Here is a 72089-nt window from a genome sequence, read left to right on the forward strand (position 1 = left end):
TTAGGTTTTCTGGATTTTTTGTTATTATAAATACTGATTCTTCCCCTTTTATTTTTTTCAGAATGAAGTGTATGGACTTTGAATTTGAATGAAAGTGTATAAAAAAAGTACTGATAAGTAAAATACACGGGAGATTTATCTTAGTTTCTCCTTTCAACTTAAGGGTATATCTAGTCCCTTCACATCTTGAAGGACTTTCCAATATGTTAGATCTTTCTACAAACCTCACACCAAGACCTCTCTTACAATCTTCTAACAAAAACATCAAACCTATGATGGATTTTGAATCAACACAATTGAAAGGACTTTTTCACAAATCCAAACACTATGCTTTGAATCTATACGAATTAAAGAATCTTTTACAATAAAAACAAAAAACATATCACTTTCTATTTGCAAAGACATTTAAAAAGTACACACACTTTCTTTACAAATTAAATTACAACACACTTGGTGATCAATTACAACAATATGATAAAAAATACTATTAGTAACAATGATTTTGAATACTTTCCAAAATTCAGAAATTTTATCTCCCCATTCAAATAAATAATTCACAATTATATAGAACTTAAGTGCTCAAAGGTTTAATGAAACTTTTCTATAATATATGAAAATTATGCAGAAAACGTTTCCATGAAGTTTGTGATTGAACACTTGAAATTTGAATGAATAACTTGAAAATTTTAATGAAAGATGTTATTTGAAAAACTAATGTATTTTACCTTAAATACATCTCAAATAACCTCTAAGAATAGATACATAAGTTTGAGACATTTCTATAAAAACTTGCAATAGTTTAGAATGACAATGGTTCATGAAAAGACACAATTTTGCATTTTGTACAGGATTTCTTAAATCGGTTAAACAAATACCTTATTTAAAAAGTGCATAAATTTTTTCAAATTTCAAACAACAATAGTCATGTAACTTATTTCTTAAATTGGTTAACGAGTTATCTGACTTAAAAAGTGCAGATTCAACGTTTTAAATTTTCTGGTAGAACAATCATTCAATAGAGTGCTTGAAATGTGAAATCGATTGCACCATTAAAAAAATTGATTTTGGCCTTTTAAAAGTTGTGGCTTGAATGTCAATGATGCATGAATGTTGAAAAAACTTTAGAGGAGATTGGATGAGAGATTTTTTAGCATCTAAAGTTTATACAAAGATGATTTGACATTATACTTTATCTCATGATCAAACCCTTTGTATTTCTATAATATCCAAAGCTTATGCATTCTTTATTCTTATTTTCAAACTTTTTATTCTTTTATATTTCTTCTTTGATAAGTTTTTTCCTTCATCAAAACTAAACTAAGATAGATAATGAATATCTTATTTACAATCTCTCCCTTTTTTTATGATGACAAAATATATTGATGGAAAATTTTTGTTTAACACTTGATGCATCATCATCAAAAAGAGAAAAATCATTACTAACCTCTTCTTCATCATCGGAATGATGAGAAGCCATTAGCGCCAAGTTTGCACATTCCTCACTATCCGATCCGGATGAAGAACTAATTTCATTGTCCTCCCATGCAAGATATGCCTTTTTGTTCTTGAAATTCTTCTAGCTCTTGAATCCGCCTTTCTTTGAAAGTTTAGGACATTTCGGCTTTATGTGGCCTTGCTTTCCACGTTCGTAGCATGTTACATCTTGTGTAGATGTAGTGGTCTCCTTTTTCCTGAAATGTCTATTCTTTTTAGCGTTAAAGGATTTATCATTTTTATTAAAGAACTTACCAAGCCTTTTAGCAAGGAGCATGAAATTCTCATCTTCCTCCAATGCGTCATCATCTTTATCTTCTTTTGAGTCTACCTTCAAGGCAATCCCTTTAGATTTCTTTTCTTGACTTTCATGTTTCTCAAGCCTACCAAGTTCTAACTCATGTTCTTGAAGTTTTCCAAAGAGTGATTCGGACGTCATTGTTGAAAGACTTTTCTTTTCGGAGATAGCTGTCACCTTCGATTGTCATTCTCGAGTCAATGATCTTAGTACTTTAAGATTGAGATCGTCATTTGTAAATGCTTTTCCGAGAGCAATCAAGTGGTTAGTCAAGTGAACAAATCTCTTTTGAAGCGCCACGATGGATTCTCCGGGCAGCATTCTAAACATCTCATATTCTTGACTTAATGTATTCAACCTTGATCTCTTTACTTCGGTGGTGCCTTCATGTGTCTCCACTAAGGTGTCCCATATTTGTTTCGCCGATTTGCATTGAGATATGCGGAAGAACTCGTCCATGCTTAAAGCACTTTGAAGAATGTTTATTGCTTTCTTTTCATTTAAGATTTTTTTTCTTATCATCTTCATCATACGAACTCTTTATCTTTGGAGTACCAATGTCATTGACCACACTCATAGGATTATGTGGACCATCTTCATCGTCTTCCCATATGCCTTCTCCTTGGGCTTCTAAATGTGCCTTCATGCGGATCTTCCAAAAATCAAAATATTCTCCAGAGAAAAGTGGTGGATTGTTACTACTTCCACCGTCTTTGAAAACCGGTTCCGTGCTAGCGGAAGCCATGCGGATCTTTTAGGAACAAGTTACTTATAACCTGCTCTGATACCAATTGTAAGTTTAAGGAGTGCCTTAGAGTGGGGTGAATGAGGCACTTAGACGATTTTCCGGATTTTCTACGGTTTATTGAGTTTTACTTTCTTGAGATGCTTATGTGATGAAAAGCGGTAAAGTGTGTAAAGTAAAGAACACTACGATGTATAGTGGTTCCCCTCACAGATCGAGAGTACTCCACTCCCCTTTCAACATGAAAGAGAATTCACTATAATGTTAGATACCTAGAATAAGCCTCTAACTAAGTAATCAAGAACAATCCTCTTGAAAACTTAACTTACAAGAAAAGAAAACAATCCTTCCTTTTCTTAACACTTATATCCAACAATCCAGGATCATAAGCAATACACCTAAAACCAAACAATCCTTGGTACTTAGGATTTTATAAAGTATTTGAATGAATATATGATTAATTATATTGTATAGGACTTTAATCAATTGATTAGAGTCTTCTTCTCTTTCAATATGAAATTTCAAAGACAAAATAATCTTTAAGTGCTCAAGAGTACTTTTGAAGAAAATGATATGAAAATTCTTTTTCCAAAAGTATCTTAATATGAAAAATAGATTAAAAAAAATGAATGTATAGAGATTTTGCAAATTGTTTTGAAAGAGGTGAAATTTGTAATGAAAATATAAGAATTAATTATAGTATGAATGCATCCCTTCAATCATAACATGGCAATGTTTAGAAATGAAATCAGATAATTGATCATGAAAAGATGCAAGTTTTTACCATGAAAAGTTATGATGAAATGGTGCAAAGAATGGTGAAATAATTTTTCAGATTTTTCAAAAAAATTCCAGCATCAATCGATTGACACACACAACCAATCGATTGACACAACTTAAAAAATGAAAAAATATACTAAGATCAATCGATTGACATACAGCATCAATCGATTGGTTCAGTTTGAAAAACGAAAAATTTTAAAACAGAAAGTTTGATCAATTGATTGGCATACAGCATCAATCGATTGACATGTCCAAAATGTTGAAAAAAATTCTAAGTTAAAAAACTTTTGAACATGCAATTTTTTAAACAATATTTCAAAATAAATAAACATGATACAAAAGACTTAGAATGATTATTTTAATGCAAGATAAAACTTTTGAGCACTAGGAGTATTTTGTCAAGAGTTTCATATACCTATATTAGATTCATGAAAACTTGAGCAATGTTGAAGTGATCTTCTTTTTCCATTCTTTTGATTATGGAGAGCTTGATATGTTGTCTTCATCAAAATCTTGTAGGAGGCTTGTCTTCACAACTTGATCATGAGATCCCATTAAACATAAGGACATTATTCTTAAAGTATTTGTAGTCTAGCCTTATTGTGAAGTGGGATAACATTAAAGCATTAAGACTATTATATATATAGACTGATGATCACGTCTCATGGATCATGGATAATGAGTTATCAAGTCTTAAACATAGGTATGAATATTAAGAGTAATATTTATACTGGATTAACCCGCTATGAGAATACTATATAGAATGTTATGCAAAGTGTCATAAGTTATTCTGATGGTGATAATGGTGTATATCACCCTTCGACCTGAAACCACTATGGACCCTAGATGTAGAGTTGAGTGTCTTATTGTTGATCAAACATTGTCCGTAACTAGATGACCATAAAGACAGTTGATGGGTACTCCACGAAGCATGTTGAGGGACATGAGTGACCTATATGGACTTTGCTCATCCTGTGTAACAGGATAAATGTCTACGGGCCCAATATTGAACTGGACAAGGATGATACGGTTTATGCCTTGTGTTCAATATAGACATAAGGGCAAAAGGGTAATTGTACACATAAGTATTATCACAAAAGGATTTGTCATATCACATGACATTTTCGTGTCTTGGGTAGCAGCGATGTGTTGCTAGATACCGCTCACTGTTTATTAGGTTAAATATGTGATTTATTATAATTATCAATGCAACAAAAACCTACATGGTCACACACAAAAGGACGAATTGATGAGAGATGGAGTAAATAAGGAACATCGTAAGGTACGATTCACTTAAGTGAATTGTAAAACATCGTAAGGTACAATGCACTTAAGTAGAATATGAAATATGGCAAGGTACCACACGCTTAAGTGATTTTGGTATATCATAAGATATGGACCACATACACTTAAATGGGCTTTTTAGCTTACAGCCCACACAAGTGGTTCTATAAATAGAACCCTTGTGCAGAAGCATTTCATCAGATGAAATTTCATTTCTCTCTCTCTCTCTCTCTCTCTCTCTCTCTCACACACACACACACACACACACACACTCACACATTCAAAACCTTCATTCGTAACAGCTAGCACTGAGATTGAAGAAATTCGTTCGTGTGGACTGAGTAGAGGCGTTGTCATCATTCAACATTCGTGATCACTCCTTAGATCTGCATCAAAGGTTTAAATTGCCACAAGAGGTAGCGATTCTATCATTGATCATGCCAATTCGTAAGGATCACTAAAGGAGAAATTTATAATTTTGCGTTTTGGATCGCTATTCTCCTTCACAAACATGTCGGTTTTTAGGCTAAACTGAGGGAATATATTAATCAATAAATTTAAATAAAAAAATAGGAAAGCTCCATAGCGCCATATTTTGGGAATTCGTGTAAAATAACTATCACGTCGGTTTTTAGACAAAACTAAGGTAATAGATTAATAAATAATTAAAAATAAATAAAAAAATAAAAATAAAAGCATTTGAGAATGTTGAGGCAAAAGATGTTACCCCTTAGTTGGCAAATATAACCTAGAGTAATACAAATTAAAAAAATAAAAAAAAGGAAAATGGAAAGATGTTGTGTGATCTTAAACCAATTAAAAATAAAAATAAAACATAAAATGCAATAACTAGGATTCAAAGCGAGCTCCGACATAGTTATATCCCCTCGGTTTTAGGCAAAACCGAGGGTATAGGTTGTATATTCTTAAAAATAATAAATTTAAACATGACGCTCCTAAGACATATACCTCGGCTTTAGGTTGGTCGAGGTGAAAATCTTGTCATAAAAAGTATAATTTGTAATAGTGTTAAGAATATTTCAAAAAAAATTGATTAGTACATAATCTTCAACATCTTTGGATTGAGATTCTTCTTCTTGATCACTGTCATGTTTATACTTCAAAGCAAGGGATTTTAATTTAACTTCACACAATTCATGCTTCTCCAATTTGTCATGATCCAGTTCATGTTTTTCCAATTGATCAAGTTCCTTTACATGTTCTTGAAATTTGCCAAATAATGCAGTCAATGGCATTTTAGAAAGACTATTCTTTTAGGATATTACTGTCACTTTTGGTTTCCATGCTCTAGAAAATGATCTAAGAACTTTCAAATTTAAATCATCATTTGTGAATATTTTTCCAAGTTCCATCAAATGGTTTGTCAAATGTGTAAATATCTTTTACAAATCAAGAATACTTTCATGGGATAGCATTATGAACAATTCATATTCTTTAGATAAGGTGTTCAATTTTGATATTTTCAATTCCTTCGAGGCATCATGTGTTACTTGCAACGTGTCCCAAATTTCCTTGATTGTTTTGAAATTTGACACTTGGAAAAGTTCATTCATTCCCAAGACAGATGCAAGACTATTTTTTGACTTCTTATCAAACAACACTTTATTCTTGTTGTCATTATTCCAAGAGCCTTTCATTTTTGGTTGTTCTATATTGTTTAAGATAATTGTAGGAATTAAAGGCCCATTTTGAATGATATCCCATATTTCTTATCCTTGTGCTTTTAAGTACATTTACATGTGAATTTCCCAGAAGTCATAATATTCACCAATGAAACATGGTGGTTTGTTGTTGCTGCCACCATCTGTTAAGAATGGTTTTACGGAGGCCATATCTATCCTGATTGAGGAGAAGGTTACCTTAACCTTCTTTGATGCCAATTATAACTATAAAGTGCAACCTAGGATGGGGTGAATTAGGTTTTCTTGATTTTTCTTGTTTTAAACAATGATTCTTCCCCTTTTCTTTTTTCCAAAATTAAATGTATGAACTTTGAAAGAAAGTTCAGAAAAAATAAAGTGGAAGAAAGTAAAAGACACAAGAGAGTTATCCTAGTTCCCCTTTCCAACTTAAGGGTACATCTAGTCCCTTCACACCTTAAAGGATTTCCCATTATGTTATATCTTTGTACAAGCCTCACATCAAGACTTCTGTTACAATCTTCTAACATAAACGTCAAACCTATGGTGGACTTTGAATACACCCAATTCAAAGGACTTTTTCACAAACACCAACATTATGATGGATTTTGAATCTCCCCGAATCAAAGAACTTTTTACAACATAAATATAAAATATACCACTTTCAATTTACAAACATTTTTAGAATGTACAGAAACTTCCTTTACAAATTAAATCACCATACACTTGGTGATCAATTACAACAATATAATATAAAAAAAAACTACTTTTAGTAACAATGATTTTGGACACTTTCCAAAACTCAGAAATTCGATCTTGCCTTTCCAATAAAGAATTCACAATTATATAGTACTTAAGTGCTCAAAGGTTTAATGAAATGTTTCTATAATATATGAAAATTATGCACACACAAAAAAAGTTTGCATGAAGTTTGTGATTGAACACTTGAAATTTGAATGGATTTTTTAGAATTTTAATGAAAGAGGTTATTTGGAAAAACTAATGTATTTTTTCTTAAATACATCCTAAGAAACTTTAAGAATAGATGCCTAATTTTGAGACATTTATATGAAGAATCGCAATAGTTTAGAATGACAACAGTTCATGAAAAGACACAATTATATATTTTGTACAAGGTTTCTTAAATCGGTTAAACGGGTGTCTGATTTAAAGAGTGCATAACGATTTTCAAATTACAAACAACAACAATCATGTAACATGTTTCTTAAATTAGTTAACCAATTACCTGACATAAAAAGTGCAGGTTCAGTTCTTGCAACAGTTGTGAACAATTTATATGCTTTAGATAAAGTGTTCAATTTTGATCTTTTCAGTTCCTTCGAGGCTTCATGTGTTACTTGCAACGTGTCCTAAATTTCCTTGGCTGTTTTGCAATTTGATACTCGAAAAATATCATCCATTCCCAATACAGATGCAAGTATATTTGTATCCTTCTTATCAAACAATATTATCTTTTTGTCGTCATCATTCCAAGAACCTTTCACTTTTGGTTATTCTACATTATTTATGATAGTTGTAGGAATTAAATGCCCGTTTTGAACAACATCCCATATTTCTTATCATTGTGCTTCTAAGTACATTTGCATGTGAATCTTCCCAAAGTCATAATATTCACCAATGAAACTTGATGGTTTGTTGTTGCTGTCACCATATGTTAATAACGGTTTTGCGAAAGCCATGTCTACCAGGATCGATAAACATGTTTCCTTAACCTTCTGTGATGCCAATTGTAACTATAAAGTGCAAGATAAGATGGGGGTGAATTAGGTTTTCTTGATTTTTCTTGTTTTAAACAATGATTCTTCCTATTTTGTTTTTTCCAGAATTAAGTGTATCAACTTTGAAAGAAAGTGCAAAAAAGTAAAAGACACAAGAGAGTTATCCCAGCTCCCCTTTCCAATTTAAGGGTACATCTAGTCCCTTCACACCTTGAAGGATTTTTTCACTATGTTAGATCTTTGTACAACCCTCACATCAAGACCTCTCTTACAATCTTCTAACATAAACGTCAAACCTATGATGGACTTTGAATCAACCAAATTCAAATGACTTTTCACAAACACCAACACTATGATGGACTTTGAATCTCCCTGAACCAAAGAACCTTTTACAACACAAACATAAAATATACCAATTTAAATTTGCAAACACTTTTAGAAAGTACATACACTTTCTTTACAAATTAAGTCACCGTACACTTGGTGATCAATTACAACAATATAATTAAAAAAACTACTTTGAGTAACAATGATTTTGGACACTTTCCAAAATTCATAAATTTGATCTTGCCTTTCTAATAAACAATTCACAATTATATAGTACTTAAGTGCTCAAAGGTTTAATGAAACTTTTCTATAATATATGAAGTTTGTGATTGAACACTTGAAATTTGAATGAATTGTTTGAGAATTTTAATGAAAGAGGTTATTTAGAACAACTAATGTATTTTCCCTTAAATACATCCTAAGAAACTCTAAGAATAGATGCATAAGTTTGATACATTTATATTAAGATTTGCAATAGTTTAGAATGACAATGGTTCATGAAAAGATACAATTATACATTTTGAACAAGGTTTTTTAAATCGGTTAAATGGATACCTGATTTTAAAAATGCAGAACGATTTTCAAATTTCAAACAACAAATGTCATGTAACCTATTTCTTAAATTAATTAACTAGTTTCCTTACTTAAAAAGTGAAGATTCAACATTTTAAAAAATTTAGATGAACCATCATTCAATCAATTACTTGAAATGTGCAATCGATTGCACCATTCAAAATTTGAATTTTGGTCTTTTAAAAGTTGTTTCTTGAAAGACAATTATACATGAATGTTGGGAAAAATTTAGAGGAGGTTGAATGAGATTTTTTTAGTATCTAAAGTTTATACAAAGATGAATTGACATTGTACCTTATCTCATGGTAAAATCCTTTTGATTTCCATAATATCCAAAACTCTTGCATTCTTGATTCTTGATTCCAATTTTTTTCTTCTTTGATAAGATTTTATCTTCTCTAAAATTAAACTAAGATAAATGATGAACACCTTCTTTACATATTGGTAGCTAAGATACTGTGAAGTATGGGTACTCCATTTTAGGCAAAGTACCGGTACCGGTACGCATACGGTACTCGTATGATACATAACGACACCGTACCTTTTTTTTTAAGTCGGTACTCCAACGGATACATATTAGGTACGCCAACTCAATTTTCTTCTTCTAATGGTATAATTTTAGGCATTTTATTAATGGGATTTTCAAGTGTTGATACAGTGTTTGTCCAATTTGATTCGTTGCAAGATTGGTGGATCTTGAAATCAAAGGAATAGTGAATAACTTATGGATCTTCAATCCCTAAACTTTAATCCATTGCATTGAAACTCCTTGCACACCCAAATTCTTCATCTTCTGCCGAGAGAAATCGAAGCACATATAAATTTATACTCGCGTATCCGTATCTTGGTTTTTCAAAAAATACCGTATTTCGTACCGGTACCCGTAATAGGTACCGGGCACATACATGTACCTTTGCAACATAGCTAAGATACTATTCTCCATTGCCAGTAGCATAGGTACTCCTATCTGCTTAGCCTCGACTAAGTTGGTGATTTATAGAACTTTCGGTAATTTTGTAAGGATTCTTGTAGATATGGATGTTTCCAGTGAGATTAGATATAATTTTCTTGTTGAACGTCAATGTTATGCTTTATTCACTGAATTAGTACACGAAAACCTTCTTGATTACTAGACTCTTTGTAAGAAGTCTAGACATTATCTTGACATTGTGGATAAAGAGGGTGTTGTCACCAAAGATATTGCCAACATTGGAATTCATGTGGCTGCCAAGGGTAAACAACCCTTGAAGCATCTTGAATCCAACAAGAGACCTGTGAAGAATAATACTTGTGATGGGAATTTGGTCCGCCTAACCCCAACCTCCTCACCTGAGAATGAGAAAACCATGCCACCTTCTAAGGTTTTTAACATGTATTCAACCCCGGATGTGCAAGACAAAGCAGTTGTTAGTTATGATAACTCGGATTTAATGGATGCCACTAACTAAGGTGTCGGCATTAATTCTAGGAGACCAAAATAAGTTGGTTGATTTAGAGAATAAGGAAGCTTTATATACACGGTCCAATGGCATGTTTGTGAATGGTTTGATTGAGATAAGGTTGGATAGAGTCCTTAGCATTCAGGATTGGTTGTCAGACAGTTTGAACATGACAGTTTCAACTCTTCTGAAACTAAGATGGTCAAAGCCAAAAATTCCAAGAACATTATCATTACGCTAAAATATGGGGACATCGTTATCACTGATCATCAATACATTGCAAATCATACAGTTTCCTTTTTCTCTAACATTTTCTGTCATGCAGTTGCGGGTCAAGATTCCTCAAATTTTGATGATATTATCCCCAACTTGGTAAATGAATAGATGAACAACATGTTAACTGTTTGCTCTTTTCAGGAAGAAATTCATAAGGCAGTTTTCAATCTTAACAAGGAAAGCTCCCCTGGACCAAATGGCTTTGGTGGCATCTTCTTTCAAACGTATTGGAAGATCATAAACACTTATGTTTGCTAGGTAGTACTTCAGTTCTTCAATCATGGTTGGATCCTTCCCAATTTCAATGTTAGTTCCATTATTCTCCTTCCAAAACAAAGGATGCAGACTCTTTAGATAAATTTAGGCCTATTGATGTGTCAAATTTTAAGTTTAAAATCATCTCCAAGATTTTAGCAGAAAGGTTGGCTTCTCTAATGCCTCATTTGGTTTCCAAGGAGATAAAAGGTTCCATCAGAGGTAGAAACATCAGAGATCGTGTCTACTTGGAATCTGAAGCTTTCAATCTTCTTGACAGAAAAAGTTTTGGTAGTAATCTTGCCATCAAAGTAGATATTAACAAAGCCTTTGATACATTGGATTGGAGATTTCTCCTCAAAGTTTTGAACTGGGTTGGCTTCAACCGTAAATTTTCAATTGGATTTCCATAATTATATCTTTTGCTCATCTATCTGTGGTGCTAAATGGATCTCTTCATGGCTACTTAAAATGTATTATAGGGGTCAGGCAAGGGGATCCTCTTATTGGGTGGGGGTTGGGTTAGAATTTAACAAATGATGTAGCTATTTTATTTTATTTATACTTTATGTTTATTAAGTTTGACATATGGTTAGAAGATTTATCTCTAACTACCGTCTCTTATTGGTCCATTTATACTCTCACTTAGTAAGGTATTAAATAAAAAAAATAATCGAATAAATTCTTCTTCCTCTTTTTTGAGATTTTATCCTGTCACCCCCACACTTTGACCTGACACCCTCGTATATTTCCATAACACATATTAACCTTGTTAAAATTTTATCAAAAAGTCCGGACGAAAAATCTAGTAGAACAAATAAAAAATATGGTATAAATCAAAAAATTTGGTAGTTTATATAAAATTCGGTATACCGAATATTTCAAAATTTTGATATGTGCAGTTACATATCGCTTTTTTTAAAAGTACCTATATTTAGAGGATTTTTTAAATAAAGGTGAAAATCCGGTAGTTTAAAAGGTATCGGTTTTTTCAAAATCAACCTTCGGATACCAGATTTTTAGTCGATCTATAAACAATCTGGTAGTGCGAATTTAAGGGTTGAGGTTTTGCCAAAAAATTTGTACGGCTGTGATTGCACCGACCGTTTTGTGTGGTCCAGAATGAATTCAAAGTTGTATAAATAGGGGTCATGTGTTGTCAAGAAAAATATCTTACAAAGGCAACACTGTGCTTTAACAGGGTGAAACTTCCTATAGATTTTCGGCTCCCTGAGGGCACCATATGTTTCTCCCTTCTGAGATCCAAGTTAAATAATATGTCGCCTGACACCGAGAATAGAAAGGTGAGTAAGATTGAGCTTTGTGCATATTAGATTGATATTGATGAAAATGTGAAATATAACCTTATTGAGTTGAAGATTGATGACGATTTGAAAGTTATATGGAAAACATATCATTGTAGGCTAACTAAGGGACCGATCAAGTTTGATGCGACAATTTCTAGATTTGTCATCGACATAATCAAGATGTTCATAATCATCTGGTAGTGGTTAGATTTTCTTATTTATTATTGTTTTGTTAAGTTATGTAATCACTTGTCTAAATTATGTAACGGCTTATCAAATGTTAAGTTATGTTCATCATGCAATAATGGAAGTTCCAAAATGTTATCTAATAAACTATGTTGTGCAAATGTATCAGTAATACACATATAATATACAAATAATACAAAAAAAATGATAATAAGGTCTAAATAGGTCCCCCACAGGCTAAGTATGTTGTCTGTGATGTCAAAGTATAAACCTCGCCATATAGGTTCACCAAACCCATGAGGTTCTCCATAATTATTTCTATAATCTGCGGGCATTGAGCGTCATTCGCACCATGTGAAGGCGGTGGAGCCGGCAGAACGTCATCAAAAGGTCCCCCAGCATGAGAAAGTCCAACATCATCTCCATGCTGCCTAGGTGGGATGACGCGAGTGTGTGATATAGTAAGGTACCACTCCAACTACCCATCCACACACTCCACAGGGATATGAACATCCATTACACGGTCTCTAATGGCACGGGCAGAATCCAAAATGTGACAAACAAACCAGTTATCAATGCCCTAAGATGAAATATCAGGGACTTGAAGGAGAATTGTCATCCAAGGCACAGCGGAATTTAAAAATTTCTCCATTTAGTGATCCTTACGAATGGGCATGATCAGTGATAGAATCGTTACCTCTTGTGGCGATCACGAACGTTGAACGATGACAACGTCTCTACTCAGTCCACACGAACGGATTCCTTCAATCTCAGTGCTAGCTGCTACGAATGAAGGCTTTGATTGATTGAGAGAGAGAGAGAGAGAGAGAGAGAGAGAGAGAAACGGAATGCAAGAGTGACAATGCTTCTACCCAAGGGTTCTATTTATAGAACCACTTGTGTGGGCTTCAAGCTAAAAAGCCCACTTAAGTGTATTTTGGCCCATATCTTATAATATGCCCAAAATCACTTAAGCGTGTGGTACCTTACCATATTTCGTATTCCACTTAAGTGCATCGTACCTTACGGTGTTCCTTAGTTACTTGTAGGTTTTCGCGACGTTGACAATTATATTAAATCACGCATTTAACATAATAAACAGTGAGCGGTATCTAGCAACACATCACTGCTACCCAAGACACGAAAATGTCATGTGATCTGACAAATCCTTCTGTGATAATAATTATGTGTATAATTACCCTTTTGCCCTTATGTCTATATTGAACACAAGGCATAGACCGTGTCATCCTTATCCAGTTCAATATTGGGCCCATAGATATTTATCCTGTTACGCAGGATGGGCAAATTCCATCTAGGTCACTCATGTCCCTTAGCATGCTTCGTGGAGTACCCATCAACTGTCTTTATGGTTATCCAGTTACGGACAATGTTGGATCAGCAATAAAGCACTCGACTCTACATCTAGGGTCCATAGTGGTTTCAGGTCGAAGAGTGGTATACACCATTATCACCATGAGAATAACTTATGACACTTTGCATAACATTCTATATAGTATTCTCATAGCGGGTCAATCCAGTATGAATATTACTCTTAATATTCATACCTATGTTTAAGACTTGATAACTCTTTATCCATGATCCATGAGACGTGATCATCAGTCTACAAATATAATAGTCTTCATGCTTTAATGTTATCCCACTTCACAATAAAGCTTGACTACGGATACTTTAAGAATAGTGTCATTATGTTTAATGTGATCTCATGATTAAGTCATACTTGATACATTAAACGGACTATCTATTCCAGGGACTTTATTAAACAAACATAATAAAGAAAAATGCATTTTATTATTAATAAATAATTCGATACAAGTACCAAAAGTATTGGCCTCTAGGGCTTACACCAACAGGACTAGTTGTGGGATGTCCTGGACATATCCAAACTGGTAAAGACATGTCTCAGATAAGTATCTAGCCACTAATATCTCTCATCGCAGATAAGCAGAAAACACTGAAGTGTCATCGAACTCTATGAACTATATGGTTTGTGTATGGTGTCCATATGACATCGTCTAAGTCAGCGCATTAATCATCTTCCTATACTCCGCAACACCTCTTGGATGTGCATGCATGCGCCTCCATCTCTTGGGTTGTGCGGACCCGAGAATGGTATAAATAATCCACCTTTCAAAAACGGACGAGAAATGCTCGTATATCCAGCACTACACAATAACATAGACTCATATAACCAACAAAAAATGTCATAAAAAGAAATAATAATTTTTATACCTGAAACAAACTCATATAAATAGTCAGTTGTCTCGTCTCAAAAATAATCGCCTCTCCAAATGCAACATATAAAACAGCCAGTGCAGTACACCTGATTGCCCAGCTGTAGTAGTCAAGGCGACTAAACAGCCACGTGTACTTCTCTTATATATATATATATATATATATATATATATATATATATATATATATATATATATATATATATATATATATATATATATGAATGAGTGGGGATCAACTTATTTCAAGAGTAAAATGTTTTTAGCTTACTCCAAATCATATCCATTAAATTGAATTTAATTTAATGGTTAATTAAATAAAAATGCTAATAAAACCATTAGATTAGATTCATTTTAAAGGCTATGATTTGGAGTAAGTTAAAAAAAACTTACTCTTGAAATAAGTTGATCCCCACTATATATATATATATATATATATATATATATATATATATATATATATATATATATATATGAGACTTATCCGCTAAGATAGTACATCCTACATGATGTAGCATGAATACCCTAGCGGTTTCTTCATGAGCACCCCTATTAAACCTAAACTACTTTATCACCAACTCCTCAATAACCCCTAAGTCATGTACAACAGTCATACGTGCAAGCTCTTGGCTAGTGAGAGGTGCGGTGAAGAAACTACCTATCACTGAAAGATGGAACAGAGATAAGACATCATCCAATGTGATTTTCATCTCACCAAATGTAAGATGGATGGAAGATGTCTCTTTGTGTCATCGCTCAACAAAGGTTGTCAATAGCTTACCGTTGAGCATGATCAGCGAACAGTCCACCAGTGGAAGGAGACTACAATCCTCAACAATTGCATTGACTTCATCTGGCATCAAGACACCTAGGATTTTCTTCAGCTTTCCCACGTGAATGGGCACCTTCAGCGACGGTCGAACAAACAAAGTAAAAAAATCATCTATGTTTAACATATGAATAATAAATAAAGTCATATCATCGACATGACATATACATACCTCTCCCTGCCATTATCTAGATGTCACATGATCGACATATCCAGTGAGCATAGAGCAGTCACTAGTCCCTCTTAGAAACTTGTATTCGTGTGTACAGGCGACTCTGTCAAAGTCGTAGCAGTGATCTATATCTTAATCGGAGGAGTAACATTCATATCATTTGTAGCAAGCGCATCAATAGTGTATGCGGAGTAACCTCTGTAGTAGTCGGAGTCTCTGTCTCAGAAGGATGAGGCACCTTTGTTGTCTCAGAAGGATGGGGCACCTCTAACTCTGTCACTATTTACATGTCATCTTCAACTACTTCCTGGACATCCTAGGCAACAGACTCATCATCAAGATTTCTTGTCCATCCAACAACGGCTCTAGGTCCTCTACACTGAGTACTGGGGATATACGAAACTGATTGGCCATCAAACGCTTCCTATGAGAACCGGTCAAGATTATTCTAAAGTGTAAAATAGAGTAGATTGTGAATTTTTCCGGTCAACTCCATAAAATGTTAAAAGATTTATCATTATCCAAGGAATCTGATTTAATTTTATCACCAATGTAAAAATCCAAGTATTTAATCGATCATGGTGGGAAAACCACCAAAAACTACACGAATAAATAACTCAAGACTGCCACATCAACCATGAAGAAAATATGATTCAAAAATTCCACTCAAAATACACATGTAGTAACGATTCATACAACAAATATACATAATCCTCTATCTAGGAATCTAAGTTACAGTTGAAAGTAACTACTGTCCCTTAGTTATGAACTAGCAAATTAGAAAAATCAATTCCCTTGGACTTGTAATATCCTTTTTCTGCATTTGTCAATCTACCTTGGAACATTCTCCACTCCATGCCACACCTCTCTTTAACCTGTCACCAATACCATGCAAATATACACATAACAAAATCAAAATCCATTTCAGTCATATACATTGTCATAGTAAAAAAAATATCACTGTCAGTTAATCGTAATCATCAAATAATTTAAAAAAAAAACGTTTGAATTACAAAAGGTTCATATCATACCGCCCGCCACGCCGGTTTTCCTGTTTGTGCTTCTCCCTATCAACCACAAATGCAAAGTTAAGTATTAAAATTTATAAAGCTTCATTTTGAGTAATGATATATTTAAAGACGCTAACACCAGGGTTAGAACCCTGACTCTCACGATTATGTGTGTGAGTTTTTAGTAGTTATTAATACTTCGTCTACGGAGAAAAAATTTACCTGATCGCCTAGTGATGGAATACCTTGGTGAACAATCCATTGAGCATCAACAACTCCAATTTTCTCATGGGCAGGCTATAATATATGACAGATACTATTCATTCAAATTTCCATAGCATATCAAAATGATAGTACAATAAGAGAAATAAGCTTAATTTACTACCTCAACACATTTTCTAAAAGCAAAATCAAGTCCCCATCCATGTACAAATTCATTCTGCAAAAACCAATGTGTTACTGTCATACATTAATGGAAGCCATCATCAACAACTAACTACATTTGAAATAGTTTAAGTAAAAAACATTGAGCAATGGAACCTGAATCATATGCCACACACAACGCCACGCGTCTCGCGAAAACACAGGAGCCATAATCTCAACAAATGCTGCACAAGGAGGGAGAAGAGGGTATTTACACTTCCCTGGTTTCTCTTGTGCTTCTCTAATAGAAAAAAAAAATAAGAATAATCATCCAATAAACAATAAACTCATTCTTTCAAATGAAATTTGTGAACAATTCATTAGTTCTTACTTGTGAACTTCACTATCATTTCTTCTTTTTGTCATATTCCAAATCAACCCTTTTTGAGGTTCTAAAGCTGGCTGTGAAATCTCCAACCCATGCTTCTTCACTAGTTTTAAGTATCTGCAAATGGAATTTAACATGCAACATGCATATGAAAATGAAACTTCCTCAACAAAACTAAGACTAGATTCTCCGAATCGAATACTAATAATGATACTTACTCTTCTGCATTAAAATTCTCAACCCCGAGATCTTCGTCCCACATGAAAATATACTCATACGATGCCACAATATCTGGATGCAGAAACCTCTTAGCATACCACCTAACAAGATAAACAAAGAATACAAAATTTTCAGTTTGGTAAACAAAAGTTATGGAAAATGTGTAAACCCAAATTTGAATAGCTGCCAGAAGATTTAGTTTACCACTTGGTTTGTTTGTGAGCACTCACATGAATAGCCCGTTTCGACCACTCAAATTCATCCCATTCGGTCGTTCGGCCATCGTAATGAAACAGTAGGATCGTGAAATCCTTTGAAAACTATTCAAGTGCCATAGTTTATTATTTAGCTTAAAGAAACATAGACAACAATCCTATGCAAATATGGAGAAAGAGAAAAAAAGGACCTTTTTCACAGCTGCATCAATGTTGTTTTTCTGCTGATATCCAACAGTGAATGTCACTAGGTACTTTGGCTTAGAAGTTAAATCCTACAAGTAAGCACTTATATGATAAACACCTATGCTATAAACATGTAATTTAGTTTTTTATCCAAGCATATTCGCACCTCACTGGGAAGACCCCATAATCGGCGCAAGAAAAAGTCGGATTGAGCATTAACAATTCCGGGAGGTAATCTTTCAGAACCTCTAGGATTTGTTGGAACCCAAATCTGCATAAAAATCATGAAAGTAAGTATCAATTTTCTGATTATCATCATGCACACTTGTACAAAACAATATGCAGACCTTAGATGGATTATGATTTTCAGATGAGGCGCTGTCATCATTCTTCACGAAAGACCACGCGTTGCTCCCGCGAATACAAGACAAATCAATGGAAGGAAGCAAACTAGATGGGAGATTCAACTGAGAAAAATTAAAAGCATAGTTAAAATTCCATTCTAATATCAAATAACATGAAATACAGAAAATACTGAATTTGAGCACCTTTGTTGTGGAGAATGTTGGAAGTGATAGTCCTATAAATAAGCCAAGAAATCCTCCAAAGAAAAATATCACAATAAACTTCATACTTTCATTTGGTTTTCTCTTGGCAAAGCTGCAACAATGGATATGCAAAATTTTCACTTGAAGGGAGTTACTATAGCATGTGTAAAACTTTTTAGGATCAAACATATCAATAAACGTACCCCATTATAGCCAAAGTTTTCTGATTGTGTCTTCCATAAATGAATGCAAATTCTCTTTAAAGTGCAGAGAAGATAGAACTAAATTTATGAATGAAGGAATGAAATAAAAAAAGTGATTCAGAAAACAAGTATGAAAGCATGGGAAAAAGCAGTGGTTATGAGTATAAGACAAGGAAGTTGTTTAAGAAAGCAACCAAAGTTGAAACAAATGAAATGTGAGTTTGAAATATAAACGTGATTTCCCCCTAACAATTCCGCAAGTTACTTATTTGGTCTGTTTTATAAAATTATGTTTTAAATACGCAACCGCGTAAGATCCACTAGTATTTAATAACCATCTACTACTTTTTTTTTTGTAATATACAAGAAATATTGTATCAATATGGAATTTTTTATAAATAAATAAAAAGGACTTTTTATCTAAACAAATGCCAGAGATTTTTAAACGCATTTTAAGATACTGATTATTCTAGTTTAACTTAAATTATCCAATATTAATTTAAATTGATAATAATTTTAGTTTAATTAGATTTGTAGTCTCTTAACTTGAGTTTTTTTTTTTTATATTACTCTCTTATTTAATAAATATTGTTTTTTTTCTTAATCAATTTGATCATTATAATTAAAGAAGAAGATATAATTGGTTATGAGCTGTGTTAGAATTTAGAATCATAAGATTAATAAATAATAGAGAAATTAGAGTGTGAAGAGGAAGAGAGAAATTGATACAGGGTGAAAATATTTTCTTCTCTCTCATTAGCCATAACAATAATACCTCTAAAATATTCTCTTTGTCTCATAAAAAATGTATCATTTGTATTTTTTCTTTATCTCAAAATAAGTGTCTGTTTACGATATCAATATAATATTTATTATTTTTTTCACTATCATACCCTTATTTATTAGTTTCCACTCTATTCAACTATCCCACTAATTATAATTAATAAGGGTATTCTAGTAAATGATACTAATTTTATCATTAAAATTAACATATCTAATCATTTTCTTAAGAACCGTGCATAAATTACATAAGACACTTATTATGAGACGGATAGAGTATTAATACATGTGACTGTGGTACAAAACAACAAGTCAAATAACAAAAATGTTAAAAACTCGAACTTGTAACCGGTTACACAAAAGTTGTAATTGGTTAAAGCTACTAAATAACAGATAATAACAAACAATGGTCATCGGTTACTATGAATGTGTGACCGGTTACACCAACTCCAAAAGCACTTTTGTTCAACTTATTTGACTTATTTTGACACATATAATCGGTTACACATCCGTGTTAACCGACTACAACATTTAAATTACTCAAAAACTCTTAACACGCCACCTTTAATTCAAGTGCTACAAGTCCTTCATGCCCATATTTATCTTCAACCCCTTGAACACTTAAATTGTGACTCCTTTGGCCAATAAATCAGCAACTTGTACTTCACTTCAACAATATCTCAATCTTAATCTTTTTTCACTAACAAGTTCCCTCGGGTAGTGAAACCTGATCTCAATGTGCTTGCTACTCTCATGTGCAATTGGATTCTTAGCAAGATTAATCGCGGAAACGTTATCAACCAGGAGTGTAACAACATCATCCTCATTGATGCCCAGCTCCTTCAATAGATTCATTATCCACACGGCTTAGCACGCACATAGCGAAGCGGCAATGTACTCGGCCTCACAAGACGAGGATGCAACTATTAGTTCCTTCTTCGAACACCATGAGATTGGTGTTCCGTCGAACATAAAGATGTATCCAGTTGTAGACCTTCGATCATTTTTATATCCGCACCAATGGGAATCGGTAAAACCGAACAAATTTCATTTTTTGTTCGTGTCTACTGCGGGAAAGAGAATTCTGCAGCCAATCGATCCTTTTAGGTATCTTATGATCCTTTTGACTACTACCAAGTGAGACACCTTCGGTCTCTCCGTGAATCTACTCACAATACTGACACTAAACACCAAGTTCGGTCGTGTATTTCACAAATAACTGAAGGATCCAATCAGGCTCCTATATTGAGTTGGATCAACATGTTGTTCATCCTCACTCTTTGAAAATTGTAGCATCGTTTCAGCCAGAGTAATGACAGCATTACAATGCTCCATTTCAAACTTCTTCAATATCTCAAGCACATAACTTCTTTGGTGCATGAGCATTCCCTTGTTGAACTTGTGGAACTCAATACCAAGGAAGTATGTCATGAGGCCAAGGTCGGTCATCTCAAATTCTTTCATAAGTTCACTATTGAATTTAGAAACGCATTTTTCGTTGCTTCCAGTTATCAACAAGTCATCTACATATAGACAAAGGATAATTACTCACTCACTTGTATTCGTCTTCACATACACGCCATGCTCGGGTACACATTTCTTGAAGCCAATCTCCTTTAGAAAACTATTTATCCTTTTGTTCCAAGCTCTTAGAGCTTGCTTCAAACCGTACAATGATTTCTTCAACTTGTAGAACTTTACCTCTTAGTTTCTCATAACAAAACCAGAGGATTGTTCTACATACACCTCTTCTTCAAACAGTTCGTTCAAAAATGCATATTTGACGTCCATTTGATAGATGGGTCAATTGTTGTTATTCGCAATACCAAAAACTATCCTAATGGTTTTAATCCTAAAAATCGGTGTGAATACCTCTTTAAAGTTTATGTGCTCTCTTTGCAAGAATTTATTTTCCACTAATCGAGCCTTATGCTTGATTGTTTCATCCTTGGGATCTGCCTTCACTTTGAACATTCATCTCACACCAATTGGCTTATTCTCATCCGGTAGATAAACCAACTCTCAAGTATTTTTCTTCTCAATATATTACAGCTCCTCATTCATAGCACAAATCCATTTTGGATTACTTAAAGCCTCTTCCATTTTAACGGTTTCGGATTCGGTCATAAGTGCAAAATGGATGAAATCACCATCATCATTAACTTCGTTGTCTTTGAACAACTCACAATCTTGTACTTTTTAGGCAAACCTTTTTCCTTGTTGATCTTCTCACATTCTCTTCAATTCGGGCTTCGACAACAGACGTTTCTGCACTTCTCAATTCTGCACAATCTGAATTTTCAAAGTTGTAACCAGTTACAGCTTTTACGTAATCGGTTACAGTTTACTGCAATTTCTGTATCTCTTCAAAAATGACATCTTGAATGACCATAACTCTCATGTTTGTTGCAACATACAACTTCTAACCACCAGTGGAGTGATATCCTACAAGTATCATCATTTCTCCCATATCATCTAGATTCTTTCTAAGCTGCCCCGGAACATATCGATATGCTACGGTATCAAAAAACTCTCAAATAGGTTCATATTTGGTTTGAATCTCGACCATGCTTCCTCCGGTGTTACATTCTCAAGCTTTTTTATTGGACATCTATTCAACAAATAGGCAGCTATGGATACCACTTCTCCTCATGACTCTTTCGGGAAGTTCTTCCCCATTAACATGCTTCTTACCATGTTCATGATCGATTGATTCTTTCTTTCGGCAACACCATTTTGTTGCGGTGTATAAGGTGGTTCAACATCATGTACAATCCCTTCTTGATCACAAAATCTCTCAAAGTATTTTGAGACATATTCTCCTCTATCGTCCGTTTTGAGCACTTTGAGCTTGTGATTGCTTTGTCTCTCAACCATGGACTTGAACTTCTTAAACACTTCAAATACCTCATTCTTTCTCTTGATTAGGTATGTCTGTAGCTTTATACTATGATCATTGATCAATGTGACAAAATATCTATTTCCACCAATGGAATCTACTTGCATTGGTCCATACACATCTAAATACACCACCTCAAGGTGATTCTTGGTTCTACAACCTGCATCCATGTTGAGTCTACCCTTATGTTTCTTCTTTTGCACACAATCTTTACAAATTTTAGCCAGTATATTGATCAATGGAAACCCCGTTACTATTCTGTTCTTTTGCAAGTCTTTGAGTTCTCGGAAATTGAGATGCCCAAGACGATAATGCCATATCCTTTTATCTCAACTTTCCATTATAGCAATACATTTATGATCTATCACCTTCATCTCAACCTTGAAGGTTTTATTGGCATCCATATGAGCTTTAAAGACCAAAGCCATGTTTGCATCCATAATGCGCAGCCCCTTATTTTCCATGTAAATCTTGTAACCCTTCTCAAGAAATTGGCCAATACTTAGAAGGTTATATTTGATTCCTGGAATATATAATACATATTTGATCAAGGAATGCCCAACATCCCTTCTCATGATCAAAAAATCACTCATCCCATCGGCCGCTAGAGTGGTGTCATCCGCAAACTTCCCTTTGTTCTTCATGGAACGATTGATTTTAACAAACCAATTCTTCCTCCCTGTCATATGAATAGAACACCCCGATTCCAAATACCATTCCTCATTACACTGAACTGAACCTTTCATACTCATCATGATATTTTATTTTGTCTGTAACAAGTTACATCTTTTACGTAACCGATTACAACATGTTTCTGCATTGTTTTCGAAATTGGTGTTGTTGATGTCTCGCGACCTACTACTGTTGCATTCACCTTTTGTGATCATGACCAAGAGTGTATTCTCCTCGTCAAACTCTTGTCTTGCAACCTTGGCTTCATCACCTTGAGGTTTATTCTTGTTCGCATTGCATTCTTTTGCAAAATATATGAATCTATAACAATTAAAGCATTACTCCTTGCTTCTGTCAAACCTCTTCCTTTCACCTCTAAAGTTGCCTTGGCCACCACTTTTGTTGCAACTGCTATCATAACTTTGACAAGTCAAATTCTTGAAACTTTAGGACTCTTTTCCACGAAAATTCTGAAAATTCTCTTTACTCTTCATGGGCCATTTTTCTTTCGATCTCTTGTTCTTCTCATTGAAACAAGCTTGCAAAGCGATATCTGCCTTTTCCTTATCATTATTTCTCTCCTCCATCATTTACTCATGAGCCTCAAGAGAGATTTGCAACTCCTATTTGCTCATCGTCACAAGATCCTTCGATTCCTCAATCATTACAACCACATTTTCAAATTTCAACGTTAAAGAACGCAAGATTTTTGCGACAACATACTGCTCTGTGACTATTTCTCCACATGCCTTAACTTGATTCACTAATCGAGTGATTCTTGTTATAAAATCAGTGATCGTCTCCTTTTCCTTCATTTGAATCAATTCAAGTTGACACTTGAGAGTTTGTAACCTCATCACCTTCGCCTTGTCAGTACCTGCATATGCCTTCTCTAAGATTTCCCAGGCTTGCTTCAATGATTCACAATCACCAACTTTCTCGAAGCTGTCACCATATACACATTGATGGATCAAAAATAACGCGTTGAAATCTTTCTTATTCTCTTCCTTATGTGTTGCTCGATGTGCGTCTGTTGCACCTTGGACAAGAGCATTCACCTTGTTCTTGATTACTTCAAGAACATCTTGGTAGTCAAACAACACTTTTATTTGTTTGCACCATTTTTCGTAATTCTCCGCATCAATGATGGGTAAGTTTACAGTGATTCTTTCATTTAAGACAAAATTCATGTTGTGCACTAGGTGTTTGTGGATCAGAACCAGACTTTTATGTCAAATGTTACAACTTAGAACCATAAGATTGGTGAATAATGAAGAAATTAGAGAGGGAGAGGGAGAGATAAATTGATTGAGGTGAAAATATTTTCGTTCTCTTTCATTAACCATAACAATGATACCTCTAAGAAAAAGTAAAAAACTCGGACCTGTAACCGGTTACACAAAAGCCGTAACCGGTTACAGCTGTTAAATAACATAAAATAACAATCAAATGGTATTCGGTTGCTACAAATGTGTAACCAGTTACACCAACTTCATACACTTTTCTTCAACTTATTTGACTTATTTTGATACCTAACATTTGAATTACTCAAAAACTTTTAACATGTTGCTCACCGATTCGAAGGCAAGTCTCAACCTATCTCCTTACATAATTTATAATTTCAAAACTATTTCATTCATTGATTTTTTTTGTGTTTGAATTAAAAAAAATTGAAATTGCTAGATTTAGAGTTTTAGGTATTGTTAAGTGAATTTTTTACCCAAATAATCCAATTTTTCAAAAGAAAATTCCAGAATAACCCACATTTCAGATTAATTCTCAAATTACCCACTTTCTAAAAAAATGGTCAAAGCACAGGTGTCAGACCAATTGGAGCATGCTCTCTAATTTAAAGAGGTGACGCTAATTAGATTGGCTTCTGCACCTAGTGTTGGCAATCCAATTGGCGCTTATGTGTTATTTTTAAATGCAGTCGCCAATTAGATTGGCACCAGTGTGTATTGTGTAATTTTTCGTATAAATAGATGTGTAGTGGGTTCATTTTTCCATATCTCTTGTAATATTTCAAACATGGTTCGCCTTCGTCGCCACCAAGGGAAAATGATTTATTCGAGAGAGAAACCTCTGATGGAGATGTTGTTCGAGAGAGAAGTCTCATAATTATATGGCTTGGTACATATCGGTTGGATTTGAGTTTCTCCCCGAGGATATGTACCAGTACGATCCAGGCCAAGTCACTTACATCCAAGAAGCTTCAACATCTAACCCCCCACAAAATCACCAGACCGATTACTCACAACCCCTACCCAACAATATTATCGGCCCACAAACGGACATACCTATGACTTTAACATGTCAAACACCCAACCACAATACCAAGAACATACCCCGTACCACTGCCAACAAGAAGATCATTATCAAGACACCCAACATCGATATGCCCCCAAGATATCACCTTACCATGGCCGTCATAGCCAAAATACTCAGTGATCATATGCAACAACCAGATGCCTCTCAAACACCACTACCACATTTCAACATTTCCCCAACAAATCATTCACACCAATGTCAACCTTCAATCAACCTGGTCGCATTCCAATTACTCAAACACACCCCCACTACTCTAGCATGGGTCACAAACTCAGCTATGGCGGTAACTCTTCATTACATACACAGGATTACGTAGAATTGTCTGAACTTCTTAGGGAATCTGTTGCAGGTAGTGGTGTTATTCTTGGGTTCTCAAATCCTCAAACACATGTGGTGAATCAATAACGTGGGTTAGGATCACGTGTTAGGGTAACTATGGGATGTGGAACCGAAGGTTGGTTGGGTCATTCAGGTCAACGACAGTAGTATTTTTGATTTTCATATGTAAACGCAACCTAATATTAATATTATTATTTTCGATTTCGACTTTATATAACATGTCAATTATTAATTAAAAAAATTACACAATACACACTGGTGTCAATCCAATTGACGACTGCATTTAAAAATAACACATAGACGTCAATTGGATTGGTAGCACTAGGTGCAGAAGTTAATCTAATTGACGTCGCCTCTTTAACTTAAAGAGCATACGCTAACTCATCTGACGTGAGTTCTTCAAAGTGGAATATTTTGAAAAATTATTTGAAATATAGATTTTTTTTTAAAAAAAAATTAAAAATATGAATTATTTTGATTAAAAATTCTTGTTTTTATTTTTAAAAGTTTATTTTTACGTTGTAAATAAATATTGTTAAAAGTTTAATTTGACGATGATAATAACTAAAATGAGTATTTTAAAAAATTTAATTAAACATTACTTAGTCAGAATAAAAACTGTCATGTCATAAATTTTCTGAGAAAATCCTCGTGGTTTTTTTACCGAGATAACCCAGTTTTTCGAAAAAAATCCCAAAATACTCCAGTTTTCAGCAAAATTCCCAATCTACCCCACTTTTAGGAGGAGGCACCAATTGAATTGGCGACTCCTCTTAAAAATTGCAAGGAGGCGCCAATTCAATTGGCGACTCCCTTAAGAAAAGCCTCAAATGACAAAACCTCCAACATGAAAGTTGTAGATCTTTTCAAGACAATGAATTTGGACATAAATTTTGCATCATTTGGATTTTTTATGAGAAAGTTATGGGCAGTTGAAGTTGGACTTCTGAGTTTTTCAACTGTTATCTGACCTATAATGTTTTGTATTGTCGCATGTGTTTCTTTTAGAGTTATGAAATTTTTTCCAACATAAAAATTGAAGTAGACATCTTAAATTTTCCAATGCACTTGGTCCCACCTCAAAATAATTAAAAATGAGTGAGTTAGGTCCTTGCGAAGTTGACCCCATGCTTGTAGCAAAACAGCACATCCAGAAAATGTAGATGTGTCTTTGTGGGAGTTTTTGCACAACGAACTATAGAGATAGGCTAGACAAGCGGATCCCCAATTGTAACTACTTATTCTATCTACATGTCTAAGTAGAGGTAAGTACATAATATGCATGCTAGAACCACTACCTTCGGGAAGTAAAAAGGATCCTATTAACAACATAATGTAACACCTAGTTTGTATTATTCGAGCATCTTCGGTAGAATGCTCATCTAAATATAAACTATTATAAAATGACTTTAGGCGTGAGAGTAGTATACCTTGACCTCTAGCATTATCATCTAACAAATCAGTTTCTAAAAGCTGTGGACCTAACTCACTCATTTTTAATTATTTTGAGGTGGGACCAAGTCCATTGCAAAATTTGAGATGTCTACTTCAATTGTTATGTTGGACAAAATTTCATAATTCTAAAAGAAACACATGTGATAATACAAAACATTATAGGTCAGATAACAGTTGAAAAACTCAGAAGTCCAACTTCAACTGCCCATAACTTTCTCATAAAAAATCCAAATGATGCAAAATTTATATCCAAATTCATTGTCTTGAAAATATCTACAACTTTCATGTTGGAGATTTTGTCATTTGAGGCTTTTTTAAGGGAGTCGCCAATTGAATTGGCGCCTCCTCTTAAAAATTACACATAGACGCCAATTGAATTGGCTAGGGCAGGTGCCCTAGCCAATCCAATTGGCGCCTCCTTGCAATTTTTAAGAGGAGTCGCCAATTCAATTGGCGTCTCCTCCTAAAAGTGGGGTAGATTGAAAATTTCGCTGAAAACTGAGGTATTTTAGGAATTTTTTCGAAAAACTGGGTTATCTCGGTAAAAAAACCAATTCTCGTATATAATGGCAAGTATTTTTTTTTCAAAAACTAACAAAGAATTATATTGACTAACATTGATGTATTTAAATAATAAAAAGTAATTGAGTAAATAAAAAATCAAAAATGAAATAAACATTTAAATTAATAGATCACGAGTCTAATTAAGTTTTGTTTTGTTTTAATTAAGCTAATTTTAATACCGTCAAATCAAATGTATGTTTGATAAAAAAGCCTAGTGACGGTGACATTTTTTAAAACTTTATTGAGTGCTTGTTTACTTACAATGCCGGTAAAGCAAGTTTACTTAAATTGTTCGACATTCAATGTTTTTCACACTTCCAGAACATAGTCAACGTAATAACACTAATAATATCATCAAACCTTGATCTCCGTTGAAATTGAAGTTAAGAGACATACTCCATCTCAAAATTATTTTGATACAATTTTCTTTTTTAATAAAAATGTGTTGTCTAATTAAATTAATGCTTTACTCAAGAAACTAGTGGGTGATTTGTCTTTGAACAATAAGTTACAAATAATAATGATAAAAATCTCAGGAAAGAATAATTAGTGACCATAACAACCATCCATTCCACCCACCCAATTGTGAACCCTTTAAACTTTATTTTTTTTTAGTGGTTTGACGAAGTTGGGCAGATATCCATATACCGTTCCAAATCAACTAGGTAAAAGATTCTAAAAGAACATTATAAGTTTACCTATATTTAATTTTCTAACTCTCAGCTCTCAAATTCTACATCGACTTGTTTTGTCCTTAGCTACTACACTATGACTAACCAAAACACAATTCTCTGTGAATGGAGTGTAAGAAAACATATATTTGTGTGTAAAATTTCGTAGACAATACGGCGATGGTTGTGTACAAGTCGTCTTCCGATAGGTGCTGCCGTCCCCTAAGGATTAGTTGAATTAAATAAATCAATTCCAACGGCTTTGTAATATGCGTTTTCTGCACTTGCCATCCGACTCTGGAACATTGTCCACTCCTTTCTACACCTCTCCCTCACCTAGCATCAACACCATGAAACCATCAACACATATTTTTATAACTTAATCCATTATAAGTTTCTTGGTTAATTAAGACAATTATTATGTGGGAAGAGAATCATGGAAGCAAGCAAAATATCATGAGGATAGATATAATTGATTAAGAGCCCATAGAGATTAGGATGTCAAGCTGAACAGTATGAAACATGCATAACATACCCCCTGCCATGGCGCTTGCCCAGAAGTTGATTCTCCCTACCAAAGCGCAAAAAAACAAATAATCACCTTAGTTCTGCAATATGAGAACAAATTATAAAGACTAACAAGAATCATCGTGGAAACCAAATTACCTGATTCCCTAGTGAGGGGATACTTTGATGAATAATCCATTGAGAATCAACAACTCCTATCTTATCATGGGCCGGCTACATGACAGAGCAAACGTACTTGAATTAATGTTAAAGAACATATAGAAATTTCAATAAAAAGAAATTAGACAAATTAGTAAAATAAGGAACTGACTCACCTCAACACATTTTCTAAGAGCAAAATCAAGACCCCACCCATGGACCAAGTCATTCTGAAGAACCCACAAGGTTTATAAACATTATTAAATTATAGAACATCATTGAATGTTTAAACAAACATTAAACAACTAAACAATGTATATTAAAAAAAAGAGTAGACTTCAAACCTGAATCATATGCCACACACAGCGCCATGCATCACGTGAAAACACTGGAGCCATAATCTCAACGAACCTGCATGCATAGCACAATCAGATACACCATGGTATAGGTGGATAACACAATGATAATGCCAACTGATACTTACGCTGCACAAGGTGGCAGATGAGGATCACTGCACCATCCTGGTTTCTCCTCTGTTTCTCTAATAAAAATAAAAATAAACAATCAATGCATTCTTTTAGATAACAAGCACCGGGAAGAAAGTGGGGATTGAACTTTTGTCATTCTTACTTGTGAACTTCACGATCACCTCTTCTCTTTGTCATTTGCCATGTCAGACCACTATTGGGTTCCAAACCAGGCTGTGAAATTTCCAACCCATGCTTCCTCACCAGTCTTAAGTATCTGCAATTGAAATTAGAGGAGTACATCAAACCTTTTGAGTAAAACCAGAAATGAAACCTTAGCAATTCATGGATTTGATTTTCATTCCCTGTCAATGTGACAATTCTTTACACTTCCATTTTGCCTTTTAAAAAAAATATATTTCTACACTATCATCTAATCACATATTAACAAATCATTTAACAAGTTTGACCATAAGAGCAATTAAAATAAAAAATTAAAATGGTTAAACAAAGAATTAACATATAATCGGTTGATAGTGTGAAAACGTGAAACAACAATATCAAAACTAAATTCGGAACGTGTTACTCACTCCTCTGCATTAAAATGCTCAACACCCAGATCTTCATCCCACATAAAAATATAGTCATATGGTGCCACAATGTCAGGATGCAGAAACCGTTTGGCATACCACCTAGGAGAGAAAACAATCAAATTTTTAATATCGTGACATAATTGAAAATTTGAAACGGAAAAATGTTTTTGTTTTTGGTTAGGCCAACAAAATTAATGGTAGAAGTCAACGAATAAATTTTCATACATATTCATCATGTTCAAGCAACGGACTCATACCATTTGGTCTGTTTGCGAACACTCACGTGAATAGCCTGCTTTGACCATTCAAACTCATTCCATTCAGTTGTTCGGCCATCATAATGAAACAGAAGAATTGTGAAATTCCCTGAAAACTGCTCCATGTAACAGATATAGTTTAAAGACATGCACACAAGTCTAGGCAATGGGAGAGAGATGGAAACTTAGAGATAACCTTTTTCACAGCTGCGTCAATATTATGTTTCTGATCATAACCAACAGTGAAGGTCACAAGGTATTTAGGCTTTGAGGTTAAATCCTGTGAATGGTAACTTAATCAAATGTTGTGTATACATAACCTACTACAATAAAATAAAATTTGAGGCCTCTCCGGTGCAAGAATAAGATTAGCCAGATACCAGGAGCATAAACACAAGCTTGAACAAAAGGGCACATGTTGCAAGCCACACAAGTTTTCTGCGTTCTTTCTTTCCTAACTTGTTTCAGTATTGGATTTACGGTTTTAAGCCAAGTATGTTTAATGAAAGCAAACAGAGAATATGCTTAAAAATTGGGAAGACTCCTTCTTTTACAAGTTTTAGTAACTATCATAATAAGGCTTTAATCTGTGTATTTAACTGCATTTTTTCTATGCAATATGTTTCATATGTCTTCAGAGCACACAAGCCATTTTATGATAGTTACCTCACTAGGCTGACCCCACAATCTACGCAAATAAAAGTCTGACTCAGCTTCAATTATCGCAGGAGGTAATCTTTCTGCACCTCTTGGATTTGATGGAATCCAAATCTGCAGACAAAAATGAAAACATGCAGCAATCATTATATGGGCATTAACAAACCATATTCCCAGTATTATAAAATACAGAATCATACTCAAAAGTTGATAGGACGCTCAATAGTGAGACTGGGACAGAATGTTTAAGTGGTCATGGACAAGCCCATAATTGGGAGAGTCTATGAGCGTAAGAAAAAGAAAGGGAAAAGGAGAGAGAATGGGGTATCTGCCTAGCTGGCCATTAGCTGGATTTTTGGGGAATATAGGGGAGGAGAGAAAAATAAACAAACATAGCAAGAATTCTGTTAGTACTCTAGAGGTAAGGCGGAGACAAAAAAAGTATCCATTGTAGAGAGCTTAGTCTCTTGATTTTCTATTGATTTTTAATATAATCTACATTTCAGTTTCCTATGATATTCTTATTCTCTTCTCTGCTCTATGAAAAACCATCACCAAAATGAAGTAAAAGGTCTTCTGATTCTCATTATAGCTATACATTAGCTTTATTTCATTTTGCTTTTCCACTTTGGGAACATCACCGCAACAGTAATTTTTTACATAAAAATAATATTCTTTATCAATTAGTATTAAAACAGCCAGCTCTGCTCGTAAAGCATTCTGCTTTATGCATTAAACTTCTCTAGTTTTTAGATTCTGAAATAGTGTGATTGTACTCGCACGTGGTACATGTACGAGAGATTTCACACACATATGTAGCAGCAGCAGGCAAGGTTGATGGGAATAGTATGTGTGCATGTGTGCATGACTGAAATGGATTTCTACGTTGTGAGAAAGCAGCATCAGCATCAGAGTAATAACAGAAACAAATAACTCCAGAACCTCAATTGCCCTGAGAAGCTTAATTTTGCCTCTACTTAATCTGGAGAGCCTAACTGCAACATGCCTACAACCCTTTAAAGCTGATTCTCAAAATATTAAGGATTAATAACTGAAAAAATTAACGCAAAGACAAAAATCACTTCATTCTTCTAGCCAACCTGCTCATTCTTCTCTCAATACCATCCTTCAGTCAATAAGTGCATGGATCATTAATAAATTTATGGAACCTTTTCCAACTATATAATCATTCAATTAACTTAGTCCTTTTCAATGAAAGAACATATTAACTTTCTCGAACCCAGTAGCTTTTCATGTCCTTCACAATGATGACAGGGTCAGAAGTGTACCTTCAGCGTGTCATTTAATAACTGATATTTTGATGAGTCGCTGCTATTATTCTCCATAAAAGACCGAGCATTGCCACTTTCATATTCGTCTTCAATGGAAGACACGTCTATGGAGGGAAGCAGGTTAGATGAGATATTCAACTGCAAATTTGTAGGCACCATCAGAGTTCTATTATTAAGTTCAACAAAATCATTAAAGAATCATTTTAAGTTCACTTAAGCATAAGGTATGCCCAATAAGAAGATGTTCCAAGTCTGCACCTTTGTAGTTAATGTTGGATAGGATATTCCTATAAAGAAGCCAAAAAGTATTCCAGCAAAAGTTGTCAGAACAAGCCTCATACTTTCATTTGGTTTTCTATTGGTAGAACTGCAGCAAACAAAGATACAAATTGCACTTAAACACAGTTATCAAATATTAATTGGCAAATACAAAATTTCTAAAAGAACAAACAGCAAAAAGTTAGTTGTAAATATTAGACCTGCGAGCACTGGTCCCCATTATGTCCACACTTTTCTGATTGTGTGATCATAAACTAAACAGAGGAGCTATTCTTCACCATTTAGCAAGTGTGATGTATCCTCCATACAAGACCCAAAAGATGGTGTAACAAGAAAACAAGCCCTACTGAAAATACAAAGAACTAAACATGTTAAAATGGAACCAGAAAATGGTTTTACTTTTATATATAATCAAAGGGAAAAATACATCATAGTGGGAGAAAACTATTAGATTCTCGTATACAGTGCTTCCCAAATATCCCAATTAGAACATGAGACTTGATATATAGAAGTGTTATTAGTAGCCCCAAAGGGTCGGCCTTCTATTACTTCTACAGTAGTACTGCATGCTTAATTAGCAAATTTTGCAAAGAGCTTGCATCTTTCAACATAATACCTAACTCAAGGTGTCACTGCTTCGGAATTCCTTATCACTACTTCAGCCCTTCGTGTATAGGATGTCTCATTTCCTCTGTTGCCTCTTCATCCTCTGTCGTCAATCATTGTTTGGATTGATCTAAACGTTGTTAATTCAGTTTTAACTATTTATATGATCACTCCATAACCAATGTGCTACTGCTAAGTGCTAACTACAGAATACTGGAATAGCTCCCAATAATTGGCTATGTCCAAAGATCAAGATAACATTAAGTTTGCAAACAGGTGAACTACTTCGTGGAAAAATTCCATGCCAGATTCCATCACATCGAATGAAGATATATGTTCAGCAAGAAGGTTGTGCATTGAGTTTACTTATGTAGAACAATAAATCTAGAGTACTGGACTAGGGGGGAGTGCTCTTATAGTGTTTAGGGAACTCAGTGAAGAAAAGGTAAATCTTAATATCATATAAGTATGCGAAAAAACTGTTGTACGTCTACAGATAGACCCACCATAACCAAGGACCCTAAAATAAGATAGTCCTATTCTATACAATAAAATAAACCAATATAGGATTAAATCCCTACACAAATAAAAATTAACTACAAATACAAAGCTGAAACAGGGAAACTACTTGTACATTTTACACTACTTTGGTAAATCGACATCCCAGTCCACACACCACACATGTAGTTTCCCAGCTCCAGTTTTGTGTTTGTCGACTGTTTGGCTCCTTTCCTACATTGGTCGTGGTTTCTTTCCTATTGGCTATGATTTTCTTTGTTGGGTTCTGTTTGGCTCTAACTGCTAATGTTCAGGCTGTATTATTTTCCAACTGTACTCAATTTCAAGCTACATTTAGTATTTCAAGAATTTTGGTTATCATTAATATTATATGCTTCCAATGAAGTTTTTTAGTTGATTTATAGATGTTTGGGTCTCAGTAAGACTGCTTGTTGTCAGGATACATCTGCTTTCTAGCAATGCCTCTTCATCCCTGGCCATTCAATATACTGAACAATTTTTCAGGTAAACCATCCCATATTCATCTTATTTTGTTGATTCTCTGAATGTTATTCAACATTTAGGATGCCTCATTTCCTCTGCTGTCCCTTCTAATGTCTCTTCAGCAGCATATATATATTCAATTTTCTTGGCCATGCAACATTCTGAATTAATCTTCAGGCCATGGACCAGCCTAGTCATTTTTATGTATTGTTTTCCACAATTATTCAGTGATTAGTATGTCACATATGCTCTGTTGTCATTGCAGCATCTATTCATGATGAAGAAAACAAACTATTTTTAGATTCTTCGTTGAGTGTGTTTATCTCTGACATGCAGAGAGCTTATTAAGCTTCAACTTAAAGGGACGCTTTAGAATATTAGAAATGTTAAGTGTTTTCCGAGTCATATTTGTTTAGTAATCTTATTGAGTTGTGTGTTGACTGTTCTTCAATAGTATTTGACCTACATCTGTAGTATAAGTTAGTAGCCCTAGTAGTCTGCATGATTGCATCTAAACCACACATCATATCAATGTAGTATCAATTAATAAGCAAAATGCTTCCCCGTTTATCCATCTAAGAGTGTGTTTGAAAATACAGTGCATTCCTTTCAGCAGGCAGCAGAACTGAAGCTTCAAATGAGTAGCTTTTAAAGTCACCGTGATTTGACTCCAATTTCAACACAATTGCAAACAAAGGCCAAGTCAAACCCAAGAAATACAACCTACTACGTTTGGAGGAACGGTGGGGATGAGGAAATTGAGTTTCCCCAGGAAAATGTGGTTTTGGTAGGTTGACTATTTCGAATCAGAAATGACTTTCCTCCAAACCATGCTTTGACTAGAAGTGATAACAAGTAGATTTTAGGTTGAAAATTTTGCACTAAGCTTTACATCAAACTTGCTTTTAAAGTTAAAATATCCAAACATGAATCGCCTCACTCCAAACTCAATTTCAACCAAATCGATTTTACAAAGTCGTGCTTCAAGACACAAATTCATCAGTTTACCAACATTGTAGCAAATATGATATAAATATTGTAGTCAACCTAAATCCAACTGGATTTTTCCTCATCACTTCAAGTAGTAGGATGATATAAAAAAATAAAAAATAAAAAACTCCCCAATTACTATCATAGAACAACAAAACCATGGTCTTAATTAAATGCAAAATCAACTATAGTATAAATTATCAAGAGTTGAAGAAATTCCAAACATTATTTTATCAAATAAGTCAATTTGACTTAATTGCAGAATGAAAACATTCCCAATACCCAATTTTTTAACAAGTTGCATTTTTATAATCATATAAGCAAGAAAAACATTAAACATGTGCATTCCCCCTAACAATCGCCGCAAGTGACTCATATGAAACTTAGCAATAATAATATTAATATCCCCAACACATTCCATAACCAATCACATAGGAAACACCGCACAACGAGTTCAAATATCAGCAAATAATTCATACCTGAAATAGCCCTAATTAAACGCCGCAAGATCTGGCAAAACCACGACACTTGAGTGATTACTGACAACGAAATCTGAAGCCAGTGATGATAACGATAACAGTGTAAGTGATGATCGAGTTTTACTCGAAGTGGAAGAAACGTGAAAAAACCAAATAAGCGATTATTGTGTGGAAGTTTATTGTATGATGCGAAAGACGGTTATATGCTAATTTTGGGAGCAATGTGGTTCTTGTGTCGTTGGATTCTATTGCTGTACGTGTGAAATAGGGAAAGGAAAATAAAATGAGAATGAGAATGCAGGCAGGAATTTAAATTTAAAGTTAAAAATGGAATTAAGAATAGTTATGCGGTCATTTTCATGATAAATTTGATGAGATAATTGTAAAAGAGGGAATTTAGGTGAAATAGATGAAAGAATTTAGGTGACTTTTCAATTCAGTGTCTCACGCCACGGACGGCTACCCTTTCGTCTCTTCTATTTTTTATTTTATTATTATATTTTAAAACATTTTTTATTTAATTTAGATTTTTTTTACTATTTAATTTATGAGATTAATAACTATGTGTTGTCTTTATAAAAAGTTTTACGCAATTAATTTATCACCATTATTCGTTGCATTATTTTGTTAAATTTTTTCTAAAATCTAATATATATGATTAAGTGTTTTTATAAATATTTTTACATGTATTTTAATTAAATTTTTAATTTACTATATACAATTTACATATATTTATTAGAATTGCGTAGTTTAAAAATGTGATCTAATTTTTTATTTATGTTATTTGATATATTTTCCTTTTTTTTTGGTAATTTAGTATATAAAAATTCATTATTTTTACTATATTTAATGATATTTTACCAAAGATGTCATTTACTAATTTTTTTATCAAATAACCCACTTTTTAAAATTAATTCCTCAAATAATTTATGTTTTAAAAAAATTCTTAAAATATCTCACGTGTTGTTGTCAAATGAATTGACGACAGTCTTATATTTTTAAGAGGAGACGTCAATTGGATTGACGGTTCTTTATGGTGTTACCAATTCAATTGGCGGCAATCTTATACTTTTAAAAGGAGACGTCAATTGGATTGACAACTCCATATGGTATTGCCAATAAAATTGGCGTCCGTGTACAAGTGCATAAAGGAGGCATCAATTGGCTTGTCATTAGTGTACAAGCAAAAAAAAATAGTATAAATAGAAGTGTCTCCTACCATTTTCTACGATTCACGCCTCATTTTAAATTCTTTTTTCATTTCCATCAGTAGCTCTATCATGATTGTCAAAAGATATGGGCATGTTTGTTATTCCTCAATGAAACCTCTGATGAAAATGTTTTTCTAGAACATCCAAAATTTTGAGCATCTTGAGAGGAGTTTGAATAATTGGTTAGACAAAGATATTAATGATGGAATGAATTAAAAGTATCAGGAGACTTGTTTCGTACATCTCATTTGTAGATGACAATAATGCTACACAGCGTATGTGGGTGCGAGTTTGAGATGACGATGATGTTAGGGATATGATGTTTGCAGCATATGACATTATTTTGATTGTTATAATCTCTTAGACATGTTGTAGTTTTAAGTTTCTTTATTTGTTGTTGTGTTAAGTTTTTTTATTTGTTGTTGTAATCTCTTACTATGTCTTATGTTGTTCGTATGTGAAAATTTTATGTTGTAACCAAAAGTTAATATATTATAAATAATAAGGTTACAAAATCTTACCATATTATAAATACTTAAAGAAAATAAATAAATATTCATGTAGAACTTGCTCAAACATTGGAACATTTTTCCCGATTGTGTTCAGGCTTACGGCATAAACCACATAATCTTACCATTTTATCAGTCGTATTCATTTATGTTTTAATTCACGTGCTGTTAGAGCGACCCTTTTTCTTCTATCACATGTTTTCATTGTGTCAAACTATGTCCCCTTGATATGCAGGCCAATAATCTTTCAATGCTACCACCGGGAAGTTATTGTTGTACACATTGAAAATATTTACGACTTTATGATTATCAGCTAGATGCATGGAAGCGTCTTGGAGCTCATATGAACATGTCGCAATGATATGGGAGCAAGGCATACAGAAGGCTTGAAATTTTCCATATTCGTACCAACCTCTATTCAGTTGGACCCGACAGTCTCCATTCGGCCTCCCCTCGTTGTGGTTCTGTGTTTCCTTTACACTAAAAGTGTGTCTATGGCGGTCAAAGATTGAAACGATACGTGTGATAGCTTTAAGAGTTTTCTCCTTCATCACTTTCATGCAACTTTCACTGAATAACTGCCCCGACTGTAATACCAAATGTCATTTATTGCCTTTGGTTACGAAAAATGATCCCAACCTAAAGTAGGTTGCTCTCACCAACACGGTTATTGGTAGGTTTCTAATGCCTTTGAAGATGGTGTCCATGGACTCGATAAGGTTTGTTGTCATGTGGCCTCATCGGTGTCCTTCGTCAAAATCCTATGTCCACTTCTCCAATGGAATGTTATCCGTACACCTTAATGCATCCACATTTGACAATCTAATTTTTCGCGGTAGTATCATAATGATGGTTGAGTTAAAGCATACCCTGCATTCACAACTTTTTCCTGAAGGTTCTTATCTTTGATTTCCCACATAAAATTTTGTACCTTTTGTCGATCAATTGTTGCACTTTAACCTTGAAAGCATTGCAGTCTTCAGTTGAATGCCCTATTGTTCCGGCATGATATCCACATTGCACATCAGGATCATATCCAGGTGGGTAGAGGTTGGGTAGGACCATTTACTGGAGCTGGAATAACATTCTCTACGATTGCAGTCTGCTGAATGTTGTCCTCCCTCTTTTCTAAAGCTAGCATAGCCTCCACAAGTTGGTCTACCTGGTTTTTTCATCGAGTCATCATCTCCTCTCAATGCAATATGACTTTGCTCCAACGGATCCATGATCTTTCAAAAGCTACTTCAAGTCTGATATGAGCATCGGGAAATCAACTGCAGGCTATGTACGAAGGGTGGATGAGTTTTTTTTTGTATTTATTTTTGGTGAAAAATGATATAAAATGTATGACGATTGCAGATGCAATGATATGTGTATGAGTGTAGTGACATGTTCAGGATCACAGGTTCAAAGCATTCTCAGATGGATCAGAATAACGGGCGAATGACGGGTATCTCTGAATAATGAAACCCCATGGGTAGGCTCTATAGTTGGTAGGTTCCCAGAGTCATGGATATTTCTTGAGGACGTCACTGCCGTGACGAAGACTCATCGGATAATAATATCCATAAGAAGATCTCGTCTAGGTGAGGTCTTTGTATTATCCAAACAAGGAAAACTCCATGAGGATTCTACTACACGACTCTCGAGTCCAGGGTTCTAACAAGGTTCTCAGAGTCATAGATCGAGGTTGGAAATATTACTGTAAGATAATAATACGTCCAAGGGATCTCATCTGATTGGGACTTTCGTATTAACCCAACAAGTCTGAAACTTCGTAGGTTAATACTACATAACCGCCGGATAGAGTGGGTTAAAAGGTCCCTAGAGTCATTGATCCAACTTGAGAATACTATCGTTGTGACGAAGACTCGTCGGGCAATAATATCTCAAGAGAATCTCCTCTAGGCGGGGTCTTTGTTTCTTCCCAACAAGGAAGACTCCTTGTGGGCGCCCACTATGCAACCACTAACTTAATCTTATGGTTTTTCTCAGACTCGGGTGGAGAGCCTATCTCACAAAGTATCACCAACCAGAGAACCCCAAATGAGACATAGTCAATAAATCACAATATAATAATTATGACAGAATAATAATAGCAGAATAAAAAATAACAGACAAACAAACAAGATTAACACACAATACAGAAACTGAACTAAGTTAGGTTTCACTCTCTTTTGCTTGGAGTTGCTCCCCAGCAAAGTTGCCATCTGTCGCATCTCAAAAAATACGATTCCTCGCGATGGTCGCGGAAAAAATTACGTTCGAACAGAGTCGCCACCGAACTTTATTTATCCCAATGAAGGAATAGGAAAATATCGATAAAACCTTTAGGAAGTGGAATAATGGTCGTCGTAACCATATTCGGGTTCGGGAGTGGATTACGTAAGGGGAAGGTATTAGCACCCCTTACGTCCGTTGTACTCAACGGGAACCTTTTAGTTCTAATGTGTGTTTCGTGTGTTAATTTATGTTTGTTTGTTATCTTTGGGTTATAAAATGTTGAAAATGGAAATGGATGAGAACCTCAGAAAGGAGAAAAGGGGAGGTTTTTTATTAGTGTGCTCACGAAGATACAACAATCTCCTGCCTACGTATCCTTATGGCGTAATAAGGAAATCAGAGCATTCATAGTTCGGGGAACTACGGTTGGTTGGTGTCTTTTACCGAACAGCTGTTTAGATCGCGTTCTAAAGGCTAAACGTTGGCTTGTCTACTCTCGGCGGAGGCTTAAGCACTAGTTTGTTGTGCGCATTAGAAAGGATTAAACAGTGTTCTTTCTGAAAAGAGTTTTGATCACACGAGGGTGACAAGTTGGATTAATATGTTGGATGTTTTGTTTGACTGGTTTTGATAGCACGAGGGCGAGAAAGGATAAACTTGATAGGTTAAGATATTTTTGGTTGGATGACGATTACTCGGATAGTCGAGTAAGATAACTCGTATCCTAACAGTCGAGAAAGGGAATAGAAGACTCTAGACCACTTTCTTTTTCATCCTTAATTATAGGAAGGATTTAGTGATAATTAAGGTGTTTTGAATGGATGACGAATACTCGGATAATCGAGTAAGACAACTCGTATCCTAATAACCGAGAAAGGGAATAGAAAACTCTAAACCACTCTCTGTTTCATCTGAGTATTTATGAAAATAAGGTTGTATAAGATTGACGTATTTTAGTATGAACGACAAATACTCGAATGATTGAGTAAGACAACTCATATCCAAGCATTTGAGGAGAAGAATTGAAGACTCAATACCATCTCCCTTTTCATATAGTTTACTGTGAAAATGATTTGATTAAGTCACAAGTTTGCGGGAAAATGACAATTGTTTGACTAACCGAGTAAGAGAACTCGTATTCAACCAATTGAGGAGAGAAGTTTAAGACTCAAAGTCATCTCCTTTTCATTTAGCTTATTATGAAAGTGTTTTGATTTAATCTGGATTTGGAAGTTTGTAGAGAAACAACAATTATTCGACTAACCAAGTAAGAGAACTTGTATTCAAATAATCGAGGAGAAAAATTGAAAACTCAAAGTCATCTCCCTTTTCGTTTCTTATTATAAAAATGATTCGATTTGTTTATGTTTAGGTGGATAGAAATGACGACTATTTGACTAACCGAGTAAGAGAACTCATATTCAAATAATCGAGGAGAGGAATTGAAAACTCAAAGCCATCTCCCTTTTCATTTTCAAATGAAACGGTATTTGATTGTGATTGAGTATTTTAATTGAGTTTGAAAAAATGCTCGATATAAGATCGAGGTTTGAATTGGTGTTTGTGAATAAATTGTATTTTATTGAGTGAATCAATCATCTACTCGATTATTCAATAACCGAATAGGTCTCATTGTAAGAAATCCCAAGAGTAAGCTATGTGAGGTTGATGGTGATGCTTGAAAGCGATCGACTTACAAAGGTATTTGAAAAAAATGGCTCGACATTGAATCGAGGATTGTGCGATTTTGATGGTTTGGAAATGAAATGGAATTGAGTTTGTATTATGAAATGATAATGGGACGTGATGGTGAAACAAATCGGTCAGTTTTTAATTAACAAGATTAATTGATTAAAATTCCGTTAAGTTGTCTAATTAAGATAATCAAAAGTAATTATCCAAATTATTTGATTAAAAATTAATATAATCCAATAATTAAGTTAATTAAAATTAATTAACAAAATTATCTAATTTAATTAGAACTTTAATTAATTAGTTTAATAGGTGAAAATATTGAATCCGAAATAATTGAATTTGAATCGGGAATCATGTGCTCATAAACCGGTTTGTACATAGCGACAACGGAGTTGGAATATCGTATGTAAGGATCGAAACGCGGTGAAAATACACAATCAACATGTAAAAATTTGGGGCGGCATATTGGCATGAAATTGCCAAATCCGTCGGATAAAAGGGAAATCGATTAAAACGCAATGCAATGGAAATTAGCGGCATAATCAAAAATTTATTTACAACATCATTATAAGGTCTCATTTGGCATGCACCTAATTTGAATTGTACCTAATATACACTAATTGAAAAATACACAAAAATTATAATGGAAACTTAATATATCTAACCTGAATAATAAAATGCCCCAAAGGAAAAATTTGACCTCGTTAGACTGTATCTATCCATATGAAAGTCTCTCTTTTTTTAGGAAAATGAAATATCAATGCTATTGTAAAATACTTTACGGAGTATTTTCCCAATAATAACAACATCTTTAGCTTAGAAAAGCAAGCTAGTATACCTTGATAAGATAAAGCAGAATTGAAAGAAAAGAAAAAAAACATAACTAAAATAGAATCATAATTTCAACACTAAAGATGATAACTAAAATAGAATCATAATTTCAACACCAAAGATGATACCAATTACCAAACTGATTGGCTTGAGACAGAGTCATAATTGCAATTTAAAGAAAAAGAAAAGTCAAGCCAATAAACGTTTTAAGGTGAAACAATGAAATATTTCTTACTAGAGCATCCTACTTCAGAGAGTGCACACAATCACCAAAAATATAATCACATCAGTTTGATAAATAAAGGAATAGAAACGTTTGTCGTCCTTCACAGAAGCAGGACCAACAACTCTAAATCAAAACAGATGCTACCCATGTATTTACACAAACAAACTAAGACCACATTACAACAAATGAACTAAACTTCATAATGCAACTCCACTGTAAATCCAAACAAAAAATATGTGAAGCTTGTTCCGGACTGGGCCATGACCCTAGGCACGGCACGGCCCAATACTCGCCAAGCCCACGTCCAAACGGCCATGTCCACACGACCACGAGGACGCGTCAGGTGGACGACAGTCCGCCCGACGAACGTCTCCCCGGGCCCTTAAACACGTGTCGGACAGTGAGCGGGTCCTCCTCGTACGATCTCCATCCACTCACCGTCAACCCACGTTGCGGGCACCTCAGTTGTGTCGGGCAGGGCCTTAACGGCATCCCACTCACCACGTCACCCAACTCCCCTATATTGTCGCCTTAGGGATAGGGGCAGTTGGACCAGGGGGCAGACTTTGGTCTAGGTCTTAACGCTTCTTACGCGTCCCCTGGCAGCTCCTCCTTGGGCCTAGCTAATCCAGCCCATTAGGAGCCTTGGCCCAGCGCTGGGGGCTCACTATAAATACCCCTTTCATGGCAAAGGGGCAGGTATTCTAACTCACACTCTGATAACCTCATTCTGTACCTTTTCTGACTTAAACATTGGAGCACTTTGCAGGTACACCCCCCTTTTCACTTCATTCTCCGGCCCATTCACCAAGACCTTGGAAGGCCCTCCTGATCAGGTGAGATCAGTGGCGCCGTCTGTGGGAACTAGCTATCCCCATCTTCATCAAACGAGGATCAAAAGCTCATTCATTTCTGTCCTTCCAACATGGCCGGAGAACAACATAGCGATCACAGCCGTCCCCTCGTCAACTACAACATGGACGACGGCCCGCCATCCCATGAGGCGGACGTTCGGGACGGTCATCCATCCACCCCGTCTCCAGAGCCCCAAAACAACGGAGATGTCCCTCACGCCCACAATTTAGGGGCAGAGACATTTCATCCCATTCCCGTTCCCGTTGAAGGAGACGCCGTAATGATTGCCATGGTGAATGCCCTCAATCAGGCCGGTTCTATGCTCCACCAGCAGCACGAACGAATCATGGCCCTCGAAGCCGAACGACAAGAGGCCCGGCCCCAGCCGGTGAGTAGGATACAACAACGTCCGGAGCCAACGAAGAAGCGAGGACGTCGCTCTCCCGAACCCCACGCCAGCAGGGCACGCGCCCATCGTGACGGTGGTCGAGCGAGAACATCACCAAGGCGCGGGCACAGCCCCGACAACAACGAACTGTCTCCCTTAAGGAGCGACGAGGAAGATTTGCATTGCCCCCTATCTCGGGCAATAATGGAAGCCCCGCTCCCCAAAGGCATGGAGAAACCGCCAAACCTAGCTGTGTACGACGGGACTACAGATCCCGACGATCACGTCGACAACGTCAACGCGATGCTCGACTACCGCAATGATATAACCGGGCACCTCAAATGCCGACTGTTCTCAACGACCCTCAGGAAAGGGGCCATGGCCTGGTACAAAAGCTTGGCCCCTGAGTCCATTACGTCATGGAGAGTCATGAGGTCCATGTTCACCCGGCACTTTACAGCTTCCCGTCGTCACCCCAAGACTGAGGCGACCCTTGAAGCCATAGTGCAGAAGAAGAATGAAACGCTGCGCTCATACATCGAGCGATTCAACCAGGAAGCTGTCGAGGTAGATACCACCGAGCACATGAAGAAGTATCTCCTCGAGAGAGGTCTCTTACCCGGCAGTGAACTTAGCAGAGCCGTAGGGATCGAGCCTCCCCGCACCTTAAACGAGCTCCTGCATAAAGCCCAGGCCTACATCAGATACGAGGAAAAGCAGGTGGCACACAATGCCCGCAGCGGACGTAACGCTGGGGAGACCGAGCACTCAAAACGCGAGGACACGAGCATTTCCCGTCGCAACGGAGACAGACGAAGAGAAGAAAGACCTCGCGAGCTCCGGGAAGGAAGAGGCCCCGCGGGCAGATATAGCGAGTACACCTTACTGACAGCTCCTCGAGAGCGTATCCTCGCAGAATGTATCAACTCTGAATTTAAGCAGGGCAGGGTCAGGTTCCCAAAACCGTCTGCACCAAAGCCCCACACCGACAAATCAAAGTACTGCCGGTTCCACAGAAGTCACGGACACGTGACCGAAGACTGCGTCCACCTGAAAGATGCGATTGAAATTTTAATCCAAGAAGGGCACCTGAAGCAGTACACGAGGAAGAACGAAGCTCCCAGACACGACGAGCCAGAGAAGAAGAGACCCCGGGAAAACACACCCCCCGACAACTCTCCCTATCAAGTGGCCCTCTGCGTGTCACGACCGGAAGATTTCTTCCCCCCCGAACCATTGCCCGAGGGCAAGATCACTGCACTCAGCCCCTGGGAAGACTTCCCTACCACACTGGTGATATCAGGAGGAGGAACTAACGGGGAATCCGCGGCCCTCTCCGTCAAACGCAAGTTCGACGAACTCCTACTGACTGCCCCCGAGCAGAAAGCGACATTGACAAAATACCGGGGAAAATCCAACCCAATATCCTTCTTCCTGGAGGAACTCCCGGGCGGATCCCCGAACTCGGCCATCCCACTATTGATTAGAGCAAAGATGGCCAGATTCGACGTACGACGCATCCTGGTCGACGAAGGCAGCTCAGTGGATATCATGTACGTCCACCTCTTCAAGACTCTGAAGCTAGACAAGACCAACTTAGCCCCCTACGTCGGATCAGATCTCCAAGGATTCAACGGAGCAACAACCAGACCGTGGGGATATGTTGAGCTCCTCGTCACTTTCGGCGAACAAGAAACGGCCAGGGAAGTCAAAATCCAATTCCTGGTCGTAGACTGTCCGTCTCTCTACAATTGCATCTTTGGACGCCCGACGCTGGCCGAGCTCACTGCGGTCCCATCCACCGTCCACCTGAAGATGAAATACTACACCAAATTGGGACGTGTGGTCACCATCCATGGTGACATCGAAGCAGCCCGGCGATGCTACGACGCCGCAGTAAAAGGACAGGCCGTAGTCAGCACGAAGAGCAACTGCAACAACAAAAAACTCAAGACCGAGGATCCTGCCCGAGGAGTCAACGCCATCGACCTCGACTGTCGCATCGGGCTGGACGAGACCGGAGAGGGGAGGTTCCCCAAGGAACGCTCTCTCGAACACCCGGTCCGACCAATCCCCGACGGGGAGTTCGAACTCATTCCTCTTGGGGACGATCCGGAAAGGACGGTGAAGATAGGTAAGGGACTACCCGAGGAAACAAGAGAAGAGCTAGTAGCATGCCTCAAAGAGAACTCCGACCTCTTCGCGTGGAATGCCGCAGAAATGCCCGGGCTGGACCCCGAGATCGCGTGTCATAAGCTAGCTGTAGACCGGGCAGCCAAGCCCATAGCACAGCGTAGACGCAAGCAATCGCCCGAAAAGGCAGTGGCTGCCGAGCGAGCTGTAAAAGACCTCTTACAGGCAAATTTTATTTCTGAAGCCCAGTACACAACCTGGCTCTCTAATGTAGTCCTCGTTAAGAAAAATAATGGAAAATGGCGTATGTGTGTTGATTATACTGATCTTAATAGGGCTTGCCCGAAAGATGCTTTCCCCCTCCCTAATATAGACTCGCTCGTTGACAACTCTGCAGGTTTTAAACTCTTGTCCTTCATGGACGCATATAGTGGATACAACCAGATCCCTATGTCGCCCGCAGACAAGAAACACACAGCGTTCATGACCCCAACGGGCAATTACTACTACAACGTGATGCCGTTCGGGCTCAAGAACGCTGGCGCTACATACCAACGCATGATGAACAAAGTCTTCAAGGACGAAATAGGGGACATGCTCGAAGTGTACATGGACGACATGATCGTCAAATCACACGAGGAGGTAACCCATGCTCGACACCTTACGAAGGTATTCGAGCAGGCGAGACAGTGTAAAATGAGGTTCAACCCCGAGAAATGCACGTTCGGAGTCCGGGCAGGCAAGTTCCTCGGTTTCTATCTCACCGAAAGAGGGATCGAGGCCAACCCCGACAAATGCCGGGCATTCTCGGAGTTTCCGACCCCAAAAACCAAAAAATCGATCCAGTCACTCAATGGAGTGCTCGCCTCACTCTCCCGTTTCATCGCCAAGTCCGCCCAGCACGCATTGCCATTCTTCAGACTCCTTCGCAAAGAGGCTACCTTTGACTGGACCGATGAATGCGAACAAGCGCTACTCCATCTAAAGAAGGTTCTGTCCCAACCCCCGGTCTTATCACGGCCATCAGAAAAGGAAACCCTATACTTATACCTATCCGTGGCAACCGAGGCCGTCAGCGCCGTTCTAATAAGAGAAACCGACGAAGGACAAAAGCCCATCTATTTTACGAGTAAAGCACTCCAAGGTCCCGAGCTCCGATATCAGCAAATCGAAAAGGTCGCCCTGGCCCTCATCAACACAGCGAGGAGACTACGATATTACTTCCTCGCACACACGATAAAGGTGAGGACCGACCAGCCAATCAAACAGCTGCTCGGGCGCCCGGATATGGCCGGAAGGATGCTCAAGTGGTCATTAGAACTCTCCGAATTCGACATACAATACGAAAGTAGGAAAGCCTTGAAAGCTCAGGCGCTGGCCGACTTCGTCGCGGAGATGACCCACTGCCCGACTCCAGCAGAAAGCGCCCACAAATGGACGATCTTCGTCGATGGCGCCTCTAGCACATCAGGCAGCGGGGCCGGGATCATCCTCGAAAATGAAGAAGGGATCCTGATAGAGGTATCGTTAGCGCTAGCATTCCCAACATCAAACAACCAAGCCGAATACGAAGCCTTCCTCGCAGGCCTGAGGTTAGCCGACGACCTGGGAGCAAAAGAGGTAAAAATATCCACCGACTCCCAGCTCGTGGCCTCACAAGTGCGAGGAGAATACCAAACCAAGAACGACAACCTCCTCGGGTACTTGTCCCTCGTCAAAGAAAAACTTGATAGATTTGAAAAGTGGGAAGTTCAACACATACCCCGCGAGCACAACACACGGGCAGACGTTCTCTCGAAACTAGCCAGCACGAGGAAAAAGGGTGGGAATAAATCAGTAATCCAAGAAATTCTCCCGCGGCCCAGCATCGACAAACTACCGCCTCCACTCGAGGTCAACGCTATTGGAGATGCCCACTGTTGGATGACACCCATCTACAATTACCTCACACGAGACGAACTCCCGGCTGACCCGAAAGAGGCGGCCATTGTCAAACGACGCGCATGCTCGTACGTACTCCTCGAAGGCAAACTCTACCGGAGAGGATTCTCCATCCCACTACTCAAATGCGTCGAGGAAGAGAAAGTCCCCGACATACTTGGAGAGATACATCGGGGAATTAACGCTCAACACCTCGGCGGACGATCGCTCGCACGAAAAGCCCTTCGAGCAGGCTACTACTGGCCGACCATGCAAAACGATTCGAAAGAGCACGTCAAAAGATGTGACAAATGCCAACGACATGCCGACATGCACCTCGCACCCCCGAACGACCTCAGATCGTTGTCTTCCCCATGGCCCTTCGCGTGGTGGGGCATGGACATCCTCGGACCCTTCGTCACCGGATCATATCAGAATAAATACCTCATCGTCGGGGTGGATTACTTCACCAAATGGATCGAGGCGGAGGCACTGGCTAAAATAACCGCGCAGAACATTCTCCGGTTCTTCAAACGCAACATCCTCGCTCGGTTCGGTATACCCCAGGCACTTGTCACAGACAACGGGACACAATTCACGGACGGAGGATTCCAGGACTTCATCGCCAGCCTGGGCACCACACAGCATTTCACGTCTGTCGAGCATCCGCAGACGAACGGGCAAGCAGAGGCGGCCAACAGGGTAATCTTACGTGGCCTCAAACGCAGACTCGGCGAGGCAAAGAGGGCATGGGTCGAGGAGCTACATAGCGTCCTATGGGCCTACCGCACGACACCGCATTCTACCACCGGGGAAACCCCGTTCCGACTAACTTACGGCACCGAGGCAGTCATCCCGGTGGAGATACGGACGCCAACGAGGAGGACAGAGGAGCCCCTAGACGAGGAAATGAACGATGAAACCCTTAGAGCCGAGCTCGACCTAGTCGAGGAGATACGTTCCGAAGCAGCTCTCCGGGAAACAACCCTCAAACAAAAGATAGCACTACGTCATGACGCGAAAGTCATAAAAAGAGAGTTCCAGGTCGGCACCCTGGTCCTCAGAAGAAACCAGAAAAACCCGAGAGAGGGCAAACTGGCGGCCAACTGGGAAGGCCCTTACCGCGTCCGCGACAAAACGAGCAACGGGGCCTATTACCTAGAAAACCTACAAGGAGAACAACTCGCTCGACCATGGAACGCAGAAAAACTTAGACAATATTACAGCTAAGTACGCCACGGGGAGACGTGGCAGGTACGGCCACGCTCTTCGTCCCCAAAACCCCAGGGAGGAACCACGAGACCCGGGAACGATCCGGGGTCACACAACAAACACAACCCTCCCCGACGGTTGGGATCTTGACCAAGACCCAACGTCGAAGTACCAAGACTGGCAGGGCACCCAGCTCGCGATGGGAGGACCCAAGCCTCGGGACCAGGGTTCGAACAACGGACCCGGGCTTCGATACCCACGGGCACAAAGCCCGACACTTCGTCGGTTCCCTAAACCGAGGAGATTAACAAAGTCGAGCAGAGTACGAATTCATGCAAACAAATATCAAACACAAACGAGCACAATGAACGGTAACAAAAATATTCATACATTAGAAACGACAAAGGCGGCCGAAGCCAAGTACGCCCGAAGGCCATATTACAACGCCCGAAGGCCAAAATACATGAGGCACGCAGGCCATGATAAGAAAAACATATAAACTAAGACTCCGCTCGGAGCTCCTCTTCATCCTCTTCTTCTTCTTCTCCCCCCAGCTCCTCCTCCACTTCAAACGGGCAGATGATCTCACCATCCCGGACGCAGCAGTTATAGGCCGACCCTTCCGTCACCAACTCAGGGTTCAGAAGCCCGAGCTGCTCGACAGCATTGTCGAAACCCTCTTTGAAGCAGGCCACAAGATCTTGGTTGAGAGTCCGGATATGCCCTAGCAGCTCACCGCGCGAGCCAAAGGCGCGTTCCTCCTCGGTCTCATCTGCCAGAGGACGGACCTTTCCCTCGAGAGACTCAACCTGAGCCCGTAGGTAGGCGTTGTCCTCGGTCAGCTTCTGATGGTCGACCACCTGCTCTTCCAGGCTCGCCTTAGCAGCCTTCAACTGGTCCCTCTCTCTTTCCACCTCCTCCAGCTTCTGGCGCAGCCCTTCCTGCAGCTGATGCTCTTCTTTGTAGTCCGACAGATCTTGAGATAGTCTTTCCTTCTCTGTCCGAACCTGCAAAAGGGCTTCCTCCAGCGAGGCGGTGGAGACCGCAGTGTCGGTCAGAACCATGGCCGTCTCCATCACCCGGATGACGGCAGCAATATCCCTGGCCAGATCTTTCCTCCGGGCAGCAACATCCTGGTCCAGAATAGCCTTGGCCTCAGGCGCAGGCACAGCAATCGACTCCTCGGCCTTGAAGAACGACCGTTCCACATAGCAGGGAGGCAGAAGATAGCTGCCCGGTCCATGCGAACCTCCTGGAGACGACCTGGTAAGGGCCCCAGCCGGACGCTTCCGTTTATGGAGGGGAGAAGCCGCTGGCGACGGACTGCTGTCAGGAATGGTGATCGGGTTAAGCCGAGGAGGAGAGGAAGGAATCACGCTCGCCGCCTGCGAGGGACCGACCCCGGCATCGCCAGCAATCTCCGAGACACGGGCCGCAGTTTTCTTCTTCTTCTTGGGCACCCGGTCAGGAGCGCCGACCTGATTCGCCAGCTTCAGCACCCGATCACGAGCATTGGGCATGGCACCTGCAAATAAATTACACACAAACGTTAGCGACCGAAGTCATAAACAGAAATAAAAAGCTAAACAAAGTCTGCCTACTCAATAACGCCAGAGCTTCCTCCTCGGTATCACACTCGAGCAGAGCCTTCGTATTGATATAACGCGTCTCGGTGATTAGCTCCCCGGCCTCATCCAGGTAGGGCACGCCCTGTCGATTCGCCCAGAACGCCAAGCTGAAGCTCTGCACGTAATCGACCAGCTTCTTGTACGCGAGCCTATCCTCCTCGCCGAGCATCGCGTACTTGACCCGGTAATGCGCTGTGGAGAGATCGAAATGATCACGCTGCCACCTCAGCGGTATCTTCGACATCAGCGTCTCCTCCCCGTTGGGTTCCCGTTGATAGTAGTAGAGAGAGTGAAGGGCAGCCCGGGTAATCGGCATCACCACGTACCACCGGCTTTTGAAATGGCGAACAGAATCCTCGTACGTCTTGAACAGACGCACGGGCTGCTTGAAAGAAACCCAACTGTGGCGGCCACGGGAACCGGACCTCTGGAGATGGAACACGTGGAAGAAGAGAGCCCGGGTGCAACCAATGCCGAGGAACTGGCAAACTAACTCGAATGCCCGCATAAATGCGAGGGCATTAGGATGTAGTTGGGACGGCGCCAGCCGGAGCCACTTGAAGACCGACATCTGGAAGGAGCTGAAGGGCAGTCTCATCCCCGCCTCACGAAAAGCAAATTCGTACATGGTGAACTGCTTCCCCGGGAAATGATGACAAATGCGGTCTTCTTCCTTGGGGGCGCAGCAATACCAGTTCGGTGGATCCTCCCGGTTTATGGCCTCGACCATAGCGTGAGCAGTGATGGCTTCGTCACAGAAGTCTGATTCCTCCTCCAAGGGCTCGTCCGCAACCCAGGAGAAGTCGACCTGCCCGGAAGAGGAGGCGTGTTCGGTACCATCTCGGACACTCCCATCCCCGACAGGAAGACGAGCGATTGTCGCGTCGTCGGTGGAGGACCCAGAATCTTCCTTCCTCGGTCGTAAGCGCCCGGTAACACCTGAAACGCAGACAGAAAGAGTGAATTCGACGTCGTATCAAATCCACCCTTCCACCGCAGGTCAAGTGAAAGGGCGTAGCGGCGACGGACACTAACCGTGCTCAACTCGGTGGCCCGCGCATTCTATGGAGACCGGGCATAAACTTCATACAACCTATGCAAGTGTTGCCCGGCATATGAAGTTTATGCCCGGTACAGTAGGATCCCAACCCTATTTTCTACCATCTAATATACACCTACAGTCCACTACACTGTCCCTAAGTTAAACCTAACCACATTTCTACGAAAATAGCATGCGTTTGACAGAAAACAACAAGGAAAAAGAATGGGTCACAGTGGAAAACCGTACCTGACATAGTTAAGTTGAAAAGGTACGGTGGTGTCCGAGCAGAAAACGGTGGTTCAGATAGGAGGACGGGCGGAGACGGCGGTCCAGACGGTTGAGAGAGCAAACGAGAGAGAATGTGGAGAACTCCGGTGAACGCGTGAGCAAAAAGAAAAAGTGGAAATGAAGTTACTCAACCCCTTTTTATAGGGCTTGGCACGTAGACCAACACGCTAGGTCATCATTACCTAGCCTGCCTACGCCGTCTTTGCGCGCGAAACGAAGCGACCCCACTAATTCTGAGACACGTCTGTCAAAGATGAGAAGCTGAAGCGACCCGAGCACCTATCCATCTCCTCGACTCACCAAGACGCCACCTCCCCGCGTCATACCCACGTTTACTACAAGGAAGGCGCAGATCAACCGACCACCTCCATCCCCGACATTCCCGAAGAAAGGGTCGGTCATGAATAGGTCTGGCACGACCTCGCCTGTCTAACGGTCAAGCTTCCCCATCGTCGCGGGGAACCCTTAGTCGAAACATAAGTCATCCCTCTGGCTCAGAGACTCGACTTGGGGGGCTCCTGTTCCGGACTGGGCCATGACCCTAGGCACGGCACGGCCCAATACTCGCCAAGCCCACGTCCAAACGGCCATGTCCACACGACCACGAGGACGCGTCAGGTGGACGACAGTCCGCCCGACGAACGTCTCCCTGGGCCCTTAAACACGTGTCGGACAGTGAGCGGGTCCTCCTCGTACGATCTCCATCCACTCACCGTCAACCCACGTTGCGGGCACCTCAGTTGTGTCGGGCAGGGCCTTAACGGCATCCCACTCACCACGTCACCCAACTCCCCTATATTGTCGCCTTAGGGATAGGGGCAGTTGGACCAGGGGGCAGACTTTGGTCTAGGTCTTAACGCTTCTTACGCGTCCCCTGGCAGCTCCTCCTTGGGCCTAGCTAATCCAGCCCATTAGGAGCCTTGGCCCAGCGCTGGGGGCTCACTATAAATACCCCTTTCATGGCAAAGGGGCAGGTATTCTAACTCACACTCTGATAACCTCATTCTGTACCTTTTCTGACTTAAACATTGGAGCACTTTGCAGGTACACCCCCCTTTTCACTTCATTCTCCGGCCCATTCACCAAGACCTTGGAAGGCCCTCCTGATCAGGTGAGATCAAAGCTGAATAAAAAAAAACAATCGAACATACAGTATGAAAGTAAACAAGGTAGGAAAAAAACTTACCAATACGGCTTGCCGAGTGTCTCAAACCGACGCCATACTGCTTTCGCTCGTCGTTACGGTGATGCTTGCTGTCATACGGTGAACTGACTTTATTGGATTTTTAATCGCAATGTCGCGGTTAGCAAGAGTCGCCACCGACTTTTCTTTTATCCCATAAGGAAAGGTGGAAAAGAACAGGAAAGACCTTAATTTTAAATTCTTAGGTTCGGGAGGTACTTTATACGAAGGGAAGGTGTTAGGCACCCTTCGTATCCATGGTTATCCATGGGCTCTTAATTGCTCAATCATTTATGTTTTCTAGGTTTGAAAAAGTGGTTGAGAAATGTATGAAAGATGTTTTGAAAATGAGAATTTAACTTTGTAATGATTCTTGCATGAATGTATACAAAGTGGTTATCCCTCTTAATTTTGAAAATGGTTTAGAAAAATATAACTTGGCAATGATCCTAGTACGGATGTATGCTAAGTGGTGATTTTCTAAAAAGGATGTTTGAAAGGTGTAAGGTGGGAAAAGTATTTTTTATTATGAATGAGCAATTAAGGTTGCACCTGTCCGAGGTCTTTCCGGGCATTTCCCATCCTTATGAGGGTAAAACTGTCCTTACTATTGAGAAGTAAGTAGTTTTATCCTTGGGATGTTGAAGGGTCATCGTAGGGTCATCGATCGGTCATTGAAGGCAACAGTTGTGAGGAGACCTTAGCATTCGAAGGGACTATCATCATTTAACCGTAGGCTACGCCGAAGGGACATCGAGGGACAAAGTCGTATTTTCGAAGGCAACATCCGAGGGACTATAATTTATTTTATGATGATTTAACCGAAGGGTCTTTGCTAAGGGTATCCCCACATTTGCGGGACATGACCGTTATACCGTAGTACCGTAAGGCAGCAAAAAGAGGTCCAAGATCACTTATTTAAAGGTCATGTTTTAAAGTTAAGTAGGTAATGAGGATGAGCCTCCACATTAAAATCAATACATTAAAATTACATTAAAATTAATTATTAAAATTAACACATTAAAATTAATTATTAAAATTAACATATTAAAATTAATTAGGCAATTTAGGGTGAGCCTTCACAATGGTATCCCACAAATAAAGTGGAAGACCTAACGGCAATCTTTTCCTGGGACATATGAACCTTTGCAAAATTCAGCAAACGGGTTAGAATACCAAATCGGGGTGTAATCGAAGATTACACCAAAGCAGTGATAGTATCAGGTAAGCAAAGCATAGTTATAGTAAAACAGGTCAGGTGGGCAAGGATCAAAACAGAGCGAAGAAACAGCGGCATCCATTATAACAATTCAAAGTATCCAGGCATACTTAAGTCCACATGCAAACCTCAAATATATTTATGAGTTAAATTATGATGTCACACGCAAGTTAAGAACATAAAGCGATATCGCATGCAAATTGAGAAAATGAAGCTGTAATAATAATGCAAACCTGTTTGCAATCGAATTGCACCCTTGAGTTGGCGAGCCGGATTGAATTGGACGGAGGTAGCTTTGCGGCCGCCGGCTTTTCCTTCAGGGTTTCCTTTAGGGTTACCCGGGGTAAGTTAAACAGTAGTCTTGTAAAACACAATGCCTAAGCTGTTGGAAAAGTAAATGTGCAAAAGCGAAAACGGCCACGGAAAAAGGAATGTGAAAAAGCCCCCCCTTTTAGGTTTTCAAGGTGGCTATTTATATTAGTGTCATTAGGTCATGCATGCTGCCAAAAAGTCTTCAACGTGCGCATGGATATAGTGGATGCAGGGCCCAACATTCCTCAACGGATCTTCAAGTCTCCGAAGCGTTACCTGCGCCTACAAAGTAGGGGAATGGTGTGACGTTCGTCACACCATGTGTGACGCCCGTCACAGGGGTGTGTTGCGTGACGCTCGTCACGCCTTCTGTGACGCCCGTCACAAGGCTGTGTTGCGTGACGCTCGTCACGCCCTCTGTGACGTCCGTCACAGGCACAACATTTGTGTCTTGCGCTTTGGGCTGGGCTTTGCTGTTCGGTTCGTTTTCTTTTCTTTTTGCACCCCTTTTCCTCCGCTTCCAAATAAACCACTTTCATATTATCACTGGGTGAGCGCGTAGGCCAGTTTGGGTCATACGCGAGCTGGGCCTTTGTTCCTTTAAGTGTCATAAAATGAGTCGGAGTGCCCTGAAATGTCTTGAAATATTAATGGGCAAATTTTGGGGTATGACAGCTGCCCCTGTTCAATATTCTTGAACCGAGAGAGTAGAATGGTATGTGCCGTTCGTGGTCTGGAGGTGAAAGATTATTGAACACTAGAATGCCCCGAAAATTTGCGCTTGCCAATTGGTCTTGGTGGAGATGGGCTTAAAGATGCCATCCAGGAAATTTGATGAGGGGAGCTTCAGACTGTGTCGTACGTTAGACGATATCTGAAGACATGGGTGTCATACCGGGTCACACACTAGACCGTATAGTGAATCATCCATCCTGCTGTTGACTTTGCTGGGGAGTCAGAGTATGCTATATATTGTTGGGGGATAAGGGATCAGAATGGGTCATACACTGGACCGTATCTGAATACCAGAGTGAGCTGTTCGTTAGGCAGGTGACTTTGATGGGGATGAAAGATCAGAACGGATCGTACGCCAGATCGGTTCTGAGTTGCAGAATGAGCCGTTCGTTAGGTTGAATCTGCTTGAAGAGGGAGTAGTCGTATACCAGACTACCATTCAGGAATGTACCTGTCCGAAGGTAGCACCTGAGCAAGGGAGTAGCCGTATACCAGACTACCATTCAGGAATGTACCTGTCCGAAGGTAGCACCTGAGCAAGGGAGTAGCCGTATACCAGACTACCATTCAGGAATGTACCTGTCCGAAGGTAGCACCTGAGCAAGGGAGTAGCCGTATACCAGACTACCATTCAGGAATGTACCTGTCCGAAGGTAGCACCTGAGCAAGGGAGTAGCCGTATACCAGACTACCATTCAGGAATGTACCTGTCCGAAGGTAGCACCTGAGCAAGGGAGTAGCCGTATACCAGACTACCATTCAGGAATGTACCTGTCCGAAGGTAGCACCTGAGCAAGGGAGTAGCCGTATACCAGACTACCATTCAGGAATGTACCTGTCCGAAGGTAGCACCTGAGAAAGGGAATAGTCGTATACTAGACTATCATTCAGGAATGTACCTGTCCGAAGGTAGCACCTGAGAAAGGGAATAGTCGTATACTAGACCATCATTCAGGAATGTACCTGTCCGAAGGTAGCACCTGAGGAAATGAAGGTCTAACTTGGTCGTACATTAGACTGTATCTGAGGAGAATGAGGACTTAACGGTCTAACTTGGTCGTACATTAGACTGTCACTGAGCAGAATCTGGTCTAACTTGGTCGTACATTAGACTGTATTTGAGTGGTTGAAGGTCAGAATGGATCGTACGCTAGATCGTATCTGAGTTGTTGAAGGTCAGAATGGATCGTACGCTAGATCGTATCTGAGTTGTTGAAGGCCAGAATGGATCGTACGCTAGATCGTATCTGAGTTGAAGGAGTCATGTGTTGAGATGAATCAGGATGGACCGTATGCTAGGCAGTACCTGAGAAGTGAAGGTCCAACTGGGTCGTACATTAGACCGTGTTGGGAGTAGTTGAAGATCCAAATGGGTCTTATGATAGACTGTATTGGAGTTGCAGGATGAGCCGTCCATTAGGCTGAATCGGATGATAAAAGGGGGTAGTCGTACACTAGACTACACTTCAGAAATGTACCGTACACTAGGTAGCATCTGAGGAGACGAAGGTCAAATTGGGTCGTACATTAGACCGTATCTGAGCAGACTGAGCCGTCCATTAGGCTGAATCTGATGATAAAAAGGGGGTAGTCGTACACTAGACTACACTTCAGAAATGTACCGTACACTAGGTAGCATCTGAGGAGACGAAGGTCAAATTGGGTCGTACATTAGACCGTATCTGAGCAGACTGAGCCGTCCATTAGGCTGAATCTGATGATAAAAAGGGGGTAGTCGTACACTAGACTACACTTCAGAAATGTACCGTACACTAGGTAGCATCTGAGGAGACGAAGGTCTAATTGGGTCGCACATTAGACCGTCTTGAAATAGTTGAAGGAATCATATGTTGGGCTGAATCAGAATGAACCGTATGTTAGGCTGTATCTGATGATATCTGTATATGTTGTACTTGCAATAAATGTCTGGGATGAGCTCATAAATGCCATCGTTAGGAGGATGTCAGAATGAATGTTGACATGGAGTATCTGAAAGATGTAGTTGACTTCTGAATGTAATTGATAAAGCTGTCCGTCTGAATGGACCTTTGTTTTGACTGTGTCAGGAGGATAATTGACCTGAAAAATAAAGTTAGCTTCATGTTATGTCATGATGCATGAGATGCAAATGTTGTATGCATGCGTGTGCTGTGAAATGATGTAATGAGTGAATTATGCGTCTGGAATAAATGCGAGCTATGTTATGAAATGATGTAATGTATATGATGCGGAATGAAAATTATATGTAGGTATGTGATGTGAAATGATGTAATGAGTGCACTATGCGTCTGAAATGTTCTTCCAGGGGACTCTACTGGGGGAATAAATCTCAGTCTTCTGGTCGGAGATATTTGTATTGATGACCCTTTCTTAGCTGAGAGTATTTGACCTTTATCTGATGGCAGAGATATTCAACAGAGCCTAGCTGGGGGTAGAAGAGATGACCAGTCTAGTGATGCCAATTTCTTCCGGGGAATAACTGGCGTTGCCGGGGAATCGACTTGGCAACAGATTCATTGGAAAGCCTGGTTAGACCTTCTCCTCGATCCTGAAGTCCTTTAGTAATTGTCATTGTTATTTTATGCATGTATTTTGATAAACATTGATCATATTCAAATGCATATATCCATTCAAGTTAAATCAATGGACGTTTACGCAAACAAAACAGAGAAAGTAAAACGAAAGCATCTTTTTGGAAATGAAATTGTATTGATTTTGAAAGAGAGCCTATAAATAGGCAATTTGAGTACAAGGAGACAAAAATCCTAGTAAGAGGAAATTGTCAGGCAAACAAAGAGAAAGCTATGCAGAAAAAGTCCTATCGATTCTAATTCCACCACTGTCATTATGTCTTCAAGTATCTCATCTCCTGCTGTCGGATAGAAGTGATTGGCTTGTTCGGTCCCTTGAAACTTGGGTGAAGCTGACAGAGAACGGGACATAGTCATACGCTTTAATCCCTAATTTTTGCCTGGACCGCCTTTTCAGGTTTTCAGTCCACCAGGATACCCTTTTTTGCCCAAGCCGCCTTTTCAGGTTTTCGACTTGCCGGGTGTACATTTGTATATGTTTATCCCTAATTTTTGCCCGAACCCTTTTGGTTCGCCGGGATGCCCTAACTTTTGCCTAGGTACGTCGACCTAGCGGGTCTCTTTTATGCGTAGTATTTTTTAACTATGTCAGCGTTCACAGGATGCGGGAACTCTTCGCCGTCCATTGTAGCAAGCATCATGGCTCCACCAGAGAATACCTTCTTAACTACAAATGGCCCTTCGTATGTGGTAGTTCATTTGCCCCTGGGATCACCTTGTAGTAGAATGATACGCTTGATAACTAAGTCGCCGATTTGGTACACTCGTCTCTTGACCTTTTTGTTGAATGCCTGGGTCATGCGCTTCTGATATATCTGCCCATGACAAACAGCCGCAAGTCTCTTTTCATCAATCAAATTTATCTGATCGAGTCGAGTTTGAATCCATTCATCCTCACCTAAGCCTGCATCTTTCACAATTCTTAGAGAGGGGATCTGAACTTCCACTGGTAAAACGGCTTCCATTCCATAGACTAAAGAGAAAGGGGTTGCCCCTGTCGAAGTGCGGTAATCATGAAGAGCAAAAGGTAACATCTCATGCCAGTCTTTGTATGTTACTGTTACATTCTTGATATTGTTAGCAGCCTCCACGACGCCGTTCGTCTTTGGCCGGTACGGAGAAGAGTTATGGTGTTTTATTTTGAACTGCATGCAGAGTTCAGTTTAGTACCATTATCAGTGATAACTCTTTCAGGAGACAGCAGGTTTCTCGAATGTATATTTGATAAGATCCATCTTAGAAATCAATAAAGTGGTATGATTCAACATATACTGTCTTAGTCGGCGAGCAGCCCAAGCCAAAGCGCAGCAAGCTTTCTCGAGCTGTGAGTATCTTGTTTCACAGTCGGTACCTTTTGCTAAGGCAGTGTATGACATGCTCTTTTCGACCAGACTCGTCATGTTACCCCAGCACACCCTATTGAATTTTCTAACACGGTCAAATACATAGTTAGAGGTCTTCCTTCAACTGGTAGCATCAGAATTGGAGGTTCTTGGAGATATTTCCTGATTTTGTTATTCATCATTCCATGCCATCTCTTGATTTTTCCTTTTTAGTAATTTGAAGATGGGTTTGCAGGTAGCAGTCAAGTGTGGAATGAATCGGGCAATGTAATTCAAGTGTTCCAAGAAACCTCTGACTTCTTTCTTGTCTATTTCAGTACCCAGATTTATAATTTCGATTGATTCCTCATGCGGTTGTATGGTCTTTTCTTCTTGCAGTAGTCGGGCAAGTTCTCCAGGGACTTCACAATCTTCCTCACCTTCATCCTCGGCTTGGTAGATCGGATTTTCAAAGTCATAATGAACAGTAGCAGAGTCATTACCAACAGGATCCAGAGTGGATATGGATCGGCAAATTGTTACGTGAGTGTGTGCAAGAACACATAGCTTGTTTGAAAAATGACAGGAAAGATAAAGAGCGCAATATTTGAATGCAAAAAGTCCATTGATTTATTGAATATGAATATGCTTATGAAATGACAAAACCCTTGAAAAATTAGCTATTATGCCCCGGGTATAGACACAATGCTTTGAAACACAAAAATAGCAATAACAATTACTCCTGACTAAAGGAAATCGGGATAGTGTCTTCAGCCTTCCAATTATTGGGTCCGTCACCAATTGTTGGGAAAATCCAGCTATCCAAGTCATAATCGTTATCAGTATCTTCCACAGCATTGACAGTCTCGTCATGATTAGGTAGAGGGGCATTGATGCCATTAGGAGTCTCTGGAGGATCAAAGATAGTCGCCTGTATCTTCCCACTTCGAATGCCACTTTCAACATGTTCACCTGTTAATATAAGTTCAGTGAAACCCAACGAGGAACTCCTCAATAGATGGCTGTAGAATGGGCCAGTCAGTGTGCTCATGAACATGTCCACTAATTCTCGATCAGTCATAGGGGGTTTGACTCTGCCAGCCAAATCTCTCCACTTTTGAGCATATTCTTTGAAACTTTCTTTAGATCCCATAGTCATATTCTGCAGCTGTAGCCGAGTAGGCGCTAGTTCAGAATTATACTGATAGTGCTTGTAGAAAGCTGTCGCTAAATCAGTCCAGGTGCGGATGTTAGAGCTCTCGAGCTGATAGTACCATTCCAACTGTGTGCCAGCCAGACTCTCTTGGAAGAAATGGATCCAGAGCTTCTTATTAGTGGTATACGGCTGAATCTTTCTCACGTAAGCTCTCAGATGCATCTGAGGACAAGATGCCCCATCATACTGAGTGAAAGCGGGGACCTTGAATTTGCGAGGAATGATCACATCGGAGACTAGACCCAAACTTTCAAAATCCAGACCGGGCGCCTTCTGACCTTCCATAGCTAGCATGCGTTCTTCCAGCAACTTGTACTTGCCATCCTTTGGAGAGTACTGTTCATTCTCGTAATCTTCATCGTCATCCTCAGGGTTGAAAGGATCAGCATTCTCATCTTCTGAATCTGTCTCTGTTTCCTCTTCTTGATCCTTCGGAATTCTGATTTTGATTCCCGCAGCCTGTCCTTTAAGCCTTCTTCCCGGGTTAATGTAACTCACAGCTTTCTTGTCTTTCTTTTCCTCGAGCAAGAGAGCTTTCAGTTCCTCCTGCCCCCTGGATAAGTTCAAGATCATCTCCTGGAGTTGAGCATTCTGAGCATGGAGATCCTTGACAGTTTGTTCGAGGTCCATTTTTCTGTTTGGAGGAAAACCGTGAGAACACTGATCCCTTTAGAGTACCTGTTATGCTATGTTATGCTATGCAATGCATGAAATGTTTTCAAGGCCTTTTGGAATTTAACTTTGCATAAACTACCGGAAAGGGAAACTTTTTGTTTTTTTTTTGTTTTTTTTTTCATACAAAACAGAGCAAAGTTAAATCCCTAAGTCCTTGAAATGGTTAGTTCAATGTTATGATGTCATGATGTTATGATGTTATGATGTTATGATGTTATGCAAGCACAAGCATGTCACACAACAATTATTCCTAGGTTTTAAGGCTTGCATGAGTTCCATAGGTAAGTACCCTCCCCACTGAAGTTTGGTTGGTTCAACCTGTCCTAGAATAGTAACCGGGTTCTAGAAGGATCTCAAATCATCGACCTTTCCTTAAGTCCACTTCAGTGCAACACCAAGGGGTTGACCGAAGCTTCCCTAAAGTCCAATCTCAAAGAGTGTAGTATCGAGTATCAACCAACCTCAGTCGGGACCGAAGCCAGTTATCTCACTACTTTCTAATGGCTAGGATGAGTCAATTAGGGTTCTAAAGGTCTGGTTAATGCTTTGATGACACCACGCGGAAGCCAAATTTTTCCTCAAATAACATGAGGACCATCAGGACAACCAAAGTGTCGCATTAACCGTAGCTATCATTTTGACCATTCCAGTATACGCCGGATAGTCGCGATGATCTATTGCTACTTACCTAAGGTACACTAGATCCGGGTGTAGGATCTTTCACTCAAAGCCCCCTTAAAAGAAGGAATAATAAAACATAAATGATTTTTTTTTCTTTTTTTTTTTTTTTTTAAGATGGACCTCTCTTTGTAGTCCCCAGCAGAGTCGCCAGTTCTGTCATACGGTGAACTGACTTTATTGGATTTTTAATCGCAATGTCGCGGTTAGCAAGAGTCGCCACCGACTTTTCTTTTATCCCATAAGGAAAGGTGGAAAAGAACAGGAAAGACCTTAATTTTAAATTCTTAGGTTCGGGAGGTACTTTATACGAAGGGAAGGTGTTAGGCACCCTTCGTATCCATGGTTATCCATGGGCTCTTAATTGCTCAATCATTTATGTTTTCTAGGTTTGAAAAAGTGGTTGAGAAATGTATGAAAGATGTTTTGAAAATGAGAATTTAACTTTGTAATGATTCTTGCATGAATGTATACAAAGTGGTTATCCCTCTTAATTTTGAAAATGGTTTAGAAAAATATAACTTGGCAATGATCCTAGTACGGATGTATGCTAAGTGGTGATTTTCTAAAAAGGATGTTTGAAAGGTGTAAGGTGGGAAAAGTATTTTTTATTATGAATGAGCAATTAAGGTTGCACCTGTCCGAGGTCTTTCCGGGCATTTCCCATCCTTATGAGGGTAAAACTGTCCTTACTATTGAGAAGTAAGTAGTTTTATCCTTGGGATGTTGAAGGGTCATCGTAGGGTCATCGATCGGTCATTGAAGGCAACAGTTGTGAGGAGACCTTAGCATTCGAAGGGACTATCATCATTTAACCGTAGGCTACGCCGAAGGGACATCGAGGGACAAAGTCGTATTTTCGAAGGCAACATCCGAGGGACTATAATTTATTTTATGATGATTTAACCGAAGGGTCTTTGCTAAGGGTATCCCCACATTCGCGGGACATGACCGTTATACCGTAGTACCGTAAGGCAGCAAAAAGAGGTCCAAGATCACTTATTTAAAGGTCATGTTTTAAAGTTAAGTAGGTAATGAGGATGAGCCTCCACATTAAAATCAATACATTAAAATTACATTAAAATTAATTATTAAAATTAACACATTAAAATTAATTATTAAAATTAACATATTAAAATTAATTAGGCAATTTAGGGTGAGCCTTCACAATGGTATCCCACAAATAAAGTGGAAGACCTAACGGCAATCTTTTCCTGGGACATATGAACCTTTGCAAAATTCAGCAAACGGGTTAGAATACCAAATCGGGGTGTAATCGAAGATTACACCAAAGCAGTGATAGTATCAGGTAAGCAAAGCATAGTTATAGTAAAACAGGTCAGGTGGGCAAGGATCAAAACAGAGCGAAGAAACAGCGGCATCCATTATAACAATTCAAAGTATCCAGGCATACTTAAGTCCACATGCAAACCTCAAATATATTTATGAGTTAAATTATGATGTCACACGCAAGTTAAGAACATAAAGCGATATCGCATGCAAATTGAGAAAATGAAGCTGTAATAATAATGCAAACCTGTTTGCAATCGAATTGCACCCTTGAGTTGGCGAGCCGGATTGAATTGGACGGAGGTAGCTTTGCGGCCGCCGGCTTTTCCTTCAGGGTTTCCTTTAGGGTTACCCGGGGTAAGTTAAACAGTAGTCTTGTAAAACACAATGCCTAAGCTGTTGGAAAAGTAAATGTGCAAAAGCGAAAACGGCCACGGAAAAAGGAATGTGAAAAAGCCCCCCCTTTTAGGTTTTCAAGGTGGCTATTTATATTAGTGTCATTAGGTCATGCATGCTGCCAAAAAGTCTTCAACGTGCGCATGGATATAGTGGATGCAGGGCCCAACATTCCTCAACGGATCTTCAAGTCTCCGAAGCGTTACCTGCGCCTACAAAGTAGGGGAATGGTGTGACGTTCGTCACACCATGTGTGACGCCCGTCACAGGGGTGTGTTGCGTGACGCTCGTCACGCCTTCTGTGACGCCCGTCACAAGGCTGTGTTGCGTGACGCTCGTCACGCCCTCTGTGACGTCCGTCACAGGCACAACATTTGTGTCTTGCGCTTTGGGCTGGGCTTTGCTGTTCGGTTCGTTTTCTTTTCTTTTTGCACCCCTTTTCCTCTGCTTCCAAATAAACCACTTTCATATTATCACTGGGTGAGCGTGTAGGCCAGTTTGGGTCATACGCGAGCTGGGCCTTTGTTCCTTTAAGTGTCATAAAATGAGTCGGAGTGCCCTGAAATGTCTTGAAATATTAATGGGCAAATTTTGGGGTATGACACTTGCTATTTGAATAAACACGTTTCCGGCTGAAGCTTCCTTTCCGACGTCGGGGTTTATGGATTGGAAAAGTTGTGGATGGAGTTGACCGCGGCGGTGTTATAGCGTTGTGTTTGTTGTTGTAACTGTTGACGTCGCGGAGGTTGGAGAATAGTCGCGATAGTCGGAAGAAGACGAGTATTGAGGGTGATGTGAGTTGTGACGGTGGCGGATGAGTTGTGATGAGTTTGGAAGGGTTGTTGAGGGTGGTTCGCGATGGTGAGCGGAGGTGAAGCGTGGCGGTGGGTGTTGGTGGTTGTATGGTGGTTTGTCGGAGGGAAAGTGAAGAAAGGCGTGATGGGGTTTGTTCGGTGGTGATTTTGGTGCGTTTGTCGGGAGGTTGTGGAGCGCGGAGGGGGTGTCGTGGTGAGTGTGTGGGATTCCCCAAGAGGAACAGTGAGTGAAAGTGTATTAAATGAGAGGTGTTGGTGAGAGAGAGAGTCTATGGTAGGTGGCGTGAGAAGAGAGATATAGTGAGTACTGAATGAAATTGGAGAGAGAGCAAGGGGTGAAGAAAACGTGTGTGGGTGAGGAAATCTTAGAGAAGATTTTCAATACCGTTGGAGATGTGCTAGCTGTCAAAAACAATAGGAATCCAATGCTAAAATATTTATTAAAAAATCCTAAACAGTAATTTTATTTAAATAATAATAATAATAATAATAAAACAAACTCTAATTTGGATACTAGAACAAAGAAATAAAAGGACCGATTATAAATAGGAGTCGGATGAAAATTTGCTCGAAAAATTAAATCAGACACATTAAAATGATCAACACAAAATATACTTATTGAAAAAATACAGCGTTTCTTCAAATGTTGAAATAAATTTTCACCGGTTAAAAGGCTCAGGCGGGCCAAAATGCAATTGAAACAGCCGCTGAAAAATACAACGAGCACACCAGGTTAAACTACGTGAACCGTAGATTAATAATACTGACGTCTGCAATTTTAAATTTGAAACTTTTTATCTGCTAATCTTGTCCGTACTTGAGAAAAGATTCAACCGATTTGTTTGTATTTTCAATAATTTTATCCTGACTGATATTTCAGGTATTATTAATGATAAAATGCATGTTATGCTGTACATATGATGTAAACTGAAAATTAAATCAAATTTATGGAAATTTAAAATGCCCGGACAAAATTGGGGTATGGCAACTGTCATAAGTAATGCGCCCTTGTATTTCCCGTAAATCCATGTTCCATCAATTTGAAGAATAGGTTTGCAGAATGCAAAATCTTTGATGCATGGTCGAAACGCCCAAAAGAATTGATGAAATATTCTATTTCCACTAACACAAGTTCTGTCTGGCATATATACTGGCAGTGTCTCCAAAATGGTAACAGTTCCCGGAGCATATGTCTTAAGTGCAACCAAATATTTTGGAAGTTCTTTGTACGAATCCTTCCAATTTCTGAATATTCTTTCAATAGCCTTTGTTCTTGCAATCCACGCTTTCTTGTATGATGAAGCATAATTATATCGTGTAATGATATGAGAGATTATTATACTCACCTTCATTGATGAGTTATTGCTAACAAGGGGCAAAATGTCTTGACATATCAGTCTAGAGTTCAATTTACGGTGATATTGTGAAATATTAGTGGCGGTGTTAAAAAAATTATGATTGTACACTGGTGTCAGACCAATTGACGTCTCCTTTATACACTGGCGCCAATTGAATTGGCAACACCATATGGATTCGTCAATCTAATTGGCGCTTCCTCTTAAAAATATAAATCTGTCGCCAATTCATCTGGCAACAACATTTCATCCTCATCTGAAAGTGGGGTATTTTGGAAAATATTTTGAAACATGGGTTATTTTGGGAATTAATTTGAAAGTGGGTTGTTCGTAGGACTGACAATGAACCAAACCAACTCGAAAATAGTTTGAAACTCGGTTCGACAATTAATTCATTGAACTTGGTTCATGAACCTAATGAGCTGAATATGAGTGTAAAAATAAGTTCGTTAACTAAATGAGTTGAACTTGAACTATACATAGTTCGACTCGTTAGGTTCATCAGACAACTTGATTATATATGAGAAGCACTATACTGTCTTTAAGAGTAGGTTTAAAGATTTAATATAAATTTTAACCTTATGTTTTATTTTAATCTAACGGTTTTAATTGATAATTTATATTCACGAGTGAGAAAAATATTTTTTCAAATAATTATACAAATAAAATTAGCATTATATAAATTAATTAATTTTTGAATTAGTAGATTTTTGAGACAAAGTTAAAATTCAATCTAATAACTTTTATTTTATTTCAATACTTTCTCTTTAAAATAATATTAATTTAAATATCAAATATATAAAAAAAGAATAGACTTAAAAAATGTCTTTTAAGTTCGTGAAGCAAGCGAGCTGAATCCAACGAGATAAACCTAACAAGTCGAATCGAGTTGCTCGTAAACTTATAACGAGTCGAGATTTGAGCTTAAAAAAATTCGTATCAAACTCGAACTGAGATTTGAGCTGAATCATTTTTAGCCTAGTTATTCGGATAAAAAATTCGTCATTCATAATTAATAATTTTACAATACAATTAAATTAAATGTCATTAAAGGAAATATTGAAGATAAATTTGAATTTTTAAATAAAATAACAAATGTAAATATAAATAATTAATTATTTTAATCAGTATATAACTGATAAAAATGAATTAAACTTTAGGATGTCTTACTTGTATTAAAAAAAACACTTTTAAAAATATAATCTTTGTCTTTAAAGGATGTTATGGCTTTTAAATCCATCACATATCCTTTTTTGAGTTGGACTAAATATTTATGGAACTTGATGAATATCTTCCATCCAAGGCATTTTTGGTTTGGAGATTGTGCCACAGTAAAGTTCTATAGGGGTTGCTATTTACCATTCATGTGAAACATGTGTAGATGCAATCAGGGATGCACATATAATCTGTTCTTCGAATGTCCTTAAGTTATGAAGTTATAGAATTGATTTTTACCATGCTGGTAGCAGGTCATGCGAGCACCATATTTGACATTTTTTTGGTGTATGATAGGTTTTGGAGCCCCCAATGTAGGGTTGTCATCCAAGCTTCTATGGTCTCCATTTTAAACATAATATGATGCTCTCGAAATCAAGCAAGACTCAAGGACCATTTTCTGTGTTGGATGTCTCGTTTAAATCTAGTTCATGTTGAGGTTTCCTTCATTGTGTTTTCATGCAGAGTTATGGGGGGTCATTCGTTTAAATCTAGTTCATGTTGAGGTTTCCTTCATTGTGTTTTCATGCAAAGTTATAGGGGTGATTCGTTTAAATCTAGTTCATGTTGAGGTTTCCTTCATTGTGTTTTCATGCACAGTTATGGGGGGGGGGGGGGGGTCATTCGTTTAAATCTAGTTCATGTTGAGGTTTCCTTCATTGTGTTTTCATGCACAGTTATGGGGGTGTCATTCGTTTAAATCTAGTTCATATTGAGGTTTCCTTCATTGTGTTTTCATGCAGAGTTATAGGGGGGTCATTCATGCAGTGGAGATTGCTCATAGTTTTAATTAGAACTTTATTTGGTTTGAAACGGATTAGGCTCTACTGTTGCTTGTACTGCAAGATACCTCTCTTGAAGAAATGGATTAGGCTCTATTGTTGCTTGTACTACAAGATACCTCCCTTTTGTTTGAGATCGAGCAATGAAACAAAAGATGCTTAATATTCTCTTCCTCCATAAAACAAAAAATGCAAGGTTGATCATGAGGATTAGATACAACTCCTCTTTTCTTCAATTGTTATATGCTAGGGAGTCTATTAAGAAACAACTCCCTATCAAATAATTTGATATTGGTGTGATTTTGTTCCTCCAAACTCCACTCAAAGCCTCAATCAAAGTTCCACCAAACCTCGAACAAAATTATCAGTTAGAAGATTATTGTAACAATTCTGCACCAAAAAAGAATGAGAAGGAAAGCTTTTCCAAAAAAATGTATCAGATGAATCAGTTGCAAGAGTAAGTTCTGACATATAAGATTCTATTTCTATAAAAAAAATCAAAAGAAGAGTTTTTAAAATTCTCCAGATTGTTACATCTTGTATCGATTGTTGAATAATTTTATTTTTGTTTTGTTTTCATTAACAAATATTATATTTGTTTTTAAAAAAAATTAAAACAACTAAATTTTAAACTAATAAGCTGATAATTTAAAGATTTTAAATGAAAAATATAAATTATTTTATTTTATTATCATAATTAAATATTTGAAAGAAAACACAGATGCTTGCATTTCATGTGCAAATATTTTTTTGGTAAATGGTAATAATAGAATATAAAGAAAAAAGAAAAACAATGGATAGACTAAAAGGATTTTCTTTAAAGGCAAGTAGACTAGAAGGATGTATTCGAATGAGATTTTTAACCAACTATTTTGATGAAAATGATTTTATTTTTTTAATTTAAAAACGTTTGTAGATTATATTAAATTTTCATATTTTTCAAAAGATTATTAATAATCAAGAATTTTTAGTTTAGATTTCAAAAGTTTTTTTTTAGAAAAAGAGGGCCAAAGGCTTAAACACAAAGACACACTAGACAATAAGCCTCACAGAAGAACTAGCACAATCATTTACAATTATTTGAATTAACTCTATAGGACAATCTTCAAACCAGGTGTAATCTTCTAAGCCTGATAAGCCAAGCTTGGCCAGATAATCAACACGACAATTAGATTCTCTATAAATATGCTTAAAACGCAAAGCCTCAAACTTCTTATCTAGAAGAAGAATACGCATAATGAAATTCGAACCATGCCTTTGTAATAGATTCGACCCGGCAAGAACATCGACAACAAACTTGTTATCAACATGAATAATAAGCCTCTTGAAACCTTTCTTCCAAGCAATATCCAAACTAGTGAGCACTCCCCAAAGCTCAGCATTAAGACTACTGGAATTGTCAATAATCTTGGGGAATCCACCCTGCCACCTACCATGAATCTCCCTGAACAGACCCCCATAACTAGTAACCTTCATGCCATTGACAACCCCATCAGTATTCAAACAAAACCAATCCTCACGAGGATGACTCCATTGCACTATAGTTTGTCTGCAATGAAAGAGCTACCCTTTATTATGAAGTTTCTTGCTAACACGATACAGAGAAACATTATTTATAATCTCATTATCCAAATTTTGAGGCATAATAAAATAAGGATCATGAAGCCTCTTATTCCGCCAAATCCATATATGATAGCACCCATTATCAAAATGCTGTAATTGCTGAGACAAATTCAGCTATAACCAACATGTTAAATCAACGGAGAAGAACCAAAGCTTGTTATCGTTGCTGACCAAATGACTCCATTGGAAACAAGATAATCCCTTAAAGAATCCATAATTATTTCAAGATGGTCTACACAAACATCAAAAGTTTGTTTCTCAACTAGAGACGGTTCAGATACATATTGGTGAGGATTCCATTGTGGAAAACTTTCCAAACAAAACTCTTAATCCGCTCAGGGACCTGTAATTTCCATATAATATCCCAGTGCAAGCTAGGAGCATCATCGGAATTGTGGCTCAAATAACCATACATACTCGAGATGGAGAAGATCCCAGATTCAGTCTTACCCCAAATATGACTATCCTCAATAGAATCAGAAATAATAGGGGGAGAGATGGCATAAATTTTATCCAAAATGGTCTCAGGAAAGTATGAAGGTGTGAAAAACATAAGAAAGGGGGATTTTAATTGGTTTTTAAAAACAAAAGTTTGTTACCAACTCAAAAACACCACACAATACTAAGAACAAAGAGATAAAAACACAAGTATTTTTATCCTGATTCGCTTGAAGCTCAAAGCTACTCCAGTCCACCCGCCAAAGTGATTTCGCCTTATACACAAGGATTTAATCCACTATAATCAAATAATTACAAAAGTCACAAGGAATAACCTTCTTTTTATTCTCAAGGATCCGACTATACCCTAGTCTCCTTAAGGAAAATCGCAAAGAACAATTTTCTTTGTCTTCTCAAGGATCTGACTAAAACCTAGTCTCCTCAAGGAAATACAAACAAATAGGTTGAATAAGATTTTTTGTGTTACAAGTTGCTTCTATACAAGTAAATTTTACACAAACGAAATATAAACACTTAAAGAAAAATTGTGTATAAAATTGATATCTTTTCATGTAGAAACAAACTTGTCAAATATTGTAGTGTCTCTCTCAACTTTTTCCTCATGTCTCGAAGTCCTACTTATATAGCATAAGAAAAGAGATCGTTGGAGGGGAAAATGGGGATACCAATAGAGCGGTTGTTCACTGCTGAATTGGTGACAAGAGTGATACATCGTACAGTCCTTCGCCCACAATTTCAGTGACAGGTGTGATGTATAGTACTGACTTCTCCCATGAAATAAGGAGTGGAAGGAATCTTTTATTTGTATTATGTACTATTTGATCATGTATCCACTTGATCTTATCTTCAAGTTAATTGGCTTCTGAGAAACAATTGATGGAGCATGAAAAGAAGAAACAGTTGATAGGAATATTTTATTTATACTATGTATTATTTCTCAAATTTCACTCCCTCCATGCGAATTCTAAGGGAGGTGTGTTGGAAACATGATGACAATGATATTTAGGTTCTAATTGTTGATGGTAGTGTTGGGAAAATAAACAAAACATAGAGAAAAAAGAGGATCAAAATCACAACACAAAAATATAATGTGGAAACTCCAAAACCGAAGAAAAACCACATCCGCTGTCAATAGACAACCAGAGAAAAAAACTATGTGAAAATTATTATCACATAATATACCCTTAACTAACCCAAACAACCATTACACCCACAAAATTCAAACAAATATTTAATTATATCTCACAATACTCTAATACAAGAGTATAAGAGAACAAAGAAAGTCAAATACAAGCTTAAAGTGCTTTAGACTGATGCATCTTGGGACGAAGAACTTGAATATTATATAAAGCCTTAGACTCTCTCTTCCTTCACAAAACTAAGTAATGTGGGACTTAAAAGAACTTGTATCATATATATAGCCTTGTACTTTCTATTCATTCACAAAACTAAGCGACATGGGGCTTCTTCAACATATATATTTCTAACCAACCTCAACAATATCCACCTTGATTAAAAATAATACATAAGTTTTCCTTGTCTTCACCGACAATAATACTCCACCATAAAGAGTATCAACATGTATATTTTTAACCAATATCAACAATATCCACCTTGATTGAAAATAATATAACAACTTTCATTGTCTTCATCGATAATCATACTTCACCTTAAAAAGTATAGTCGCTTGAAGCTACACCACTCCAAGAATTTTTACATTGTCTTCACTGACAATCATAGTTTTAAAACTATCATACTCTCTCATTAAGAATATATTTCACTTGAATATAAACCACTTTAAGAATTTCACATTGTCATCACCGACAATCATATACTTTATATTAAGAATAAATTTTACTTGAAGCTAAACCACTCAGAGTTTCACATGTCAAAAACAAAGTTGAAAACTTATGGTGCAACTTCCTTGTTGGCAGGAAGCTCTTCAACCACCGATATAATCTTGCACCTTATATAAACTTGGTTGTATCAACACATCTTTGATTTTAACTTTCCACGAGTAAAACAAAATTCTTTTATTGATTTTCTCTAGCCCAAATTACACAATAAAATTTGGGACTGCAGCTCAATAACTCTTTCACAACTCTACCCTTCTTTTCTAATGTGGAAGATCAGAAAAAACTACAACCATATAGCATGTTAAGAACACTTATTCCCGAATCGAACCAAAAGCTATGATACCTGTTGTTGGGAAAAACAAATAAAACATAGAGAAAAAAGAGGATCACAATCACAATACAAGAATATAACGTGGAAACTCCAAAACTAGAGAAAAAACCACGATTGTTGTTAA

General features: G+C 38.3%; 3 protein-coding genes across 3 annotated transcripts; 1 reads left to right on the forward strand and 2 right to left on the reverse strand.

Annotated features, from left to right (window-relative positions):
* Positions 1–16244: 16244 nt before the first annotated feature.
* Positions 16245–18993, reverse strand: LOC127106786 (uncharacterized). Its single transcript, XM_051044091.1, has 13 exons — positions 18753–18993; positions 18550–18661; positions 18349–18468; positions 18168–18272; positions 18007–18090; positions 17805–17920; positions 17600–17701; positions 17385–17498; positions 17171–17294; positions 17016–17069; positions 16853–16927; positions 16652–16687; positions 16245–16495 (listed from the first exon to the last, which is right to left on the reverse strand). Exons 1-13 carry the CDS (start codon positions 18755–18757, stop codon positions 16379–16381), a joined length of 1164 nt encoding a protein of 387 aa, XP_050900048.1. The 5' UTR covers positions 18758–18993; the 3' UTR covers positions 16245–16378.
* Positions 18994–28375: 9382 nt separating this feature from the next.
* Positions 28376–36133, reverse strand: LOC127105000 (uncharacterized). The gene is made up of 15 exons (XM_051042151.1): positions 35752–36133; positions 32875–33020; positions 32654–32762; positions 32393–32533; positions 31113–31217; positions 30643–30726; positions 30447–30562; positions 30187–30288; positions 29760–29873; positions 29614–29670; positions 29474–29540; positions 29306–29359; positions 29130–29204; positions 28999–29034; positions 28376–28799 (listed from the first exon to the last, which is right to left on the reverse strand). Exons 2-15 carry the CDS (start codon positions 32892–32894, stop codon positions 28686–28688), a joined length of 1194 nt encoding a protein of 397 aa, XP_050898108.1. The 5' UTR covers positions 32895–33020; positions 35752–36133; the 3' UTR covers positions 28376–28685.
* A 7238-nt stretch (positions 36134–43371) lies between these two features.
* Positions 43372–48972, forward strand: LOC127102256 (uncharacterized). The gene is made up of 2 exons (XM_051039653.1): positions 43372–47442; positions 48310–48972. Exons 1-2 carry the CDS (start codon positions 43372–43374, stop codon positions 48970–48972), a joined length of 4734 nt encoding a protein of 1577 aa, XP_050895610.1.
* Positions 48973–72089: the final 23117 nt, after the last annotated feature.

Source organism: Lathyrus oleraceus, chromosome 7 (genome assembly GCF_024323335.1).
Source record: "Lathyrus oleraceus cultivar Zhongwan6 chromosome 7, CAAS_Psat_ZW6_1.0, whole genome shotgun sequence".
NCBI lineage: Eukaryota > Viridiplantae > Streptophyta > Magnoliopsida > Fabales > Fabaceae > Lathyrus > Lathyrus oleraceus.

Bases quoted from the DNA above. Each gene is read 5' to 3' on its own strand.
- LOC127106786 (XM_051044091.1), bottom strand. The intron at 16,928-17,015 runs GTAGTAAATTAA...CATATATTATAG, and splicing joins CTTTTAGAAAATGTGTTGAG to CCTGCCCATGAGAAAATTGG. The intron at 16,496-16,651 runs GTATGATATGAA...TATTGGTGACAG, and splicing joins GAAAACCGGCGTGGCGGGCG to GTTAAAGAGAGGTGTGGCAT.
- LOC127105000 (XM_051042151.1), bottom strand. From the start codon at position 32,894: ATGGGGACCAGTGCTCGCAG. The intron at 31,218-32,392 runs GTACACTTCTGA...TTTTGTCTGCAG, and splicing joins TATTAAATGACACGCTGAAG to ATTTGGATTCCATCAAATCC. The intron at 29,205-29,305 runs GTGAGTCAGTTC...TCTGTCATGTAG, and splicing joins CTCTTAGAAAATGTGTTGAG to CCGGCCCATGATAAGATAGG.
- LOC127102256 (XM_051039653.1), top strand. From the start codon at position 43,372: ATGGCCGGAGAACAACATAGCGATCACAGCCGTCCCCTCGTCAACTAC. The intron at 47,443-48,309 runs GTAAAAATATCC...GGTATACCCCAG, and splicing joins ACGACCTGGGAGCAAAAGAG to GCACTTGTCACAGACAACGG.